Source organism: Penicillium roqueforti, assembly GCF_015533775.1.
Source record: "Penicillium roqueforti strain LCP96 04111 chromosome Unknown scaffold_08, whole genome shotgun sequence".
Classification (NCBI taxonomy): Eukaryota; Fungi; Ascomycota; class Eurotiomycetes; order Eurotiales; family Aspergillaceae; genus Penicillium; species Penicillium roqueforti.
In genome coordinates, this window is record NW_024067572.1 from 93,923 (window position 1) to 161,784 (window position 67,862).

Genomic DNA, 67,862 nt, shown 5'->3' on the forward strand with positions numbered 1-67,862 from the left:
ACGCGCAGTGTTCCCCAAGGACGGAGTACAGCGTACATATGGGCTTAAATTTGGATTTGGGTTATCTTAGAGCTGAGTTTGCTGGCATTTTCATTGGGATATTATTATTTTTCATGGGTTATAAGAAGTTCTTGTCTCGATGCCATGGTTTTATATAGGGCTATTTATTGTTTATTGCTTACCTAATATTTGTTGTCACAATCACGCGTCACCCTAATCCAAATCGGGCATCCAACGATCAACAACGCGACTGCGCGTTAATCGGTTTGGTCTTTATTTCTATAACACACCCGAACACCCTGAACACTTTAGAATACAAACGTCTGGATAGTTGATTTTCGCAACATTCTTTGGTATCCCCAAGTGGTTTGTTAAAGCCCAACTCTCGATTCCCGATCGTTGGACACAATCACATACCAATACCCAACCCCTCCTCGATTCACTTTCGCGCCCTCGTGGGCTGACCTCACCTTTTGAATTGGGGGAATTACCCCTTGCGACCTTCTTTTTTGTTGGAAGAAAAGGTTCCGACACACCCTTGACACTACTTTTACAAGAGTGTACTTGCAAGTGAAACATTCCACACGCCTTGATCTGGTTATCCTCGGGTATCAAAAGGCATCAAGGTGAAACATCGCAGGCACGCAGGCACGCAGACACACGCGTTCGTGCTTGTCCCTAGGAGAGAAGTCGAATTCCTTTCAAGGTTGGAATCCGATATGGAAGTGGTGTGACTCAGTCTTGAATTCGCCACTCGCATTTGATCAGTTTGGAAAACATTCCATTCCGCGTGCCTTCCTTCGGATATCATATTCTTCGAATATCGAAGGTATCCTTGGCTCCTCGTCTTCCTATCTTTCCCTTTTCTGGACGCGTTGTTGATTTGAACGCGTCAAACCCTTGGGACCTTGGGAAGCTTCTCTAAATCTCTCCATCTTGAGTTTTCAAATCTCGAATCTCTGGGTATCTACATTTCCTTTTAAGATATCCAGAGCGCATTTAGTTTGCGACGCGCTCTTCATTCTGGACTCATTGTGCGGCACGTGGACACATTCCCCCGATCATGGTTGCAACCTTTTCGCCGCACCGGGACTCCGGTGGCACACTTCATCTGCCATCGCACTCGGGAATCCATCACGTTGACGCGAGCTCTGCTATCCGCCAACTGAGGCGCTCTCTTTCGCGCTCACCATCCAAGAGTTCGAACTTCTTCCTCAACCCGCGTGCTCATTCCCCCTCCAAATCCACTTACATCTCTTCTCCCTTGTCACCCTCACGGCGCGCTTCGCATAACAATTTCGTCCTCTTCCCATCTCATCAATCTCACCAGTCGCCTCTCGCCGTCCCTTACCCTCCTAGCGCGAAGATTACTAGGCCAGCAATGCGTCGACGCACATCACCCCGCAGTCCACCCAAGCGCGTTTTGAGTGTTTCAAGTGACAGTGGTAACGCGACTCCAACTCAACTCGTCGCTTTACCCTCTGGCGAAGAAAATGATTTGACTCTCGATGACCTCGTCGCGCCAGGTCAAAGTACGACCCCAGACAGCCCTTGTTTTATTAACACTACTCCTGCCCCTCAGGGTGAATCGACTTTTGCACCGCGCTCAAGCTTGTCGCGCGTTGAAAAGCGACGTAGTGGGAACTTTGGCAGCTTTGCGACGGGCAGTCCCTTGAAGCGCAGTGACGGGATCATGAATTTGGACCAAGCGTCGCGAGGCAGCCCTTCTGCAAAACGACGCAGCGTGCACACTTCCAATTTCTCCGCCGAATTTAGCATTTTCGACAACGAAGTCGAGAACACCACCCCAGAGGGATCTCCGACGCGCAACGAAATTCCCTCTTTCCCCACGCCTGTCCAGCCCCACAGTCCATTTGCGACCATTCCTAAGCGCTCATCTTCTCTACGACGGTCGACTCTGCAGCAGCGCGGCGATCGACCTCTCTTTGGACGGCCAAGGGCTTTGGATGATTCGACCGACGCATCACCACCTGAGACGCCATTGTCGGTTAGGACGCGAACGTCATTTGATAGCAGCCTATTCCAGCCAGGCAGCGAGAACATTTTCTCGCCTAAGCCGCCAGCCAGCCCTCTTTTCTCCAACTCCTTCGCCAACCCTCCCGTCAACCCCACTGTCAACGCTACTCAACCCCCTCGACCCACTGCTCACCCACTCTCTCGTACCATCACTCAGTCCTCCTCTGGGTCGAGTATCGAGGACTCGCCCACACATCAACCTGTCCACAAGCCCGAAGGCCGGCGAACAATGTTCAACTTCTCCAAATCTCTCCCCGCGGGGGCTACTCGTCCAGCCCCCGTAACTCGGCTCACAGGAGAAGACACAGAAACCTTTGCGACCCCAGATAACTTCAGGCTAGTGAAGCCTCTACCCGCGGCATTCATGTCCACTGGTCTTATTTCCAAGAAAAACCGCAATGCAGAGGAAAATCTCGCATTCAACAAGAGCATGCCCGATACACCATGCAAACGGCCTGTCAACCTTTTCACCGCTGGGACAAACCCCCCGGACCGATTATTCGACAAGTCACGTCTGGTTCATCAATCAGACGCCGTTTCCGTCTCTCCATTTAACCCACCTACTACCTCGCGTCCCAAGCCAAGTCCCTTCGCTCGGGGCATGGGAATATTCGGCAGCAGCTTCAATAGGCCTGAGACCTCGCGGCGTGGGAGTTTCGCTAGCATTGATGGCGATGAATTGATTCTTGCCCAATCGCCCTCTTCCCGACACGACAGCCAGCCTCCAAATGATGACTTCCCTCCCACACCGACCAAACAGCCTTTCCTCCCCTCTCGCACCTACCCTCCCGCCACTTCTCAAATCCAATCTCTAGAGCGACTATCCGAGACAGCGAGTCCGCTGCACGAGAAGCTTATGCAGGCATCACCTCACACTCCCCGCGACCAGTACTTCCCTCCCGACCCGAGTGGGTTATCGATATCCGTGCCCAGTGACCATCAGTATGTGCAGGAGCATGATCTTCCTGCCACTCCAACCGGACCGCGAGACTCCTGGTCATCATTCAGAAGGCCCAGTCTCCAAATTAGCGGCTACCATGTTCCAGATGTCGACCCCACTTTGACATCCCGCTTTGACAGCGTGGAGCTTATTGGAACTGGCGAGTTCTCTCAGGTATTCCGTGTCGCGCAGCCTCATGACGCGTCCTTCCCATCTGTCTTCTCTCTTCCATCAAGTGAACCAAGGTCGCCAACTTCTCTCCCCCATCAGGTGTGGGCTGTCAAGAAGAGCAAGCAGCCCTATCTAGGGCTAAAGGATCGCGAGCGCCGTATTCGCGAAGTCGAAGTTCTCAAGGCCTTGACCAACTGTGACCATGTCATTTCCTTTATGGACAGCTGGGAGAACAATGGCCATCTGTACATTCAAACAGAGTTCTGCGAAGAGGGTAGCCTGGATGGCTTCTTGGCACAAGCCGGTCTCAAGGCCCGACTCGATGACTTTCGTATCTGGAAGATTTTGCTCGAGATGTCTCTGGGACTGAAGCAGATACATGACAAGGGATTCATCCATCTTGACCTCAAACCTGCTAACATTCTGGTCACCTTTGAGGGTACTTTAAAGATTGGTGACTTTGGCATGGCGACACGCTGGCCTGCAGAGGATGGTATTGAAGGCGAAGGAGACCGCGAATACATTGGACCGGAGATTCTTATGGGCCGATTTGACAAACCCGCTGATATTTTCTCACTTGGTCTCATCATTTTTGAGATCGCCGGCAATGTGGAACTCCCTGACAATGGGGTATCTTGGCAGAAGCTCCGCAACGGCGATATGAGCGATGTGCCCAGCCTTACCTGGAGCTCGGAGACCAGCATCTTCCGCGATGCATCTGGAAATCCTATCTCGGAAGGGTCATCTTTCGAGGACCTTTGTACATCCGATCTGGGTGACAACGAATTCGGCGATGATTTCCTGACAAGTCGTCAATTGAGCAACCCCAAACCACAACGACTCGCACGAAGCGGGGAGTTGATTGATCCACCCAGCTTCATGGTTGATGCCAGCCACCCACAGGCATTGGACGGAATTGTTCGATGGATGATATCCCCTGAGCCTCAGAACCGTCCCACGGCTGACCAAATCCTGGAAACTTATGGAGTGCAATTTATTAATCAACGACGCCGCGCTGGCGCCACCGTCTTCGAGGGTAACTGGGGCCCCGCTGACGAGATCTTGGCCGAAGATGCCGAAATGATCGACGTGTAATTTAATATCCCTTTTACTCTTGTGCATACGGAGGGCGTTCCTGCTTGTTTCTCTGCCCTTCTTTTTTTCTTTTGTCACCTCTTCCCGGTGTTCGACCTGGGCCATTTTCCTTTTCCTTTTTTTTTTTGTCCCATCTTTGATGCCATGTTTTCACGTCACGACATCATTCCCCCATCCATCCTATGCTTCAATGGTTGAGGCTGGGGTTTTCTATTGCGGGCTGGGGCGTTATTGATCCATCAGGTTTGGATCTGGGCGTTACCTTGAGCAGTTCACGGATACCACAACTGGAGTTTGCGAAGGGTTTATAACCCTGTTTCACGGATCTTTTTTTTTTCTTTTGTACGATTCGATACCTAGCGTTACGAGATGCCAGAAATGTACCAACCTCACAGGATGCTTGCTTCTGGAAATGGTCAAGGTCACTCTGGCATTCTGCTGTATTCGTTCCAACATATCTCTTATCGTCTTGTCCTTGGGAGTCAATCGCTCCGAGGCGACAATTCTTTCCAGGGCTGATATCTGGTCGGATGGCATGCTTAGTTGGCTTGGAAACGTCACTGCTATCTTTGCTCTTTTCTTTTGCCTTTTCTAATGATCAATGTGTGCCCTCTGGGCAGTGATGACCCCCTATCCATTTTCTTTGAGCGTGATCTTCTCTGCTAGTTTGGTGTCTTTGGTTGAACACCTGGGTTCCATGTCTGTGTAGTAGTAACTGCAATGACGAACTGAAATGATATCCTACGAGCATCTTGCTTCAATTGTATAGTTTATTCCCAATCAAAGTATAACTACCGTTAGTTATCTATACCTATGGTTAGTCGTATTACAAGACAATAACTTCATTGTCTCGTAGACTGGCGTTCAAGCCTTAATATCCGATATTCAGGCAAGCCGACATTAAAACCAATGAGGATATGTGATGTGAATACCTTCTGGCAAGAATGCCTCTCAATGGATGTCGCTTCAGCTCGATACAATCAATCAGTTGCCTAAAGAAATTCGGGGAACAATACACTATATCCTTTTTTAAGGCCATTACACGCTGGTTACTTCATAGCTCGCTGTATTTTATCCTACCCACTATATTTAATTCCATAAGATTACGTGGGAGTACGGGGGTCTTATATTCAAGACAAAACTATGATTTATCTTCATCTTTTGTCTGTACAGCGCACGTTGTATACTCCCAAGCCCAAAATATATTTCGGATTGCCACGGGATTTCTTGGCATTTGGCGCAAACTTCTCCAACTTCTTGTTCCAAACCATCTTTAACCTCGAAACTTGGCACCCTGCTCTGCAAGTCTCCCTTTCCCTGGTATTGAGCTTGACTTATTGGATCTCTACACTTTGTGCAACATGCGCCGCTGTCTCCAAGACCCCGACTCACAATAACCGCACCTTACCTCCACCTCAAGAAGCTCCGCCCTGCACATCAACTTCTTTTTAGTTTTCTCTCTCCCATAATAACAGCCCATATCACGCACCATGGACAATAAAGATTTCGTGTCGGAAAATCTTTTCCGCCTAACGGGCGCGTCAGAGCCCACCGTAATCGACTTTGTACTCGCGACCGCCAGCTCAGCCAAGTCGACCTCCTCCCTCCAAGATACCCTGACGTCCTTCCTGGATGGCATAGATGCCAGCGAAATTGGTGCCTTTGCTCGAGAGCTCCATGCCCGCATGGGGAAGGGCGCACAGTCCAGCGCCTCTGCCTCCAAACCCGCAACGAGCAAGGAATCCACGAAAAAGAAGTACCGTCTGGTAGACATGGGCGAAGACCAACCAGAACCCGCCCCATCGCTAGGACCGACCAACGTCGAGGCAGACCGAGAGCGACGGAAAAGACGGGACAGAGACAGCGACAAGGATAGGAGCAGCAGCAAGCGAGACTCCGAGCCTCGGAGTCGCGGGGAGAAGGACGACAGCCGAAAGCGAGACCGAAGCCGCGATGCAGAGAGCCGCGACCGGCCACGGATGAGGAAGCTCCGCAAGAAGGGCTCTCAGGACTTCGACGATCGATGGGGCGACGAAGAGATCCTCGAACAGATTGTCGAAAACGAGATTTACCCGAAGGAATTCGAAGAGTCCCCCCCAAAGCGCACACGACTCGATGATGGCTCTGCGTCTCCCAATCCCGCGTCACTGGCCGACGATATCGATATCGACCCTGAGACCAAGCAAGAGATCGACCGCCAACGAGATCTCCGTGAACGAGACGAGTTTGCCAAACGACTAGCTAATAAGGAAAGTAGCAAGTCGAAGAAGATTGTTGAGGATCGGACGCGCGACGGCGAGGCTGCACGGCGACGTGCGCTGGGCGATGATGCCAGCGCACGGGCTTCGATGATGCCCGATCTGCGAGAACGATCTCGACAGGAATACTTGAAGAAGCGCGAGGCAGAACGGTTAGCACTACTGCGACGACAGGTTATAGAGGAGGCCGCGGAGTTGCGTGAAAACCCCAATCTGTCTCGCAAGGAGAAGGAGGAGTTCGCGCGCAATCGAGAGGTCCTTCGTCTCGCCGAGGAACGGCTTCGGATCGACGATCACCGTGATGGCTATCAGATGCCATCCGACTATATTACGGAAAAGGGGAAAATCGATCGGAAGAAAAAGGAAGAGGCTCTGTACAAGCGGTACGTCGAGCGTGATGAGCTGGGCCAGGAGCGATTCGTCACAGAGCACGAGGAGTGGGAGCTGGAGCAGGCGGCCAAGGCCAAGGCACAGATCAAAAAGGCCGAGTTCGTCGATGAGGGAGACTATGAGTACGTCTTCGATGATTCGCAGCAGATCAACTTTGTTATGGACGCCAAACTCGAGGGCACGCAAAAGCCAATGACGCAGGAGCAGCTGCGGTTCAAGGAGCAGGTCGATGCAGCAGAGAAGAAAGCCCTCTCGATGGAGGAAACCCGCAAAAGTTTGCCCATCTATCAATTCCGTGATCAGATCATCCAGGCTGTGGCAGAGCATCAAGTTTTAATTATCGTCGGTGAAACTGGTTCCGGAAAGACCACACAGATCCCACAATACCTCCATGAAGCCGGCTACACCAAGGATGGCCTCAAGATTGGTTGCACGCAGCCGCGACGAGTGGCTGCCATGAGTGTTGCTGCTCGTGTGGCGGATGAAATGGGTACGAAGATCGGAAATGAAGTTGGTTATGCCATCCGATTTGAGGACAATACCAGCGACAAGACCATTCTTAAGTATATGACCGATGGAATGTTGCTACGAGAACTGTTAACAGAGCCGGACCTGAGCCAGTACGCAGCCTTGATGATTGACGAGGCGCACGAACGAACGGTGCCCACCGATATCGCTTGTGGTCTGCTCAAGGATATTGCGAAAGCTCGACCTGATCTGAAGCTGCTAATTTCTTCGGCGACGATGGATGCCCAGAAGTTCCAGAAGTATTTCGACGATGCGCCCATTTTCAATATTCCTGGTCGCCGATACCCTGTCGACGTGCACTACACTTCACAACCTGAAGCCAACTACCTCGCCGCAGCCATTACAACGGTCTTCCAGATCCATGTCACGCAAGGCCCTGGAGATATTTTGGTCTTCTTGACTGGACAAGAGGAAATCGAGGCCGCCGAGCAAAGCTTACAGGAAACGGCTCGAAAACTTGGGAGTAAGATTCCGGAGATGATTATTGCTCCTATCTACGCCAACCTGCCATCTGAACTGCAGACTAAGATTTTCGAGCCGACTCCGCCTAATGCGCGAAAAGTGGTGCTTGCCACTAATATCGCTGAAACTAGTTTGACCATCGATGGTATTGTCTACGTGATTGATCCCGGATTTGTCAAGGAGAACGTGTTCAATCCACGCAGTGGAATGGAAAGCTTGGTCGTGACGCCGTGTTCGCGTGCCTCGGCCAACCAGCGAGCCGGACGTGCTGGGCGTGTCGGCCCGGGCAAGTGTTTCCGCCTGTATACCAAGTGGGCGTACTATAACGAACTGGAAGAGAACACTACCCCGGAGATCCAACGTACCAACTTGAACGGTGTGATTCTGATGTTGAAGTCGCTGGGAATCGACCAACTACTCGACTTTGACTTTATGGACCCTCCGCCGGCGGAGACCATCATCCGCGCTCTAGAGCAACTGTATGCGCTCGGGGCACTCAACGACCGAGGCGAGCTGACCAAGGTCGGCCGGCAGATGGCCGAGTTCCCAACGGACCCGATGCTCGCCAAGGCGATCCTTGCCGCCGACAAATACGGATGCGTAGAAGAAGTGCTGTCGATCGTGTCGATGCTCGGCGAAGGCAGCGCACTCTTCTTCCGACCCAAGGATAAGAAGATCCATGCGGACAGTGCGCGCAATCGCTTCACCATCAAAGAAGGCGGTGACCATTTGACGCTACTGAACGTCTGGAACCAATGGGTCGACTCGGACTTTAGCATAATCTGGGCGAAAGAGAACTTCCTGCAGCAGCGCAGTCTGACGCGGGCGCGCGATGTGCGCGATCAGCTTGCCAAACTGTGCGACCGTGTCGAGGTGGCTGTCAGTACCTGTGGGTCTACGAATATCCAGCCAATCCAGAAGGCCATCACGGCTGGGTTCTTCCCCAATGCGGCGCGACTCCAGCGTGGCGGTGACAGTTACCGCACTATCAAGAATGGACAGTCGGTATACTTGCATCCGTCTAGTACACTTATGGAGATTAACCCTCGCTGGGTCATCTACTTCGAGTTAGTGCTTACCAGCAAGGAGTACATGCGCAGTAATATGCCGCTGCAGCCAGAGTGGCTGGTAGAGGTTGCGCCGCATTACTATAAGAAGAAGGATTTGGAGAGTCTAGGGTTGGATCGCAAGGTAACGAAGGGGCAGGGGGCGGCTGGAGAGAAGAGTCGAGAGTAGAACGGATAATGTAGTTGAATAGCCTCATATAAAATAGACACCTCAGGCACTCATCTTCCAACCAATCACCGTCCAGATAATTCAAACCGCGGCAAATCAACCGAACCTCGGTTTCTCCGCTTTCCCCCAGACTTCCAAGGCCTCTCCGAATTTTATACGTCACGTCAGTTACTGATTTCCCCTTTTTCTCTCTCAACTTCTCAATCTACATCCTACCTCAAAATGTCTAAAACATTCACCCCTGCTGAAGTGGCCAACCACAAGACTGCCGATAAGGGCCTCTACATCATCATCGACAGCAATGTTTTCGATGTAACCAACTTTGTCGACGAGCACCCCGGCGGCGCAAAGATTCTTAAGCGTGTAGCGGGCAAGGATGCCTCGAAGCAGTTCTGGAAAGTATGTATTCTCTTCTTTCTTCTTTCTTTTCTTCTTGTTTCTCTTTAAAACCAAAATGTTATATATTGTTATGATCGGCTATCGTTCGAGTCGGCTATTGAAAGTATGTAACTAACGCCGTTTAGTATCACAACGAATCCGTGCTGAAGAAGTACTCACCCAAGCTAAAGGTCGGCGGAGTCAAGGATGCTGCGAAGCTGTGAATATTCTATTGGAAAATGAAGGAAATGATATACTTCAGTGTTTTGGTTTGGGAGGATAAGCCCACTGCGGGAAACCCCGATCAGCTGCACATCACATAAATGTCACGATGTTGTATTTACTCCGCTAGCGAACGTTATACCCGTGATTCCTGTCTGATTATTTTGCTCTGTGAATATCAACTTACTACCCGGGGCATGAATAGAACAGAATAGACCAATATAGGAGGTTGGAGGTTGGTACATACAGAAAGGCTTCATTCTTGCTCATAACCAAGTCTTATACATTATGTTCAAATATAAACACGAAGATCAATACCTATATATCCAGGATCTGCTGGGTTGATAGTTGGAATGTCAAAAAAATAAACGCCCTTCTCCCTCCCGCTGCACGAGCAATAGTATCCGAATCAAAGTGGTATCAACTCGAAAGCGACAAATGGTAAATGACAGGTAATAGATGTGTGAGGTGAGTAAAGCAGAGAATAAATATGAATAGGTGACGGTGACAAAATAGAAGATATGTGCAGTGAAGATGTACGCAGACAAGCCACGGAGAGACATGGCGATGAACCTGCGCCAAAAAGGTGTGTTGTTGAAAGAAAGAAGGAGTAGGTATATGATAAGTAGTAAGTAATGGGCAAAAGGTAGAGAGAGCGCATGTGAAACTCATCCACTGTAGAATTAGAAACCCCGCCACGGATCATCAGGACGGTATGAGAACTCGCTGCCATGGACCGAAGGCGTGTCAAACTCATACCGTCTCTCACTCCACTGACTGGATGTCTTGCGGACATGGCGCTGGCGCGGAGGCGCACGAGGACGATTAATCTGTTCTGCGTGGCGGTCGATGAAAGCCTCCATACGCACAGTGCCTATGTCAAACATGTTGCTGCCAGCCCCACTGGAAGCACGGCCACTCGCCTCGGAAGTGCGTCGGCTGATACTGCTACGACGACTTCCAATGCCTGGAGGTGGGGCTGGGGGCTGCATGGCGGGGAAATGTAGCTCCGACGAGCCGGCCGTGGTGCCGCTGTGTGAAGAAGGCATAGTACCGGCGCTGGAGAAGCTGCGGAGAGCGTGGAGAGCTGGGGGACGGGGCGCGGTGTTGCTGCGTTTGCGGCTGTGGGTTGAGAAACGGGGAACGTGGGGTGCGTCGGCTGCTAGGTCGATGCTGCCCCCTGGGATTTCGGGGACTGGAGCCGGAGCACCGGCACTGTTGAAGGAGCGTTTGTCCTTTGGCACTGGGCGGGGACGGCCCTTTGCGACCCGAATGGAGTCGCGAATTGGGTTTCGGCGGAGGGAGGCTTGAGGTGGGGTTGGCGATTCTTCTTGTGGGACTGGAGGTAGAGCTGCTAATTCTTGGAGGCCGATTGCGGAATGGCTGAGGAAGGATAGGGCTGTTAGCCAAACGTAGTGGCGTTCGATGGTTAGTGCTGTGAATTTCAGAGCACGCTGTGGTGTCAGCACCAGGATAGAGCGGTTGAATGGGATCGAAGAGCCGGCGCCTTTGGGTATGGGGTTGTCGTCTTTGACGTCCAAGACGGATTGAATCGTGACTATACCGAGGCGAGATACTATGTTAGTTGCCACTCCAACCAAATCGAATGAGTTCCTTAAAGACTTACACTTCCGGCCACTTTTGCCGAGTAATGCAGGCCCACTCGTAGGCTGTTTACTACTCCACATAATGGAGCCTTCGTACGGGGCGAGCCAAACCCATCGTTTATGTCGCACACCACTGTTCGTAATATTCGCCGACACATCGTCAGGGTTCTTGCCCTCCCAAGTCTCTTTGGACTCGCCCATCCCAAATGATTTGCGTCGACGGACGTATTTGAACATCCACTCGCCAACCATAGTCTGAGCAATAGCATCAACGACGCTAGTTGGCTGCACACCACCGGTGGAATCCTTTCTATCGCACTGTTCATGGTTCCAGGTTTGGGATGGAGTCGTGCGATGCGAGATGCGTTTCGATGGCCCGTACCGCTCACGAGGTGCTGTGATCTCATCACACGGCATTGGCGGTGGCCGATATGGTCGGTATGCGGGGCTTTCTGGGGAAAACGTTGCGGTCGATCGTGACGGGGAAGAAAGTGTTTCTGGTCTCTCGGTAATATCCGACTGTGACGTTGCTGCTGCGGATCGCACTCGGCGGAGAGTTGGGCGCCGGACGACAGATTGGCGACCACGGTCCGAGAACTGTCTGGCGGCTGAGCGAGTAGGACTTGGAGGCCCGTCGCTACCGTTCAGCGGAAGGTTGCGTGAGCTGAGACGGATGGGTACAGGGAATGGCGGTGCGATGCTTGAGCCTGTACTGCCGCTCTCGAGGCTTGGTTCACTGGGACTGCGGGCACGGGGTTTCTGGTGCGCGGCGGTTCCGCTGGAAATCATGGCTAATTTGCGCATGCCGGGCTGGCGAATACTGGTCATACCAGACCGCTGGGAAGCCCGAGAACGGCCAATATTGGGTGGTCTTGACTCCGGGGAAGATAGCTGCTCGTCGATCTCGGGGAGAGGCATGCCGTCCAAGCTAGGTCTTGATTTCGAAGTGATGAGCTTGCCACGACTGACAGTGTATGCGGCAAAAGGGCGGTTAAGGAGCTCATCGTCGGTGAAGACATCGCGTTCGCCATGCGGGCCTTCGTCATCGCTGTTATTCTCAAAGCCGGCGAAGAGACTGCTTGAACGTAGAGGCCGTCGAATATTGGACAAGGTATCATCTGAGAGCGGACCATTATCGTTGTTACCGGGGTACGCCTGCACATGATCTGGACCAGGTGCTCTAGGAGGCTTCACGGGATGATCTGTCGGCTGATCTGTTATCAGACGTCTCTGCTTTCGTTTCTCGGACCGTGGCGGAACCGGGGGCACAGTGCAAAACTCGAGGCTAGGCTCTTCGGGTTCAGGGAGAGGTAGTGCATCTTGAATAGCAGAAGGAAGAAGACTGGCAGGAAGTCTGACAGGGCGTTGATCGAAACGGATTTCCTCGGTTTGGATGGCGACGGATCGGCAATCAGCAATTGCCCGGAAGTTGGCCTGGCAAGCGATGTTCTTGGTCTGCGGTGGAAGAACGACACTATTTCGAGGTGAGGATGGCTCTGAGCCTGGTGGGTGGATAGCGATCATTGGAATGTCCATCTTGGATGAGGCATTGGGGGACAGGTTTTCGCTTTGAGCAACACATGGTTCCGGAACGACATCAGTCTGGGTGGATGCCGATTTCATTTGCACCGGCTCCGGGGTGGACTCGACAGGCTGAGGCGAGTCAGCCACATTCGGCGTCCATGGAGGACTTGGGAGTTCATCCACGGTCTGACAAGAATTAGAAACCATCTGAGGTGCAACTGGGAGCGTGGCGCTGTCATTCGTTCTAGGTATTTTCGTTTTCTGGTCGTCTTCTTTCTCGGGCTCTGAGACGGTTTCCATGGGCTCAGGAACAATGTCGTATACAACCTTCCCTTCTAGCGTAGGCGACGGAGGAGGTGAGTACTGGATGCCGATATCGCGGTATTCAACTGCCGGGTCAAGTTTCACTGGGCTAGCAAGCCCGAGTTCCCGTGCACGGAACTCCAGGGCAGTGGGTGAGTATAAGTCCGAGCTCTGCAGGGAAAGACCTAGGATCTTCCTGGCCTTGAAAGAAACACTATGCGACCCCTGTGAGTGAACCGACATTGGGCGTTCTTCGGGCAGCGCCTCCGGAGAGGAAGGCAGCTCATCATCAGATGGGACAAACTCATCCTCATCCTCTTCCTCGAAGTCGAGTTCCTCCGCCAGGTTCAAACCTGAACCATTCTTGCTTCCAGGCGCGATACTCATAACTGAGTACCGCACGTTATGGAATATGACCGCCTCTTCACCTTCTTCTGAGCTCAAGGTGGTCACGCTCGTGCGTCGGCGGCCTAGGCTACTAGATGCCACACTGGCTGAGTCGCTTTCTTTATTCTTGTCATGAATATGGTCACTATTCTCACTCGGTTGTGAACGCGAGCGGATAGTCACCACTTCCTGGGCGGCTGCGACCTCGTTCAAAACGGTCTTCAAGCGGCCCTCTACTACGTGAATCTTGCGTTCCAGGGCTCGGCGTTCATCCGCCCAGGAGTCTTGGTCGCGACTCCAGAGTAATTGAGTTCGTTCGACGTCCTCCTCCCGACTTCGGGCTTTTTTCTGTGCCTGCTCGAGCCTTTTACGAACATCGCCGATGTTCTCGACCGCTTCATCGCGCTCCCGAGCTAGCTCGGCCATCGCAGATGACGTTCCACCTTCCAATAGTTGGATTTGATGTTTCAACGAGCGCCCTTCCCAGGTCGCCTGGGACAGATTCGTGGTCAGTGTTTCATTTTCAGTCCTTGATTCGTCCAAGCTCTCTTCTAACCCATCGATTGCCTTGGTTTTGTTCTCTATCTCCCGCCGTAGCGAGAGAATCTCCGATACGAGAGATGCATGGAGAGTGGGTGTGATCCTCCGCGGGTCGAAGGGGGATAGGGTATCCTCGGTGATATCGATATCATCTTCGTCTGTTTGTCCGTCGGGGGAGAATGCGGGGGTTGGGAGGCCAGGTGGGGAGGAAGGTGTCGGGGAGGAATCTCGCCGGCGCAAGGACGGTCTCGATCTCGATCTCGATCCTCCTTTGGATGGAGCTCGAGATCTGGATCTAAAGGATGGCGCCGGGGAGGGGTGGGCCATGGAAGGCGGCCACTGTAAATCGGCCATCTCTCTTTGTGAATGTGCCGGATGAACCGCCTCAAACCATCGAGGCTCTGCTCCTTGGGCTAACCAGAGCACTTCACGCACTGGATCCCATCAAAAGACTACCGTAGTTCAACCATCCGACTATTGACTGTTTTGAAGCCGGCGCTTGTCTCTCTCCAGAGACAGGTTTTCGCTCGGTGCAATCGACTGGTCGAACGCGGGATGGAGGGGAAATTCAACGCTGGGACTTTTGACACTTGGTGGAACGAAGAGGTCAGCCACGGTTACAATGAAGATGTGTAAGATGCACGCTTGAGCGCAATGCCGATATTTGGATATGCACGGGAAGAGAGGCCCCCTAACTCTACTTACGGAGTACTCCAGTGACAAACAGGTCTGACCGTTTTAGCTTAAGAGAGGAGGAAGATGTCAATCGGGAGGTATGGCCCGATTCCGGGAGGGAAAATAGATCAACCCGAAGGATGCGAGGGCCGATCGCGATTATAGAATCCCCTGAGATCCAGTACTCTGTAGATTTACGCCGTACGGAGTACTTACGAAGGTAATGACCTGGGAGGAGTCGGGGCTTAGACCATTAAAAGACCTTAGGGGATTAGATCAGCCTTGCGGCATGCCTGCGCATATCGGAAACACGGACGCGAGGAGAGTCTTGGACTTCTAAAAAAGAAAGAAAAAAGTCCCAGGGGCGTTCGTTAGGGGGCATATGGGGAAAGAAAAGAATCCACCCGATTAGCCCACAGGATTGAATACTCCACTGCAGCTGCCAGACACTAAGACAGATGAGCTTCAGTCAATATCCCCTGTATAAAACGCTTTCAGGGTCTGTTCGCGCGAGAGAGAATCACCAGAGTGTATGGAGTATACTTGGTATTGTGGTAGATCTCAAAGGTCATGGAGAAGCTGATTATTTGGAGACAAAGAAACGAGGAAAGGTAAAAAAAGAGATAAAAACGGGGCCGTATTCTCAAGAGAATGAGCTATTGATCAGAAGGTCGGAAAGCCTGGAAAAGGAATATGAGTGTACTCCGTACGGAGTAAGATTCATAGATTAACTGCCTGGGGTATGTTGTAGGAGTTCGTGACAGAACTCCACTGCGTGTCTGGGCCATGAAGCTCAAGCACTTTTTTGACCTGGGAAGATCACCCCCTATTTTGTTTGGCGAAATCATGGAAGGCAAACCATAAAAATAAGAAAAGCCTTTGCAATGACCAATAGTTTCGATTCCAAAGACACTAAAATAGCAAAGGTTAGCGTGTTTGATAAATTAAATGGCTGTGTTGGCGGCCAATTCGTAGCTCGTTTGGGCGACGATCGCCGTACGCAATTTCGCAGAGCCTAGTCTGGTTTCAGAGTTTCCAGGGTGTATGTGTCGCATATGTTGCACGTAACCTGTCGCACGTTGCATGTTGTGTAGTATTGGTTCCTTTTTGTGATGATTATCTCTAGACAGTCAAATAGTCAAGAATCGAAGCATCTCGGACATTATCGCGGATCAGGGGTAAAAAAAACAGACCCATCCAAGGTCTCCACCGAGAGCTTCGAAGAACGAGGAACCCACATTGGCCGAAATGAAGAACCAGAAATTCATCCGGACTTCACACCACAATGGATGTACGCGACACTCTATGGCCTCCATGGCCTCGGTCTGTTTCTCTTGCATATGTCGATGCAAGTGCCGGTCGCACAGCTAGCAAACGTCAGAGGTGGCGTATGAGAATCGCCAATGATTGGCAATAAATGCTTTATTATCGTATCCAATGGACGAAGTAGGTACGGAGTCATGTCTAGACTCTGAATGTCAAGCCCCCAAATTGCCATTGGAAATCAGACTAGCAGCGGGGTTTGACACGAAGTATTAAGGAATCTCCGCGAACCATTTCCACCCATTTGCCCCACTGACCTCAGGGGACGGGACGCCGGGTACTTTTTGACTTGGACGAGGGCCGTTGACAGGTCGATATTCGCTGATATTTCACATTCCTGGTCGGTTTCTTTGTCTGACAGTGCTAGTGGTGAGTCTAGATTGGAGGCGCAGACAATACACGGAAGGGCTGAAGCTGTGTGCAAAGTACTTCGTATGTACTCCGTAGGGAAGGTCACTTATAATAGAAGATCGTCGGATTGAACAATAGTCGTGATGATTAGCTTGAGAATGTCGAGAGCATTGAAAGAAGGCGGAAAAAGAATAGGCAGAATGTTCTGTGCCACCTTTTTTAAGATCTCGAAGACTCAACACATAAAATACTCCAACTTCTTACAATGCATGTTTCGAGACAAGTCTCTGAGAACTGATTCCCTTTCCCTTTCTCCAATAAGATCCGCCAGAACAATCCGGCCGTTAGATCTAGAGATGCGATTAACCGGGCTGACTAAGCCTATTTGCGTCATTCCCTGGACATCGGCATATATAGACTTATGTTGTACATGTACATATATCCAGCTGCGATCTCAACTTTGTTAATATCCCACCTGGACAGACATCGGAAACCGACATAATCTCGAAAGTGCGGGGAACAGCTGCATATCACCATCATCATCCAACACCAACTACATAAAATGTCGACAGACAACCCGCCCCAGATGTTATTTTTCGATATGTTTGGCACAGTAGTTTCGTGGCGTACATGCGTCACGGAAGAGCTGAGTGTGGCTGCCGTACATATTGTTAATTATCCCAGCAAGGACCTCCCAGCCGACTTGCGGGACCGTGCTGCGGCCATGACCAGTGACGACTGGCTGGCTTTTGTCGCAGAATGGCGGCAGACTTACAATGTGTTCACTAGTACATTTGACACATCCGAAAAGTTTATGTCCGTCGACCAGCACCACTACAATGCGCTTCAGGTCCTCTTGCGGCAGCGCGGTCTGGAGGGCCTGTTCACTGACGAGAAGCTGTGGGAACTCTCTTTCGCGTGGCACCGGCTCAACCCTTGGCCGGATAGTGTGAAAGGTCTTGAGTTGTTGAACCGGCGCTTTGCCACTTCTACCCTGTCGAATGGGAATGTCTCTTTACTGCAGGACCTCCAACGTCATGGATCACTGCCTTTCACGCAACTTGTTAGTGCGGAGAACTTTGGGGCTTACAAGCCTTCTCCATTGGTTTATAAGGGTGCTGCCAGGAAGTTTGGACTGGAGCCAGGCCAGTGCGGAATGGTTGCAGCGCATCTGCGCGATTTGAAGGCTGCCAAGAGCTGTGGGTTTCAGACTATCTATGTTGAGCGTGAGCTAGAGGAAGAGATGTCACAGGAGCAGGCTGCGAACGCCAAGACTGGCGGGTACGTGGATATGTGGATTGATCTTGAGTCTGATGGCTTCCGAGAGGTGGCTAGGCGATTTGGGGTTGAGTAAGACCGGTCTACCCTCTGGTCTGGGGCTAGTAGTTGAGACTGGTTCCGGTGGACAACGTGTATATTTGGACAATTTGAATGAATACTCGAAATATAATCGGTCCATTTAGCCCATCCTCCATTCCGACATGTATTTTGCCTCTCCCATCGCCTCATTCCAAATCCCCCAACATCAAGCCCAAAGGATATTCAATTTTCGCCACCCAGTAGCTGGAGAAGGTATAGGTTCTGGATTTTCATTCGCGATGTGAAGAAATTCGCGGATTGGAATTTCTTCCAGTGGGACAAGCCGGGTCTTTCGCCAAAATTTGCACCCAAAATATAGGGCAAATATAAGCGGAATATTGAAGTATGACGATACAAAGATCTGAGAACTCCAATTGCCCTCAATAAACACATGGAATCCACCCGTGAGCAGAATTATACTGAAAGAAACCAGAGAAATCCATGCCGCATAGGGTTGAAATGGGCTTTGCCAAGGAAGTTCAGTACGGCTAATCTTTTGCTTCTTACAGCCATAAAAAAACCTCAAATAGATCACCTCTATATTGATCCAATGCACCAAAGAGGCAGCTGAGACCAGTTGCTGGAGCCAATCAAATACAACAGAAGCTGCGGATGATAGCGTCATATACCCCAAGGCAAGAAAAGATCCGACTGCGGCAACCGATATCCAAGGAACCCCGAAGCGATTGATGCGAGTGAATAATTCTGGGGCATGCCCCTCTTGAGCAAGTCCATATAGTGTCCTGGTTCCCACGAGCATGGCTGTATTTGGGTAAGCAGAAGTACAGCAGCCAATGGAAAAATGCATACTCACCAGAATTACCAGCGCTCCATGCACTTGTGACAACGACAGCATTGATGATCGAAGGTACCACTTTGATCCCGACATTAGTGGCAGCAATCGCGAACGGAGACGCTCCAGCATCCCCGGAATTTGACAGCAACCCCTTATCATTGGAGGGGACAATAAGGCCCATCATGAAAATGGTGATCAGATAAAATATCAGGATTCTCCAGAACACACGTTTGGCGGCCTTGGGGATGTTATGCCGAGGATTCTGTGTCTCAGCTGCTGCAACCGATATATTCTCGACGTTGGAAAATGCATAGGCTGCACTACTCAAGACACGCCAAAACCCAAGGAACCGTCCCCATGAGCCGTTGATTCCGAGAAACTGCACAAAGGGTCCAGGGTCTCGCCAAAATCGAAACCCCATGGGATAACCCCGTGGACCTGCGCCAGAGGTAATGCATACACTCTATGGAAATCAGTCAGGAACTAACCAGAATATTGCTCGAGATCTGCTCACCATGATATTCACACCAACAATCAGAGCAATCTTCAACATTGCAAAAACAAACTCCAACTCGCCGTAAATACTGACCAACAGCATATTACTAACGATCAGCAGTGCGCCAAGGGCGCTAATCCATACTGCATGGTTAATATCAGACCAAAAGTCGATGATGACAGCGCAAGCCACCATTTCAGCCGGCAGCAGGATAGCATTTGCATAAACACTATTCCAGCCTTGTGCAAACGCCAGAGCAGGGTCAACGAACCATTCGGCGTGTCTTATGATACCACCGGAAAGAGGCGCCAGAGCACTGAGCTCAGCCACGGAAAAGACCACGCAGCATATAAGCATACCCACAATGCAATATGCCAGCAACATGCTTAGCGGTCCACCCCTTGCTAAGGATTTTCCGGTCGCTAGGAAGAGGCCAGTACCGATGGTCCCGGCCAGGGCTATCATTTGAATATGACGTTGTTTCAGCCCTCGTCTTGTTTGAACGAGCTCGGAAATGACTGCCTGTGTTTTAGGGTTGTCTTCACCCGCGAAGGTACGTTTGAGGAGAGGTATGGCCTCATTTTCACTGGTAATCTCTTCATTTTGCTCTGAGTGCTGAGAATGACTGTTCATTTCAAATGATCGGATGGGAGGGGCAAATGAATAAAAGAGGACAACTAAAAGGGTGAAGAGGGGTTAAATTGAGAAGTGTTCTTAGGCATGTGTGTGGTTGGATGGTGATAAGTTAAGAAGAACTTATATTGAAGTCGTGACAAGAGGATATTTCTTATTGGTGCATGACCTGCAGCCCCGGCCCGGTTGATATTGCCGGCACCAAAAATGGAAGATAAAGGATATATCACCTTTTCTTTCTTCCTCGATATAATCTTCTATCCTACTTTCCGCTTTGGCTTTTCGGAACCTAGGCCAAGAATAATCTTAGTAGAATCGCCGGAGTCGGTAACATTGAATTATTATATGTACCGTGCTGAAGACAGTCGTCTCGAGGCAGGACAGAGAGTAGTGTGGCCTTATTCCTATTGGTAAAATGCCGAGTAGGAGAGTTAATGAATCTGGAATATTCTCTTTATTAGGAATATAACTACCTAGAGGCGCTCCTATGATAGCTTTAATATGATAAGAGTATAAGCTTTATATTATTTATAGTTAGTTTTAAAAATACTGCTAAATTCCACTCTTTCCTTACTATCTAATCTCAGGCAGTGGCTTACTATACCCTATTCTTATACTATCGGATAATCTCCTTTATTATCACTCACTTTTCACTCACTTTTCACACCCTCCGCACAACTATCGTATAAATATACCTTCATCGCTAAACCATCGAGTCTGCACTGCGGGACTACCAGGCACGTATACCATCTTCGATTGATACTAGGAGACCTTAATCTCGCACCCCAAACATTCAAGTTCCACCTAGAGAGCACTAGAGCCGAATTGCTAGCGAAAGATCTTAATTCAAACAAGATGGCCTCCAAGCCTCAGGACTCACCCTCTTGGATCACTGAAGATGGTAGCCCACTCTGCGGATTCTACTGGATGAGAATCGATCCGAAAGTGCAGCCTAATTACTGGGTGTAAGCATGTTTTCCCTAGGTCCTTTGGTTGATATTTGCTCACGCATAAATCCTGAAGCCAACCTAAGAAATTGTGCGAATGCTGGGAGCACTTCCCAACCCAGTGGCCGGTTGACCATGTGATGATCGTGAGAATTCTAAATCAAGTCGCCCTAAGAGGTAACCTTTCCCTGACTGACTCTTGTCGGTCTATCAAAGCAAATCCCTGCATGTGCCTTCAGGTGCCCATATTACACGGCACTCGATAACGTGGAAAAGGAGGGACGACCTTGCCCGGTACGGGTGAAAAGACATATCAACGCAGCGCATATCGTGAGTACTCCAGTATACTTACCCAGGGAATGACGCTCATATCATTTAGAGAAGACAAAGAGACTTCTATAAGGGACTACAGATTTCCTGTAAGTGTGCCTCAAAGTCGAAAGAAGTCTATGCATACTGACCTTTGCTGTCTTTAGTTTCAGGTTGCTTCCAGTCCGATGCCATCTCAACTCGCAGTGAAGAGGAAGTCCCGTCCGAGAGCCCACATTTACAATGTGCATGAGAACAGGTCGCCATAGTTATCTTATGAACCGGCTGAAAGGACACATGAACAATGAAAAATTGAACCCTCAATGAAGCCCAGAGTCTAGACCTCTATTGCAGGGCTTGGTTTTATTCAACATGATACTGGCACCCACGAGGGCAATAAGTGCAATGAGAAGATAGGGGCGTATGATAAGAAATATTTATCACTCGGATACCAGCGGGACTTCTTGGTTAGTTTCTAGGTAAACGGAGTGGACGAGGATTCCAAAGGCGTGTCCGTTGTATCGACGAAGACCCTGCGATCAAATTTGGTCACTCAGCCTATGCTTACTGGCTTGCTCTATTTCGGCGATATAAGATGAGTGTTTATTGACTTTATTGTCTAACGAGTTGATGCTGAGATTCTGCAGTTGAATAAGACCAGCATAAGCCCCTTGCTTGACCATAAGTTCAGTATGATTCCCTCCTTCCACCGCCCATCATGGTGGTTTTATCATCTTTGTTATACTAGAAAGACGATGTGCAATCGAGATCATGTCTCCTTCAGAGCACGGCCGCGAGAATTTCCTTCTCGCTACTGGAGTCGAGGGAAACTGTAGCTATATTAAGGCCAAAATCCCTTCAAGTCCTTGAGTAGAGCTCACGCGACCGAGTTTCGTTGCTTTTGGCTGTCTCTCACAAGATTCCGTTGGAGCCCACGATAGTACCGACTCAGAGAGCCGATAAACCGTGCTGTGTCTGTATTTCATTTCTATGAGCCTGTACAGGCTTCAGTACATATTAGCTACCTCGTGTTATAATAGCTACTTTCTTTTGTTTCTGTTTCACATTGGTTAGATGCTGTTATAGGGATGATCAACCCAAGCGAAGTAGTATCGAAGTCAAACGCCGATACCGGAAAATGCCAATATAATACCAATAATACACACTAGTAAAATATATCCAAGCCCTAACTCCCATCTTACCGCTCTTCGCGAAGCCGGTATCGGAACATCGTCGTTGCAGCTCCTTATCTGATCTCTTATCAGATCTGACGCACATTGTCAAACTAGTCTGCACCTGGGTATTGGTACCACTTGCAGCACACAATATCTCGTAATGCAACTGAAAATTCTCACTCCACCGGCCCAGGGAGAACCCGGCGTGCTCCACCACTGTGTACATCACCCACCCACCCCCATAGCCAAGTCATTCATACCGCTAACGCCACCTCGCAGACCAAATCCCTCGTCGCCTTCGAATATACCCGCAGCCATGTACCCAAGCCACACACCCTCATCTTTGTCGGCGGACTAGGTGACACCCTCGGGTCAGTCGACTATCTCAGCGACGTAGTCCGAGCGCTAGACCCATCGCAATGGAGCGTATTCTCGCTGATCCTATCCTGCGCCGGCGGCGGGTGGGGCATGGGCCGACTGGGCAAAGACATTGATGAGCTATCACAGTGCGTCTCATACGTCCGAAAATATAAGGAGCCCCAATTCGGCGTCGGAAAGGTGGTCATCATGGGCCATTCGACCGGCAGCCAGGACGTGATGCACTATATTAACTGTCCCAACCCACGGCCAGCACACCCTGTCTTCGACCGCCACTGGAAGCCGATTGTGCGGGTGCCAGTTGATGGGGCGATTATGCAAGCGCCGGTTTCTGACCGCGAGGGCATATTGTGGGTTGTGAAATGTGGCACTGCGCGTGATAGCCCGGCCAAAATGCGCGCGATGTACAATAAGGCTGTTGCTGATGCGCGGCGGGCGATGTATGAGGATCACGATCTTGTTGATACGGTTGTACCATTGAGTGTGACGTCGCGGATTGGGTATCCGCCCTCTGCGCCGGTTAGCAGTCGGCGTTTCTTGAGTCTGGCTAGCCCAGATAGTCCGGAGGATCCGTCTGAGGATGATTTGTTTAGTTCCGACTTAAGTGATGAGCGGTTCCGTGCGACATTTGGGATGATTCGGGAGAGAGCCTTGCTGAGGCAGAAAATGCTGGTGCTGTACTCTGGAAGGGATCAATCGGTGCCGCCATGGGTTAATAAAGAAGCCCTATTGAAGAGGTGGCAGATTGCTGCTGATGGGAGTGGGCGGCAGGTCTGGGATTCAAGGAGTATGGTTATTCCTAATGCATCGCATGCGCTGAGTGATAGCGATCAAGCGGAGCCGCGGCGGATTTTGGTGGAGAGGGTGACGGCTTATTTGAATGACATTCAGCGAGGATGATTTCCGCCGAATTGGTGAGATTGTATGATATTTAAGCAAAATATATTTGATCCTCATATGAGAGAGTTCTCAGAATCCGGGAGGTCAAGACCAACGAAATAGTTCAAAACAACCCTACCCTGTAAGTGAATAAATAACGGTACCTGCACTGGTGAATTCCGGGCTAAAGACATCGACTGTGAGCCTAAGGCGGCTGCTAGTTGTACCGAAGATAGCTCTAGTAGTCTAGTCAGACCAGCCTTGATATAGTCAACTTCTACTGCGACCAGTTATTGTGCAACTATCTGCATGATGCCGCACCACCACACTAGTACTATAAACTATGGCGAATTGAATGAGGACACTATTATTGATATCGACTCCGATATAGCTGACGATGAAGCGCGGCCACCTATCTTAATGACGATCTTGACAGCTTTTAAATATGGTATGCCTCTATTCTTACCCACCACAGTAGTCAGTCTAAAGCGGTTAGGAACGGCAGAAATCTCATAACAATCCTATTCTTATTCCACTACCGAGGCTGAAGACTAAAACGGCAATAAGATTACAATAATCCTACATGTTTATAGCTTAAGCCTTTTGGCCACATGGCTTCCTCCCCTTTCTCCACAAATATTGATACATACTATCTATTATTGAGCCTTGACACGCTCACATGATGTTGAACTAGTCCCACCAGCATCGTTGATCCAATCAATAGCGTAACGGGAGGATCATATTATTGACCCCAACACGTTTTAAAGGCATATCGTCGGGGATCTTTCGGGCACTTGGCACATTGAGATCGACATCTACTGTGTCTACAATACTCCGTATACAGTGTGCAATATACGCATGTGATCGGAACAACCTTGGAAAGATGGACAACCCCCTCGAGCAGTATTTAAGTCACGGATCAATATTGAAGATCCCCCAAGCCAAGATCAGGCCGCAAGGAATAATTTTGAAATGTCACATCGAGTCCATTTCCAAGAATCAATTAGTTTCCCAAGGGCCAATCTGCTGGGAACCGCCCTGCCGATCGCTGGAAGCCGCAACGCACGACGGATGCAACACATCCACAAACCAATGACAGATATATTGCAGATTCAGGGGATATGACCAAGAGCCGTTGCATCATGCACGTCAACACAAGGCAGGTGCAAACCGAATCCCGTCACCGGTACTCCTGAGCCGATATGAACAATATGCTCGAGATTAGAATCCTAGACCAGGGCGAGACCATAGCGGATCGTTGAACGGCACAAATTCAGCGTTCCCCATATAACGGCCAGGCGGGAGGAGCCGTTGACCAACCAACCCCTGCCCCTTCAATGAAATGCACGGCTACTGATGGTCCCACGGAAAGAGCTCCCCCTTACGGAGTAGCATGGCAACTGAGCCGTTGGCCCGGGCCATTCCGTGTGAACAGGGGGATGAAACCATCCTAGGACGTGCCCTAGCAAGTTTTGATCTTTAAATGCTATGAATATGCTGATATGAGAATCTAAAATATAACTGCAGTTTAGGGTTCTTCTCTTGAAAGTTGACCGGAAGAGGCCGAGCCGGGATGTACTTCTTTCAGAGAAAGAGAAGGAGAAAGAACTGGTTCCGCCCGGGCCCGGCCTATTGCATTCAACCAAAAAAGTGGACGGAAACAGTTTCCCCGATATAACTCCTCCCCTGGCCCGCGGCCACAGAACTGGGACGGGAAAAGGGAGCCATTCCGGATCCTACGAGTTGATGCCCAACCAGTTGCCTACTAGGGAAATAGAGCAGCAGATTTGTTCGATGAAAAGTAAGAAAAATTAAAATAAAATTCAAGCCAAGCAAATTCAAAAAAAAAAGAACTCATACAACAGGAGTACATAGTACATACCCACCTTCCGAACTTCCTCCCGTTGTCTTCTTGTCCACCTTTGTAGCTAGCAAGGCCCCTAGGACGATCTATGTATCATTGGGGACACTTTTCTTTTTACGCGCCCCTCCACGGGTGGACATTGCAATGGCATGAAGACTTTGACATTCACCGGTGACTATAGGCTATTTGAACCTATTGGCCAGATCTTAGGTTGTATACCGGATGCATGCGCAAGAGCGGAAAAATGACAGTGACAGGGGTAGAATGGACAGGGGGTATAACGTGGAAGGGACGATAACGAGAGCCAATCTAAGGTGGCCATGAGCCATGACTCGATCCTGAACTAGTTCGAGGTTGGCGTTGAACAGTCACAGAGATGGATGTTCCGGAATCCCAAATCCACATTCATTTGACTTACGCTATTCGGGTAGCGTCTCCCAGGGCCATGGAGAGAGGGAGACTTTTGTTCCAGGGTGTTATAATTGTAAGGGGAGTATGGAGTACGGATACTTTGATAGTACGAACTCCCACGTTTCAAAAACCACGAGGGAGATGGGGACATCGTGTGCCACCATCGACACTAATTTAATTAATCCCATTCTAATTGCAGGACTTGAGATAGTATGTACAACATAAAGAGAACATCCCATGCATAATAAATAATACATCTTCATGGTAGGGCAGTGAAACCATAGATCGTGCCCCCCCCCCACGTGTAGATTGGGGTACACAGTGCCTTAGTTTGAGCTGTACCTAGACGAACCGGCCCAAATTGTTAAATTCAAAACAAGAAGAAAAGAAAAATAAGAAGCTCTCAGCTTCTGCCGGCAGGGAAATGAGCTTCAGCCAAGTTACGGAGTACGGAGTACATCCGGGATTATCCACTGTGCCCTGTGCGCTTCTCCTTTTCACTGTGGACCTTTGGGACCTGGGCTTTTTCTCTCTTTTCTGTTCTTCTTTCTTTGGGTTATAACTTTTTTTGGGGTATATATGGGTATCTTCTGGCTCATTTTCTCCGAGATCGTCGGATCCGGTGTAGGTTCAGTGGAATGGGCGTCCAGTTCCAGAGATCTTCGGATGGACGGAGTATATAGATGGCTTTTTGGGGTATATTAAGATAATGAAAGGGTGAACAGAAGACCCCAAGGTAAATATATAAAAAGAATGAATAAATGAATGAGTATCAGCACAGCCCTAGAAACACTATGTGGATATTTAGAAAATGTGAAAGAAAATGTATGACTTCATGGAGCTGTCACTTGGGCTTTTTCTCCCTAATTATAAGATTCCTACCAGTCAGAATGAACTCTCCGATGTCTTTATTTTTCATGTCCTTTTATAGGTCTAGCTCTGATTCATTTTTTTCCTTTCCACATCCGAAACGGTCTCAGAGTTAGCGATGTAGAGAATAACGAACGGGGGATAGGGATCTCGGGAGAAGTACAAAATCCATTCTCTTTCATAAATTTGGTATTTTTATCTTCTATTCTGTTCGATATCCTGTTCGACATTTCTCTTTCCTTAATATTCTCTATACTCTAATTCTAATCTCCTAATATCCTCATATCCCTTTCCCTTGAACCCCTCTCTCCACTTCGTTCCAGCCCCCGGACCAGACTTCGCACACTGGTCTTCCCCCTCTCTCTCTCTTGTCTCTCGGCTCTCCCTTCTCTTTTCTCTAATTCCATTTTCTCTCTTCCCTTCGCTCTATATCTCCCCCTTTGCATCATTCTTCCGGCAACAATTGGGGGTTGCTGTGAATCGCGTGGAAGCTCCCGCTTTTCTTTTTCGCCCCCCCGCCTGGAACGTGGGCCACTTCACTCACCTTTCCCCCCTCCTTGCGACTTCGAACATCCCCCCCTCTTTCCCCTGAAATAATTATAGGTATGTCGTGGACAAGACGGTATCGCTATAGACGTACTGACTTCTCTAGGCTGATTGTCTTTGCTGTTTCTTGTTCTCAGTTCCAGTTGCCCGCCATGGCTGGAAAAATGACGTTGTACAAGCTGGTGGTGTTGGGAGACGGAGGTGTTGGAAAGACCGCCCTTACTATTCAGGTTGGTCGACCTAGCCCTTGACCTCTGGGCAACAATTCTTCATGACCCATGACTAAAACCTATCCTTCTAGTTGTGTCTTAATCACTTTGTCGAAACATACGATCCAACCATCGAGGATTCATATCGCAAACAAGTCGTGATCGATCAACAATCGTGTATGCTCGAGGTGCTGGACACAGCGGGCCAGGAAGAATATACCGCGCTACGAGACCAGTGGATCCGGGATGGCGAGGGGTTTGTATTGGTGTATAGCATCACATCACGCGCCTCCTTCTCCCGCATCACAAAATTCTACAACCAAATTAAGATGGTCAAGGAATCGTCAAGCTCCGGTTCCCCCTCCGGCCCCAGCTACCTGAACTCGCCCATGACCGCCTCCGCGGGTCCCGCCATGCCCGTGCCCGTCATGTTAGTCGGAAATAAGAGCGACAAGGCCGTCGAGCGCGCAGTCTCAGCACAGGAAGGCCAAGCATTGGCCAAGGAGCTGGGATGTGAGTTTGTTGAGGCATCGGCCAAGAACTGTATCAACGTGGAGAAGGCCTTCTACGACGTTGTCCGCATGCTGCGCCAGCAGCGACAACAGGCAGCAGGTGGCCGTGGCGCAGACCGTCGCCCAACAGGCTTCGGATCGGGCCGCGATCGCGACGCAGGCCCCGAATATCCCAAGTCCTTCCGGCCTGACCGATCGCGACATCGCAGTCGGCTCCAGTGTACTCTCTTGTGATCGGCCGGGTCCGTCCGGGAGGCGTTGGATTTCTTGCTCACTGAAATAATGGCTGTTTCCTTTTTCTCTTTTCCTCTCTTCCTTTTGGTCACGGGTGCATCTGGAGGGTGGTTCTATCTTTTGGTTACTTCGTTCGGCGTCGGTGGTCCTTGCCATGCTACATCTTTTACGCTCGCATTTTGAAGAGCTTGAGAACCGACGTGGAGATTTGAGGCCAGTGTCTGCAAGCCTCGAGCGCAAATTTTTTCTTTTTTGTTTTGGCTTTTGTTTTGTTCTTTCGAAATGCGCCGAGACATGCAGACTGGCTGTCTGGATTTCCACAAGCTCCGCTTACTCTTTTTCCTTACCAATCGTCTCTCTTCTTCGGTCTCTGCTTATTTGATAAGTTGCGAACGGAGGAATCTTTCGGACACGCCTTGGAGCACCCCGACAGAAACAAAAAAAAAAAACACCCCCCAGGCAACGAAGCCAGAAGATCGCAGTCGCGCATTAGCAGGCATTTCGATATGATACCCTACGACTGAGCTTGTTTTATTTGATTAATTTCTCAGCCATTTATGCGATATAGACAATTGATAAAGGTCTTTTTTTTCAGTCGGTTGTAATAATTTGGAAAATCCGAAGCAAAAGTACACCTGAGTACAAGTGCAGTACCCGATTCCAGGCCGTACTTGAGACAGCGCATGAGGTATACTCCGGGTATACTCTGGGTATACTCTGAGGCTGGGGACAAGCTGAGTACAGAAGAAAGTGCGGGGAAAAAGCACGGACTCGCCTCGGCTGCATCCGGGGGATCTCAGCTTCACCTTCTCCCCGCAAATGGCGAGTCACACACACGAACGCCTAAAATGTCTTGCCGATCAGAGCCTTGCAGGTCTTACCTTCCATATTCCCGTGCCAATCGCAATATTGGATCCGAAACACCTCGGGTAGAAGCGCTCTATATCAGAGCTCCTGAGTACTATTCTTTGTCTTGTATGAGCTGTTTCTCTCTTCTCGGCTCAAATCACAATCCCGGCAAATAACTTCGCCTCTTCATCATTTCTGTAGACTGAATCCGAAACCTATCCAACATGTCTTCGCACCCTCAACCGACAACCCACTCACATTCCCTTGGCGATCCAGAAACCTTTTGGTCCCATCATGCGGCCAGACTCCACTGGCACCGCAAGCCTTCACGTGCCTTGACGCGGCAGACAAAGTCTCTCCCGAGCGGAACCGAGCATGAGCACTGGTCGTGGTTCGCCGATGGCGAGATCTCCACAACCTACAATTGTGTCGACCGACATGTGCTCGCAGGCCACGGTGACAATGTTGCCATTGTATGGGAATCACCGGTAACCGGTGTAACGGAGAAGTATACTTACGCCCGCTTACTCGATGAGGTCGAGGTTCTTGCCGGTGTACTTAGGGAGGAAGGGGTAAAGAAGGGCGATGTTGTTATTATCTACAGTATGCAATTGTGACCACACCACAAGTGGAGAATTGATTAAAGACAGAAACCCACTGCTGACTACGTATCGGATCTAGTGCCAATGATCCCTGCGGCCCTAGTAGCTGCGTTGGCAATAACCCGCCTAGGCGCAATTCACGCCGCTGTTTTCGGTGGCTTCGCTCCGCAAGCTCTGGCACAACGCATCGAGGCCGCCCGCCCAAAAGTTCTAATGACAGCGTCATGTGGAATAGAGGGGTCCAAGGGACCCATTTCATATCGGCCACTCGTCGAAGGCGCCGTCAAGGCAAGCAGCTTTAAGCCGAGCAGGATCATTGTCTGGCAGCGTGACCAACTGCGCTGGGATCAGCCCGATAAGCGCGGTGGCCAGCGTAATTGGCAGAGACTCGTTAAGAGCGCACGATTCCGTGGGGTTAAGGCTGGACCTGTTCCTGTTAAGAGTACGGATGCACTTTATATTATCTATACAAGTGGTGAGTGAATCCCAGAACCGAACCCAATTCCTGATCTGTTTTGTTCATACTTAAACGTTTCCACAGGAACCACCGGCCTCCCCAAAGGCGTCCTGCGTGAAGCAGGTGGGCACGCCGTGGGTCTGGAACTCTCCATAAAGTCGCTCTTCGGGATCAAAGGTCCCGGCGACACAATGTTCTGCGCATCAGACATAGGCTGGGTCGTCGGACACTCTTACATCCTTTATGCACCGCTGTTAGTCGGCGCCACAACGGTCCTGTTTGAAGGTAAGCCCGTCGGCACGCCGGATGCAGGGACATTCTGGCGCATTGTCGAGAAACACAATGTAAATGCCCTCTTTACAGCACCAACTGCCATGCGAGCTATCCGGAAAGATGATCCGGACGACCAGCTTATCGGCGAGGTCGGAAAGCGCGGGGGATTGAAATCTCTCCGTGCCCTTTTCCTCGCTGGTGAGCGCAGCGAGCCTGGTATTGTTAGCTCATATCAAGATCTTCTTCGGAAGTATGCAGCGGATGGTGCGCTTGTTATTGACAACTGGTGGTCGTCTGAATCTGGATCCCCGATTACGGGTGTTGCATTGAATGGGAGTGCTGCCCTTGCTAGTCTGGCATCCGGGCCAGATCATTCTCCTCTCACAACCCGACCTGGCTCAGCAGGTTTCCCACTGCCTGGGTTTGACGTCCGCATCGTCGATGACGAGGGCAGTGAAGTCCCGCGCGGTACTATGGGCAATATCGTTATGGCACCACCACTCGCCCCGTCGGCATTCACGACCCTCTTCGAGGACGAGGAGCGGTTTTACCGTGGGTATCTTAAGCGTTTCAATGGCCGCTGGGTCGATACCGGCGATGCGGGGATGGTTGATGAGGATGGCTACGTGCATATTATGTCGCGAAGTGACGATATCATCAATGTTGCCGCGCATCGGTTCAGTACCGGTAAGGAAGTTGCCTTTCTTTCGCTTTCTAGATTATTGAAGGATAAATGATTTGACTAATTCCTACAGGATCCATTGAACAAGCAATTCTCTCGCACCCATTGATCAGCGAAGCAAGCGTCGTCGGCATCCCCGACCCGCTAAAAGGCCACCTTCCCTTCGCATTCATCCAGCCCAAAGCTGGCCCAATCACTGGAAAAAGCAATCCTCTTCCAGCAACACCGACCCCGCAGTTATTTGCCGAGGTTAACGCGCTGGTCCGCGAGCAGATTGGGGCTATTGCGTCGTTGGGTGGGATTATACAGGGTCGGGGGATGATCCCTAAGACGCGAAGTGGGAAGACGCTTAGGCGTGTTCTTAGAGAGCTTGTTGAGTATGGGGTGAAGGGGGAGTATGCGGCGGAGATTAATGTGCCGCCTACCGTTGAGGATGCGGAAGTTGTTTCTGTTGCAAGAGAGAGGGTTAGGGAATATTTTGAGGAGAAGGAGAAGGCAAATGGGGTCGACAAGGCGAAGCTTTAGATGAGTGATAGATGGATGTGACTATGCGGCACATTGGAGCGATCTGTTTTGACTAGTACTTGAATGTTTCGATACATCAAGGGGTTCATAAAGAAGCTAACAGTCTTCAGCATCATGCTTATCTTGTTATAAGTTATTTAGTTCAGCGATATATGAGTCGAAGGATCCTGTTAAATGGATAACATTCTAACTCGACAAGAAAGTTGAGGTGTAGTAACCAAGTCCGATCAATCTTCTGTAGAATACATCGTGGGCAGCCCCTATAATCAGCTGCCGTAGCTAGCATCATACAACATACCATCCTTCCCCTGAGCTACTGGTGTAACATTATGCCTCAATTTCAATGCAAACTGCTGGTAAGGTCTCTACGCTGGGCTCACCTCATATAAAATCGAAATCTCCACATTCCTTTCCCGTTACATCCTCGCTCTCACAGAGCTGAGGAGAAAGGGTTGGTCATCTCCAGGGATTACACCCGCAGTTGCCGTACACTCTTACACTCGACAACGATATACATATCTCATATTCATAACGAGGATTTGTCCCAAGATTTATGAATACAAGTTGCACCGGATGTTGGATATAGTCACCTTCCGGATGCCGGTAGTGGCTAGGGTTTTGGACTATCGAACTGCTTGTGTCCGCCATGTTTACACTGCTCGAGCAAAGACAACAATAATTTGGTGGCCTATACTTCAGCAGAGGGTGATATACCCAGGAATTGAAGTTATACCGACCGTATAGACTCAATTTTAAAGCTACCTGGCCGCACAAACCGCCTTTATACGAAGGTCCTGGGTAATATCAAAGATATTCCCACTACATAAATTTCTAAAATCTCCCATTTCTAGGCGTTAAAGCCTCTTGAGGCAATCGACCATGTATCGTTAATCTCGTCGATTCTACTGCCCCCTAACCGTATATACCACTATATATCCTTATCGTCATTGATCCTCATTGATCCCGACGAAAAACAGGACGTAGGGTGTGAATAGCTTCATGTTTCAAGCCCTTAAGGCGTTCTTAAGGATCCTGATACTCTGCTTACTAGGTAGGAGATTGTCATAGAAATACGCTGCACAATTTTCCGTCATGAAGCTATTCCCATCATACAAATCTCTGTATTCCCCCAGGTCTAGGGTGGTTTGAAGATGTTCCGATCGTACAAATTTAGCTTCGGGCTTTAGTATTTCGCATTTGAAAGGGTCGAGATCAATCCGTAGAGGCATACATTGACGTGCGGTATGAATAGCTTAAACGCCAGGAACTAGAGAGAGATGGAGCTTTGTACGGTCAGAAGAAGAGCGTCAACGTCAAATCCGAGGGAAATGGAGATTTGTATAGAATATCTTCAATGTTGTGCAAGAAATGTAGATTTGTTGAATTCAAGAGAGAGAGGGAAGAGAGCCTTCCTTCCGCTCTTCTCTCCCCTTTCTCGTGACTTTGAATTCTCCCAATTTGACTTCTACCACATCTGACATGAATATTTCACGAGTTCCCAGCCTTCTCCTCCTTTACTCCCCTGCTAATCAAGTAGTAATCAAATATTACACTGGAGGCATTCAGGAATGAATTCTTTCCAGCTCTCTTGCCCTCCCTCCTTTGCATTTCCAACTCCTTAAGTCTCCACTCTGGTCACAATGGAGATCTCACCTTTTGTTTACAAGCTTAAAATCCTGACCGGTATTCACCTTGTCAACTTCCCCATTCCAAAATCCCGATCACCGAGTGGTCTGAAGGGCACACATATGACGAGGTGAGCGAAGATTGCCCCAAGCATAGATTTCTAGATAGACACCTTCCATAGCCGATGTACTGCTTCATCTTACCCTCTCGGGTAGGCGTACCGCCCACGTGACCGCATATCCCGCTATCATATTCCTTCCCCTGAGCTATCAGCGTAACATTACAGCTTAAAGCACGCCAAATATAGAACATATTTATGTAAAAGTAGACTAGATCAGGTAAAACTCAAAGTGTTTGCCCTTGAACCTCTCGAGCTGACAGGCGAGAAAGGCCGTTCTTCTGCTTCTTGTTATTCTTCCTCCACTGCCACCTTTCATTCCTTGTTATATCCTATGCTCCCCCTCCAAGATGGAGCCAACCAAGTTCCCAAAGAGACCCACGATGCGATGGGACCCATACAAGCGACAGGTACTCTGCTGTTTATATCGATTCTTTACTTGCAACAAGAAACAAACCGCAGAAATATTTTCCTACATGTTTCGGAGCCATCTGAAACAGCGTGGCATTCAAGGCTTTGTTCCATTTGCCACCCTTAACACCCAATGGATTTGGATGAGAAACAAACGGGATCCAGTCTGGCTCCGTGTGCATATCAACACCGCATTTGAGACCAGTGGCGAGTGGGGGGAGATTATTACAAAGATCAAATCTGCAGCCAAAACTTTGCGGTTCGAACTACATGAGAAGATGGAGGACGATACTCACCCATCGCGCTGTGGTCCTTTGGTGCCCGATGCCGAACAGAATATTGCATCCGTTAGTGACCTCGAACACGTCCAATCTGCGTGCAAGCTAACGATTTATTCTCCTAGCATGGACCCGCTGTGCCAATGCTTTCCCAATCATTGTTTACTGCGGAGACTCTCACTCCAATACCATTGTTGTCCCCGAGCCAGGACCAAGCCTTCGAAGGAAGATACAGAGCGAACCAAAGCGCCGATCAGAGCATCGACCAGAGCATCGGTCCGCAGAACGACCTTCACATTGATATCCCCAATAGACCCCACAGATCTACCGAGCCGGTGGTCACTAGCAACGGAAAGTTGTGCCTCTGGTGTGAGCATGAAGGAACTATCCACGAGTCCGAGGACATCCAGGAACTGCAAAACGAAGACTACGATTACGACAGTGAATATGAGGAGCATAGTGATGGCAATCAGCATAATGACCGACAAGACGATCCTGGTATGACAGATTACATCCAAGGATGCAAACAGTTCGTGAGGGAGCTACGTGGTGAAGAATTGTTTGATTCAGAGAGCGAGCCGTACCTGTTGAAACCCCACAAAAGCCTCTCAAGAATGCACTCATTTTGCGACCCGCACTTGCCCTTACCGCTAAACCTAGAACAAGGGTCTCTGGATTCGGAGGATAATTCAGATTGGTGCGCTGACAGAGGAATCCCTGCTAATTTGGCTGATTTTGGGAGCCTTTCAATCGCAATGAAAAATCGGAGCGGTGCCCTTGGTAATGAGCGAACTTCCACACAAGAAAGTCCGCGCAGTTTCAGTTTCTCCCATACCTGCACAGATCACGATGAGGCGCTCGGCGACCGCTTAGGTGGTCAGAACGCATTGCAGTATGAATGGCTCTCGAATGATAGAATGAGGATGGAAACCCTGCGCCAGATGTCCGTGGAAGCTCTCCGTCAGGTTGAAGACCAGTCAACCACTCACCTATCTCAGGAGGAAATTGATGTCTTGATGTATGACGGCAATACCTGGAAGCAGTTGTAGGGAGAGTGAGATGCATATACATAATGGGGTCTAGATTCAAGTGTCTCATATTTCACATTATCGAACTAGGAATTAGGCCCCTAGGCCTTAAACAGGAACCTTGGTTTTTGTTATGGTCTAGTGGTAGAATGTGCTGTATACTTTCCATCAGACACCAATGTATCAATCCAAATTTTATTAATTTGATACCAAGTTCAAGCATGGGCTATTATGCTGTAGGCCGCTAAAAAGTAAACAGCCTTTGCATTTCTCTATCAATATGCTAATCTTGACTTTCTCATGAAAGAAGGCGGGCTCAAACCAGATCTGAGACGGGCTTTTTTTGTCAGGCATGAGGAACATAAAAGGGATCAACTGAAAAGCTATGAGAAAAACAGAAGAGAAAAATAACAGTGAATAATTGGTCTCGCACATAGTAGCTCAACTTGAAAGAAAAGAGAGGGAAATATCCATATTCAATACTCATAGAGTAACAAACATCAATGTTGGCTTTAGGGTTGAAATGTTGTAGGGAGAAAAGGGATGGGGATCGTGTGAGGGCGGGGATAAAAGAGAGGGATTGGTGGTTATGGTAACAATGAAAACTAGAAATTACCTAGTTGACTATCGAGGATCGTGAAGATTCGAAGGTTAAAATGAAAAGAGAGATGTATATATATGTTTGCTTCATCAATATATCTGGAAGTCACCAGATGCACCTAACTCATGTTGAACCAGGTAACTATGTTAAATCTTTCAGCTGCTCCTCAAACTTTGCCCACTGACCCTTCACCCTACATGCAGAAGTCCAGTAGTTCCCTTTCTCATCCTTTCCGAGGATAAAAAACCCGTCCGCAGGCTTCACAGGGCCGTGATTCTCCTGAACATATGAAGGCCTGCACGGCATGCTGTCGTCTTTAGGGCCCTGACGAGCCGGGGAAAAATCTAAGTTGAACAAGCCAGCTTTCGACCAATTGGAGAAGCCGACCTGCGCCATGCCACCATCTCCAAATACGATAATAGGTAGACCGGTTCCGGATGTGCGAACCATGGCGTAATATGCCTCATGTTGAGCACGCGTGCCCTGCTCGTTGATAGCGCACCGGACCTGCTGTGCGAGCCAGCTGAGCGGCTTGGAAGTTACATCGCCCGCGGTAACAAGTACGTTGGCCCAGCCGAAAGCGTTGCCAACGTAGGGATGCTCGGTGGAAGCAGGCAGGAGGTCACCCTCAAAAGATCTGCGGAGTGACATGGCGATTGATGTAGCTACCTAAGGAGGGTGTAGTGTGAGTAGCTTATTTAACAGGGTTACAGTATTGGAGTTTACCGTTCTCTCAGGGTTCATCCCCATCTCGCCAACCACACAGCGTAAAATCCAGGCCGTCAGAACATCATTCTCAGTCAAAAAGACCTTCGATGGGTCTTCGCCGTTCGCAGTCGCCTCAGTACAAAGCTCGTCTACAGCCTTCTCCCATTGCGGCCGCCAATATGTCTCTGGAATACAGACCATGCGGTTCTCCTTGGCTCGGACAAGCATATCGACCCCATAACCTAAGCCCCACCGCAGCAAGCCTCCTAGCCCGACCCTCCTGTCAGTCAACACATGTTCCTCGGTCGTAGGGCGCGACCCCTGGGCGAGAGAGTGGAATGGATCCGAGTTTATACCACATGGGATCAATACTTCGGCAGTTTTTCCCCAAAGCATGGAGCTCCATCCTGCGACGACATACTGCATGCCCAGCGCGTCGAAGGCAGCATGCTGCCATTGGAGCACTACGACGGTCTTATCGGTGAAAGAGTTGACGCGCAACCCTAAGACAGGAAGGTCGGAGGTGAGGTAGTCGTTTATCCCGTTGGGCTTGTACCCAGGCTCCCACGCCAGGCCTTCTAGGTCATCTGGGTCGCTAACAACACAGGGCCGATCTTGCGGCTTCGGGATTCGAGAGGCCGTCGGGTGTAAAGCGGCAGGTATGCCATGATTGACATGGGCGAAGGATATTGGTGGTCTGCCGATCGAGAACTGGGCTGGAATGTGCCATTCGATCTTACCTGCGGCCTATTTGGTAACGCCAAAAGTGTTAACTAGTATAAACCCGTGGGCACTTCATATGTTTATGCAGCCCTAGATTTTCTCTTTGCAGATGGCCCATTCTTACATTCTTCCTCAGTCTTCCTCCTAACCTTTGCCACCCCTCTCGTTTGACGAGGCCCTCAAGGGATTCGCGCAATATTTCTGGGTCGAGCACTGCATCAAACACGAGAGATACAGCCATGTTATTACCCTGGACAAGCCAACTATCCTCGAAGAAATGGAGTGGAACCACTCGATCGCCCGGAATTGGCTCCATGGTGGGCTGACGCCAAAACGGCATTTTCATGGTGTGAATTGCTCTATCACGAACAGAAACCAGGCTGCCTCAAAGAAAGATTACTGCAAAATACTTCTTTGAACAAAAGAATAATCACATGCATTATGCAGCTGGAAACCCCTATTCTAAGTTGCAGGCAAAAACATGGCGCGGGGGCCATTTCGTTTTTCTTTGAAGGCTAGATCTAATGTGCACTATACTAGTGTCGATCTCCACTCATTCTACTTGAGAATTGACAAGTCTCCTCTCATGATACTTTTTGCTAGCGTGAAATAAGTACCATTTGTGGAGGAGATAGAAAGGTATATTTGTTATAGGCTAAGAAAGGATAGTCTACAGCAGTTAGCTCTGGTCGCAGGATGAGCTAGGGCAAATGAGACTCCACTTGGATTTTACGAACCTCCGATATTACTGGCTACAGTGGTTTGCTACGGTTCTGGATCAACTGTTGACAATGTTCTAGCCCGCGTAGCAAGAAATTTGCCAACACTGGACGGGGTTTTATACAATAGTATATAGGGGTAGAAGACCTATATTGATATAGATTTAATTAACTCCACAATCAGATACAATGGATCTGGATACGACCCCAGGAATACCGCCGCCAGATGGCCAGGAATCACATTTCCATGAACCCTATAACTCGTTGCAAATAGGGACTGTCATCGCCTTTGGCATCACCTATCTCATTGCCACGGTTTTCCTCGCTCTTCGCTATTTCCAGGCTTTCAAGCTGACCAAGAAGATCGAGATAGACTTGAGTAAGAGACCAACTTCTTCAACACTCTGCTAGACACTTATTCTACTCGATAGTCACTATCACGATTTCTTATGGTGTTGCACTGGTATATTTTGTGACTGTGGTTAACTGCAAGTCTCCCGTGACTATCTTTCGGGTTAAGGTATAATCTGACTCAAATAGTAATGAACTATGGCTGGGGAAAGCACATGTGGAATGTTAACTTGGAAGATCTCATGGAGTTTAATAAAGTAAAGACATTATTTGCATACCCTAGCACATTGGCTAACAAGATGCAGGGTCTACTCATCAACACCTTGACTTATTTGATATGTCCATGCATCACCAAGATGGCCATTCTATCTGTCTTATTTCAAATCAATCCTGCGAAGATATATCGTTGCCTCGTCGTGGCTGTCGCACTGGCGATCTTTGCGTACACTCTGACCTTATGCATCATCACCGGAGGACCATGTAACCCTCTCCATGCAGGAACCACAGCCTGTCTAGAAAATGTCGCCTTATCCCAGGCAGTTCTGAACATTGCCTCTGATTTGGCAGTGATTGCCATCCCGATCCCAACGATACACCGTCTCCATTTTTCAGAGAAACAAAAGGTCACGGTCGGCTGTCTGCTGACTTTGGGATCTAGGTGCGCTTTCCCTCATTCTTGAATTGTTCTGATGCCATGATTGCCGCTAATCCCCACCCCAGTGTCGTCATTTGCTCCATAGCACGCCTACCATACGTCTTACTCCTCGGCAAAACCGCTGACACAACTTATACCGAAGCCATCCTAGGAGTGTGGTCCCTTGTCGAGGTCAACCTCGGTATCATATGCGCCTGTGCAATGCGGTTCAAGCGCCTAATATCGATATATCTACCGCGGCTTTCGCTATCCCCATCGCACACGCCCCGTACTGCGAAACTCACAGAGGACACACCTATGAATAGGTTCCAGCCCAAAAATACTGGAGGGCAACACTCATACCGGCTACACAGCATCCATGATGGAAATCCCAATCCGTTAGCTGGCACGAAAGATATCTCCGTCCACCGATCGTTTAAGGTGGATGAAGAACGTACATATTTGTACCGCAGAGACAATGATAGCACTGACAAAATTTTAGCTTGAGTCACATATATGTCAATAACTTGTGTATATTTATATATTTTGCTTTTACATCAGTCTCATCACCTATTGGTATGCACGATGTAGAATTCTACCGAAATACCCGTGGTTAAAAGATCTCCACGCTCATGGCTTGCTGGTCTTATTGGGAATGACCATAGAAGGTCAGTTCACGTAAATCCAAGAGCTGACGGCAACCTACTAAATCGACACAACCTAACGCAGGGTGATGACTACGACTTAATCTGCAAGATATTCGACATTCCATTCTCGTCACTGTATAAGTGAAATCCAAGCATCGGTCCGTTCATGCAACCCAAACTATATGGTCTGCTCTGCTCACATCCTCCTAGGCTCGGATTGCACTAATCTCTGGATGAACACTCCTGTGGGTTAACATATCATGATCATCGAATGATTATCTTTATACTCCGATGGCAATACATCAAAACAAGTACAAGTAGAATATCGGGGTCCAGTGCAAGTAAAATAAGTAGAAAGTAAGAGATCATTCTTGATCGAAGTTAAATTTGTGAATATAATAAAACGCGCTATGTCCAGGAGAATAATGCGCAAAAAAACAAGAAAAGATAAGCTCCACAAGAAAGGCAGACATGAAAAGTTAACCCAAGAGGGCTCATTATGTATTATCTAAGACGTAGACAAGACATATACACCAGAAGAACCCACAGCCGTAAAAACCCGACAGCATCGTGTGGTTTTCATCAAAGCGATAACACCAGTCACAATGCTATCTCTTCATGATGCCATTGACAATCAACTGCTTTACAGCAGGAGAGCAACGGCACCAAGGATGGCAGCCAAACCGGCACCAGCACCGGTAGCGGCGTTCATGGCACCGGTGTTGAAGGCGGGCTGGGAGGGGGTAACAGCGCTGGAGGGGCTGGAGGGAGCACTGGAGGGGCTGGAGGGAACGCTGGGCACGCCAGTGGAGCCGGCGGTGGGGACCAGAGGGGTGGAGGTGACGACGCTGGGGACGACGGGGATGAGGGGAGTGCTGCTGCTGGCCACGGGGCTGGAGGCCAAGGGAGTAGAGACCACGGGAGCAGAGGGCGCGGGAGCAGATGCCACAGGAGCAGAGGCCACGGGAGTAGAGACCACGGCGGTGGAAGAGCTAAGTAATGTGTTAGATTAAATTAATTGGTCACGTTGGATATAGAGAAATCCTTACCAGGAGTTGCACTCAGTCACGGTGGAGGTCGAGATGGGACGGGTGACAGTGTAGGGACCGTGGCTCATGGTGATGTAGCCGGGCTGGAATGCTGTTAGTATGCGGCGAAGACTTGTTGCTCAGGAAAACATACGGTGGAAATGCTGTAGGTGTGGCTTCCGTGTACAATAGAGGTAGCCTCAGGGCAGTAGGTGGTGTACTCGGTGAGGGTCTCGGTGACAACACCGGCCATGGCACCAGTAGCACCGAGAGCGAGAGCGGCAATAGAGAAACGCATTGTGATATAGTTGATAGAGTTGGAATGGTTCCGAAAATGTTCCAAGATGAGGTATGTAAAAGAATGACAGGGATTCAAAAGAATGTAATCGGTTGAAAACCGGGGATTTAGAGAATGCAGTGGAAGAAAGAGAGAGGAAAGAAGGGGGGGGAGAAGAGTTTATAACCAATCCTGTAGATTAATTTAAATGAGATTCAGGTACCCGCTGCCACTCACACACTGAGGAAAAGGGGCAGATAGAGTGGCAATAAGAGAGTAGCGAAAAATAAACAACGAAAGTGGATTGGAGCCACATGGGAGGTACTTAATTGTACAGCCAAATTAATACGACGGCTAAAGTCACTTCCTCCCTAGCGTTCCTCCTCACCTTAAGCGCACGCTCCAGGGACCAGGCCGTCCCTTCCCATTTAGGCACTGATGGGCTAGCACTGGCGATTGTAATTTAATGATCCAGGGTCGGAGTAACTTGAACGTACGGAGTATATATCTATATTGTAAATGACTTCTTATTCTGTGGTTATGCCAAGACCTCAAAATAGATCTCCAAAATAGGCATTTGGTGTCTTGTACGGAGTCTCCGTATCCTATTTTGTATGTTGTAGATATCTTTTGAGTGACCAGTCTTCAATCTCCAGTAGATTACGTCTAACTAATTCAATATGTACATAGTTATCTAAGTACTTCCTTAAATTCTAAGATCGTACTTACATACATCGAAGCCCTAATTAACTACCTAACTAGGTAGAACATACATGAGCATCAACACCTCCCCTTGCTGGACAGTATAGTTGTTCTAGCCAATTGTCTATTGTGAGGGTGGAGTGCAAGAGGGGAATGCGAGTCAGGGTCGTGGAAGGGGCTAGTTAAATCGTGTTAAGAATAGTAGCGACTATATACTGTTAAACTAATTATACTCGAGAGTCACTCGGAGCATACGGATCGTACGTCCTCGTTGTACTAGAGTGTCGACAATGAGACAGCAAAAAAACATTGTCGCGAAGGGGTTCAGAGATGTGGATTTAGCACAGTAGATCAATCCTGACCTTGCCTTGGAGGTGAACCAACACAACAATTCCAATCCGATAAGTACTGGCCCCTCAAAGGATGGTTAAGAGGCGTGGGACCTTTCAGCAGCGCCCGTCCAGCGCCAGCTAGACCGAAGTCCAGCCGTCACCGACGAGTGCTGACACAGATTAAAACGCCGTTTCTTCATCTTGGATTTAGTTGTGTGAAGAAGGAAAGGAGGGAAAAGTTTTGCCGGGCGAAGATAAACCAACAGCCGACGCACGGACCAGGCGGAGAGCTCGAATGGGAATAGCGCATTTTCCCGCTTTCCGCGGGCAACGGAAAGGTGCCAGTGCTCGTCCGACAAGCATCAGTCGTTTAAAAGCCGTGGCTTTCCTATCGGCTAAGTACATAATACCCTGCTTGAGAATTGACCTTCTTCAGCTTCATCATGTATTTGTCTCGCTGTGGTAGATCCGCTGCTCGCTTGCTTCCCCTTGGGAGCTCCCGGGCAGCCGTTGTCTCCGCTCGCGCCTCGATCGTGCCCAGATTAGCTCCTCAATCGCGGGGAGTAGCGTCGTCCACTCGCGATTCGCAGCACAAGGTTGGCGGCCAGAATCGATTCAATGGCAAGCGGAACATGTAGACTGACTATTTGATAGCTGCTCGCGGCATCCCTAGAGGAGTCCGACCCCACCGTTTATAACATCCTACAGCAGGTGCGTCATCGTTGGATATAGAGCTCACCAATCGAACGACCAGGTGCTAAAACTATCACAGGAGAAAAACCGTCAAAAGCACTTCATTAACCTGATCCCCTCGGAGAATTTCACATCGCAAGCTGTTCTCGATGCCCTTGGCAGTATTATGCAAAGTACGTACTCCGGGTGGCCGCCTCTGCTTGCTCGACAGACTATCCTAACCGCAATTTAGACAAATATTCCGAGGGATACCCCGGTGCCCGATACTATGGAGGAAACGAATTTATTGATGCCTCCGAGCGGTTATGCCAGCAGCGTGCCCTCGAAACCTTCCGTCTGAACCCGGAGGAATGGGGAGTGAACGTTCAACGTATGAACCAGTTGACGTGATATAATTAAATATGCGAAGACTAACTCATTCCAGCTTTGTCCGGCTCACCCGCTAATCTCATGGCCTACTCCGCCCTACTCAACACCCACGACCGTCTCATGGGCTTAGACCTTCCCCACGGTGGCCACCTGTCCCACGGCTATCAGACTCCTACCAAGAAGATCTCTGCTATCTCCAAATACTTCGAGACCTTCCCCTACCGCCTCGATGAGTCGACTGGCCTGATCGACTACGATGCATTGGAGAAATCGGCCACCCTATACCGGCCCAAGCTGATTATTGCGGGTACTTCAGCCTACAGCCGTTTGATTGACTACTCACGCATGCGCGCGATCGCCGACTCCGTGGGCGCCTACTTGCTATCCGATATGGCCCATATCTCGGGTCTCGTGGCTGCTGACGTGCTCCCATCTCCCTTCCCCTACTCAGATGTCGTGACGACTACTACCCACAAGTCTCTGCGTGGCCCGCGTGGCGCCATGATATTCTACCGCAAAGGCGTGCGCAGCACCGACAAGAAGGGCAACCCCATCATGTACGATCTCGAGAACCCCATCAACGCATCCGTCTTCCCGGGCCACCAGGGTGGCCCTCACAATCACACGATCACCGCGTTGGCCGTGGCTCTCAAGCAGGCTCAGACGCCCGACTTCAAGGCCTACCAGCAGACAGTGCTTCTTAATGCCTCTGCTCTAGCCGATCGCCTAGGTGATTCTACCAGCAACGGTGGACTCGGCTACAACATTGTGTCCGGTGGCACCGATAACCACTTGGTGCTGCTGGACCTGAAGAACCGCGGTGTGGACGGTGCTCGCGTCGAGCGCGTTCTCGAGTTGTGCGGTGTCGCCAGTAATAAGAACACAGTGCCCGGTGACAAGTCCGCCCTCAAGCCCGGCGGTCTGCGTCTGGGAACCCCAGCCATGACCTCCCGTGGCTTCCAACCCGAGGACTTCACCCGCGTCGCCGATATCGTCGATCGCGCGGTAACCATCACCCAGAAGTTGGACAAGGCTGCCCGTGAGTCAGCTCAGTCCCGCGGTGTCAAGAACCCTAATACCGTTAAGGCCTTCTTGGAGTACGTGGGTGGGGGTGAGGAGATCTCGGAGATTGTTGTTCTTCGTCAAGAGGTCGAGGACTGGGTTGGTACCTTTAGCTTGCCGTGGGCTGATGACCAGTAGACGTTTTCTTTTTTTTGATTCCCTCTGTATATCTCCTTGCATGATTTCGAAACGAATATGATTGAAGACTTTTTATTTCATTTAAGACTAGAAATGAACAAGTGTAAGAATCAAGTTTCCTGGTGGAATATATATAGTGTGGACTTTACTCCGCAAAGTCTAATTCGAGACGGAAACCGGGGAACGGTGTCATCATTTTATTTTCTGCTGCATCGGGGTACGATATACTGCTCTTTATTTCTTCATCTACAGCAAGACTTCCCACCTACAATCATGAAAGTCAGCCAGGTAAGAACACGGAATTACGTTGAAGACGGAAATCAAAATACTAACCCATTGTCAGCTCTATGTCTACCCTATTAAATCCCTCCGACCAACAACAATCACAGAGGGATTGTTCACGGCACGCGGCTTTCAATATGACCGCCACTTCATGCTCCTCAAAGTCATCCCAACCGAGGATGGCTCCGGCACCACAGCCTTGAAAAACATGCATATCCCGCACTTCCCAGAGATGGCCCTCTTCCACACCGATATCGAGTATCCGCAGACAGAAAAGGACAGCGGGAAACTAATTATAACATACCACCCTCCTCTGTCGGACTCAGCTCCCAAACCCCGCGAAATCACCCGACTAGAAATCCCACTCCAGCCCAATCCGAAAAGGCTCAGCCCTGTCAAGGTCGTAATGCACCAGAGCCCAACAACAGGATACAACATGGGCGCAGACTATAACGACTGGTTTAGCGCCTGCTTCGGGTACCCCGTAGTTTTAGCCTACATTGGATCGCATTCGAGAGAGGTGCTTGGCACACTCGCGCCAGCACAGCAAGACAAAAAGACGGCGCTGGGCACAATACGCAAAAGCCTAACCAGACCCGACAGGAAATGGGAACGGTTTCTCCCGATTTTCATTGTAGCATCCGCGATCAACATCCTTCTTCAGAGCGGTACTCTCGTTCGCGACGGGACAACTCCCCAAGCAGCTCGCAGTCTGACGCCCACGCTCCTTTTCACTGCTAGTGTGGTGGTGCTAGTGCTACATCACTTCTGCACTCTGCATGCGCAGCACGAGAACCGCATTACCTTCGCCGACTGCGCCCCTTATCTGGTCATTTCCGAGACATCCGTGGATAATGTCTCAGCGCGGCTGCCGGACGGGGAAATTATGGACCGCACGAAGTTCCGGCCTAATATCGTTGTTTCGGGGGCTGCGGAGGCTTTCGAAGAGGACTTTTGGCGTGCGCTGACCGTGGGCGCTGGATCAGGGCGTGGGGCGACTAGGCTGTTGCTAACGGGGAATTGTGTACGCTGTCAAAGCCTTAATGTTGATTACGAGACTGGGAAGATGGGGACTGGTGAGTCTGGTGCTGTGCTTAAGAAGTTGATGAAGGATCGCAGGGTAGATTCTGGGGCGAAGTTTAGTCCCGTCTTTGGTAGGTATGCTTTCTTGGAGCCAAAGGGCAAGGGGATTATTCTGAGGGTTGGGGATGAGGTTACGGTTGCCGAGAAGGGAACTAGGAGGTCTATTACTGGTGAGTGTTTCTGCTTTTTTCCAAGCAAATTATGAGAGTGAACGCTGATTTACTGGGTTCTGTAGATTGGCCTGGCCTGACAAATTGAAAATAGATACATTTCTCTTTCGGTTGTACATCGACACGGACATCTCGGTATTGTGTAGATAGATATCCGGGGAATTGACGTCATGGTGGAGGTTGGAATTGCACTATGTATACAGATTTCGGGCCTTTCTTTATCCTCTGACTTGTCCAAGTCTTGATGATGAAACAATACAGACTCTTTTTATATTCTTATGCATCAAACTACATCGTAGGTGAGTCCCGAGTGAGAAGCATAAGAAATCAATTTAATTGGGGGATAAACACACAGCCACAATTACATCATACCCGGGCACCGCCACCAGTTGCCCCAATTAGTCACCTGACTGTCTTGGTCCATGGAAAGGCAACTAAATGTGGACTTGGATTCGGTTTCTAAGAATAACTTGCAATAACTTTGAACCCCCGTTTCTTCTTCGTTTGCCGATTCTATTCAGTGACTTGTGCGACTCATCTTATACATTGCGTTGTGGTCAAGCTAGTCCAGCCTTACCGAACTATTCAGGGACTGTGGCTCAAGCCCCTCCAATCATCACGCATACGCCGCTGCCTATTTGGAGTCCACTTTAAATTGCGACTCTCACATTGACCTGTCACGCACCCAACCAGAGCTGCATTCGACTTGTGTGTTTCACCTGCGTGACGCTTCTACCCCGCGCTTCTACCTCACGCTTCTACCTCTTTCCAAAACGCCAATTATCCCGCGATCCGGTGCATAGTTGAGGAAGGTATCGCTGAGCCCCGCCGCGGGTAAGCTGGCGCAGCAGAAAAAAAAAGCGATCGCAATCGTTCCAAAACATAATTGTTATAATCCCCATGGATCCAGCCAATCTGCGCCGCAAGGACACCACCAAGGGTCCTCCGCTGCGGATTCTGTCGCTAGGTTAGTATTATCTCTCTTCCCGGCGTACATCAGACTCAGCTGACCTGAACAGATGGCGGTGGTGTTCGTGGCTACTCCATGCTTATTCTCCTTCAGGAACTCATGTACCGCACTTATGTTGAATGCGAAGGCAAGCCTCCGCGTCGCGACCAGATTCCCAAACCTTGTGATCACTTCGACTTGATTGCAGGTACCGGCACTGGCGGCTTGATTGCGCTGATGCTCGGTCGCCTCCGCCTGGATCTCGAGACTTGCAAGGAGGTATATGTGCGTATGACCCGCAAAGTATTTGAGACCGACAAAACCATCGCTGGTATTCCCTATCGCTCGACTTTGTTCAAGGCCTCGAAGCTCGAGGAGGCGATCCGCGAATGTGTGCGGGAACATACCGTGTTCGAGGCGGAGGGAAACGACACGGGGAATGGGCCGAATCATGATTCTATGGCTTCTATGGCAAGCTTACCATACAGCCCAGCCTCTATTCCGCAACGCTCTATCAGTCGGGCCAGTTTCAGCACCGCTGCTGCTTCGCATCCAATGTCCCCGACAAGCCAAAGAGGCTCCGTTTTTCTTAATGGGTTGCGTTGGGGTAATCCAGACGCACTGCTCTATGATAATCGAGAAAATCGGACAAAAACGTGAGTTCTACAATGCGAAGACATGTGTCGCTGGTACTAATATGAAATATAGCGCGGTCACTGCTATGTACAAGGGCACCCCGCGCAAGGGATCGGCTGTCCTTCTCCGATCATACGACTCCCGCAGAGAACCTCCGCCTGAATTTGACTGCACTATCTGGCAAGCGGGACGCGCGACATCCGCGACAGGGCTTGCTTTCAAACCTATCCAGATTGGTCAAAATCATTTTATTGACGAGGGTCATGGCACATTCAACCCCGCACCGCAGGTACTTGATGAAGCTGTCATGAATGAGTGGCCAGGTCGGGAAGTTGGGGTCTTTATCAGCGTGGGGACTGGAAAGCGCCCACCTGGTACCAATAACCGACAACATGAATGGTGGGAGGATTTCTTCGGCGACTCGTTGGGCACATTTGCTGAAGCGCGGCGTCGACTAATGACGAAGATTGAGGGCTGCGAGGGAATCCACAATGATATGATTCGAGACCGTCTCGCCAAACGCAATGTCAGCAAAGACAATTATTTCCGCCTCAACGTCGAGGTTGGCGTTGGCGAATTTGGTATGAACGAATGGAACCGGCTAGCCGATATCAGCACCAATACACGACAGTATCTGGCCAGGCCCGAAGTCAAGAAGATGATTTTAGATGCAGGTGTGAGATTTGCTAAGATCGATCGGATGAACCGCCGTCTGGCAAGCCATGCCGCAGCTGGCGGGGATCGCGACGACTTATCTTTTGATCTTGAGACTGAAGAGCTTTCTTTTTCTCCTCCCATTCAATCACATGTTCCGCCCCCTGCGCACTTCGCTGTCGAACTACCTGCGGAGCTACCTGCGGAGTTTCTTAACCGCGCACATCACCCTACACCTTCACAAGCGCCGCCACCCATCCCAACCGTAGTGACTACATCACCAACGGATAGCACGCTCCCGGCTCACCCAACACCTCAGGATAATATATCTATTTCCTCGCCTCGGCAATCTGGCAGTGATTATCGTCGAAGCCACGAGCTTTCAAGCCGACCAAGCTCGCAACAACAGAGCTTGCCCTCCCACAGTGATGATTATTCTACAACCTTCAATGGCATGGCACCACCGGTGCCGCCGAAGACGCCTATCCCATACCCAGCTCAAGAAGATGGCGGCGGCGTGTCTATGCCCGCGCCGCTATTCTCCCAAGCACCTTTCTCTACCTCTACCTCGAATATCAAAGTCCGACCTCCCTACCCAGTTGATGAGCCACCACCAACGGTGAACCGGCAACGCAAGCCCAGCTACCACGTACGGTGATCCCTTCTCACCTGCTTTCATCTCGATACCTTTTTTTTCAATTCTTTACATGTGCATTACGTTGTTTTTGTGTCTTTCCTGCTGAATACCCTCTGTTGAGACGGTTGATTAAGGCTGAGAGGGCGTCTGGGGGCATGTAATTCTATTTATGGGGTTTTTATTTTAGTTGACCCACTGCGAAAGATGGCCAGTGCTGGCCTCGCTCGGGCATAATGAATGATGACATTTATGAAGATTCAAATGTGGGAATTGATAGTCTGTATACATACCTGTGAGGGGAAAAAGAACCAGCATGGCACTCTCATCTACATAGACATCCACTACGATATAGGTACTTGATTCTCCGTAAAGACAGGTGACTTGTCCCTTAATAATGTATATGCTAGCGTATATTGTTCAGAGGACTCCATAAACTACTGCAAGCAATATAAGCCGACGTCCAAAGGTACCGGTACCTGCCGATCGCAGCACAAGCCTCGTCGCTAGAAGTACCGGTACCTCCTTTCCCCACACAGCCCCCCAGCCATCTCGATCCCTTTCCCTCTCCTCTTCCCCTTCCCCTTTTCTTTATTATTTTCTTTAATGTAGTTTTTTTCTCCATTCTTCTCTGATTCTCTGATTCTTTGTCTGAAATAGATTCCACTTTCTTGATACCCTCAAAATCCGAACTTTGTCAAGTGCTAGAGTCATAGCGCCAACGGCTGAAATTCCCCCTTGCGGAATCCCACCTTTTTCCTTCCCTCGTGGACATTTTCCAGAAGCATTCCCAGATCGCCGTTCTAAATCGCAGTTATTCCCCTATTACAAAGGTCGTTGCGATCCCGCGACTCGGAATCGTTGTTGACGTCCCTCGTTGATAGTCGCCCCGGCGATACGCCCAGTCTTTATCGATATCGCGGCAGCACCACTAAGTGTTTCAAATAGTCGCTGGGTCTCGTCTTCGGACGACTCTCTGTCCCCGTCTCTTCCCACTGCTGGTCAGTGTGGTTTTAATCTCCAGTCTCCACAATCATGGATCCCAATTCCGCCTTGTCACATGCAAACAACCTGCTCGCGCGCGCAGAATCTTCAGGCCGCCCACCAGTGTACAAGGCCGTCGGTGTATCGCTAGCTGTCGCATCGGGCGTCTTCATCGGTATCTCGTTCGTGGTAAAGAAAATCGGGCTGTTGAAGGCGAACGTGAAGTACAATGAGGAGGCCGGCGAGGGATATGGATATCTGAAGAACTTCTGGTGGTGGACTGGCATGACGCTGATGATTGTTGGAGAGATCTGCAATTTTGTGGCGTATGCGTTCGTCGATGCGATTTTGGTTACGCCGCTTGGTGCGCTCTCGGTTGTGATTACGACGATTCTGTCGGCGATTTTCCTCAAGGAACGGCTTAGTTTCGTGGGGAAGGTTGGCTGTTTCTGTTGCATCATTGGATCCGTGACGATTGCTATGAATGCGCCTGAGCAGTCCTCCGTCAAGGATATTCAGGGCATGCAGCATTTTGTTATTCAGCCTGGGTTTCTGGTCTATGCTGGCTTGATAATTATTGGGGCTGCTTGTACGGCTCTTTGGGTTGGTCCACGCTATGGAAAGTCGAGCATGTTTGTTTATATCGGTATTTGCAGCATGGTTGGTGGGTTGAGTGTTGTGGCTACCCAGGGCTTGGGGTCTGCTATTCTTGCTCAGATTAATGGCGAGGAGCAGTTCAAGCATTGGTTCCTCTATGTCTTATTTGTGTTTGTTATTGGGACACTGCTGACTGAGATTATTTATCTCAATGTACGTCTTCACTCTTCTCGTGTCTCATGGCTATGTACTAACCCAGCTATACAGAAAGCGCTGAATCTTTTCAATGCCGCTCTGGTCACTCCGACTTACTATGTGCTATTCACTAGCGCTACCATTATTACTTCCGCCATTTTGTTCCAGGGTTTCAAGGGCACGGGAATCCAGATTGCAACTGTGATCATTGGGTTCTTACAAATTTGTGCCGGTGTGGTATTGCTGCAGCTATCCAAGTCCGCTAAGGACGTTCCTGATGCTGCTATTTTCAAGGGCGATCTAGATCAGATTCGGGAGGTTGCCGAGGTAGAAGAGCCCGAGTTTGAGCCCAAAGCGGACTCCATTCGCGGTGCGGCCTCTATCATTCGTCGCATTTCAACTGCTCGCCGCACTATGGAATCGGATGAAGCCCGCCGTTTCTTTCATGATAAGCATGAAGATACCCTGACAGTGCCAGGCGAGAATGAGATAATTGAATGGGATGGCCTACGCCGGCGCAAGACTGTTATTGGCGAGGGACCGACTATGTCACGACCAATCACTCCGCGAACACCCTCGGTCAAACAACAACATCCTCCGTGGGGCATGTCCCGATTGCCCGCTGCGGAGCATGAGGACGACCACCGACCTAACACCAAGCAAAGCGGTCATTCTTTTATGGATAACATTCGATCTCGGGCAACTAGCGTGCTTCATCATTCCCAATGGAAGCCTGTAAATACAGAAGACGAGAAAGGTTCTAACGCCAACACCCAATCGATGGGAATGACAGACATGGCACACCAAAGTGGCAATGTTGACACCGAATACCATGGTGCCGGTATGGCTGGAGGTGTGGAGGCTGTGTTCAACGCAAACCGTCCACGTAGCGATACGCCGCGGTCTATATCATGGGCAGACGAAAAGCCCGAATCACTAGCACCGGAACCTCTTGCCACCACTACCCGCCGCCAATTTTCTTTCAACAACATGATGGGCCGTATGAAGACCGACAGCGAATCTTCCGTCAAACCCACACCAGGTTCGCCCCCCCGTGGCATCCTACGCCGAACGCACCTGGCACCCGATCTGCGCAAGGACGCAACTGAGGAAGAATCACTCGGCCTCGTCCACGGCGACTCACGCCGTTCTCAACCAGAGGAAGAGCCCCTGAACGAAAAGCTAGACCGTTGGTCGAGCGCCGAGTCAGAACTTGACGAACCCCAGCCCATATTCACAGGTCGGTCACACGGCAACTCCGTGTCTAGCAACATGTCCACCGCCGCATTCCCCGCCTATGAGGATAACCACCACCACTACTCCGAGTCCAACAACCCCTACTATCTCCCGCACAACCGACAAACTACCTCATCCCCAGAACCCCTCTCCCATGAAGAAGAGGGATGGAAACACCATTCATCGAGGGGGAGCAGCAGTAGGACTCGCACACGGACAACCTCTTCTGTTCATGTGCATTCTCACGCCCCACCCCCCGCCCAATCCTCCTTCTCTACCCACCGCCATCCAAACCCCTTGCCGCCACTCCCTGATATCACACCCACCACCACCCTCGATCTCAGGCCCATCGCAACTAATTCGTCGGCATTGAGATCAGTCTCTTCGGAATCAGATATGGTAACAACCCTCTCTAGCGAAACGGGAGACCTCAACGATCACCCCCTTGGCTACCTCGCGCGCCAACAGAGCGGCTGGCGTCGGCATATGTCTGAAAACAGCAGCCATGATGGCGAGACGTATGCCACGCGCGGAGGTAGAGGAAGTTCGTTCAGGTGAATGAGAAACTTGCAATCTTTCTGGCTTATATAGCCATCCTGGATTCCAGTTTATGGCGCACATATCCTGTTTTCTTTCCCTATAGTATTTTGCATGGCTATGGCGTTTATTGAGAGATTTTGTTGATATGTCTTTTCTTTTCTGTTTTTTAACTGATTTTTGTCCTGTGGTCGAACCTGGTTTTGTCAAACCAGTCTGTACATGTACGGTGATTGTGATTGTGATCTTGTATATAATGGATGTTATGATAATGGTGCATGATATTAATGAAATGAGAACCTCAAGTGTCAAGCCGAGAGTAGAGTACTGCATAAGTCGTATCAGCAACGGTGGCACATTAGTCAATTGAACGAGAGAAATTTCAAAGCAGACGTTTCATATTCATGACGATCAGATCAGATTCGATGTGATCATAGATCATTGGGTATCCTAAGTGCACGTGGTTGGAATGCTCATAATCCCAAGCCGGAAAATTGACGGAAAATCATGGCTCTATCCAAAACGCCATATGCTATGCAAAAAAGAAGAAAGTCGCTAAATGCCAACCGTAACCATGTAAAAGAAGATCACTTCTTCGGCTCCTGCGCACCAAACATCCCAGCAACACTCCGCTGCCCCTTGGCGGCAACATGCATACTAGGGAACCGGGACTCGGCAAGACGACGCCCAGCTTTGATACTCTCGAGAGCCCTAGTGATAAAAGGTTCAACATCAGAAAGGGTCACTTGCCGGTCTTCAACAGCATCAGGATAGTACATACCAGTCCACACTGACAACCTTCACGCCTTTCCACCCCCCACGGGCAATTTCCTGCTGGAGCTTGCCCGCCGCAAGGCCTCCCCCTGCACCAGATACATCCATTCCACTCCCAGCCCCAGTATTGGGCTGTCCGACAAGAACATGCGTCACCGTCTTCCGGGCCATGTAAATAGAAGTCTTAGCCCCGTTCGACGCTAGTAAATGTTTGAGTTTGTACTCCGAAATTCGAGGAAGTGTGGAGCCATTGATGAATACCGTAACACCAGCGAAGATACGCGAAGTCGACTTTAAATCAAGACTGGCGCTAGAGTGGGACTCGGGTTGGGGGTTGCCATCTATTTGAGATTCTCTCTTTTTCATTTCCCTTGCATCTCGAGCTGGAGTCAACCCCCGGTTCCCTCCAACAGTCCTAAGTCTCTTCGTCTCCACATCGGTATGCTGCTCGGGCTCATCCACAACCTTCCTCTTGCTAACACCCATAAACGACCGGATGTCCCGAACACCGAGTTCGTTCCGCTTTGCCACATCCCCAGCTACCATAGCCCACTCACCGGAAGCAGGGACTTTGGGCGGCGAGTGCGGCGCGCATTGCCCATCGAACACCCCGGGTACAAGCGTTGACTCTCGTGTTTCTGTATTCCGAAGGCCCGATCCCGATCCCCTTCCCCGTCCTGGAAGACAATCCCCACTATTATACTGCCTGGTCAATTTCGCCGAACGCGCATCTCGCCATGATGTTGAACCGAGGAAACCGCCGCCGTCGGCTGCATGCTGGTGACCCGTTGAGGCTGACTGCCAGGAGTCGAAATAGAGGTGGTTTTGGGGTCCTGGGGGTTGTGGTTTTGCGGCTCGTTCTGATCGGTCGCTGGTCATAGTTGGATCTTGCAATTTTGCGGGTTTGTGGCGAGGGTCTCTATTCGAATTTTGAGGGTGACGTTGGCCGGGATGAGGTGTTCTGGGATGTCGTTATGCTTGAGTTGAAATTTGGCGAGAAGTCGCCGTGGCGTCAAACGGAAAGAACCATGGTTCGCATGTTTTGATTTTGCTGTTTTGGGATAGATAGGGTAGATTTAGTCACGTGGTGTGAGGTATGCGAGTACAATGAGCCATATACAATTTATAGACTCTATTTGACGGTTTCCTTGGAGATACACACTGGCACTAAGCTGAAGCTTGAGAACAAGTCTCAAGGATGAAGTAAGATAACCGAAGCTGCCATGAAGAAAGCCTAAGTATCTAATAGCTATGAATGCCCCCGATGATCTATAGCGTCAAGTCGTAACGGTCAAGTTCAATAGCTCAATAAGCGAAGCAAGGCCCAGCAGACTACAATTTACAATTACATCTACAAGCTGTAAGGCGAGAGAAGTCGGAAAAAACAATCCATTTAGACCGGACAAAACCAACGTTGTATGTCGCTAAAGGCATGCAGACCCAGAGTTCATAACCGTTCATTACCATGATAATCATCTCTCTAGTAGAGTGGCAGTGGCAGAAGCAGAAGCAACAGCAGCGCAGAGAGTAGAGAGGGGAGTAAAACCAATGCCAATGCCATGCCACAAAGAATACCCTTTTCAAACCCCAGAACACGCATCAATGATAAAAAGAAAAGAAAACAAGAGAAAAACAACTCGTTAATGAAGATGGCTCGTCGTGGTCAAGTCATCACACAAAGAAAATTCGTTCATAAGAGATTCGTCACATCGTAGTCATCGAGGTTTGCGATCACTATCCAAGTCTTCAACAAGTGGCAAGTCTTTTAACCACGGAAGTATCAAGAAATGCGTCGCTAATGTTGTACCGTGAACAGATCTTGCGCCTAATTCTTCCCCTCTCCCCCACACAAGTTAGATATTCTCAAAAAAAAGCCAAGGTTTCTTCAACCTAAAACATAACGCAAAGAGACAAATGAGCTTCGTTTCGTTTCGACACCGCCGGGTCTACCGATATCCACGTATTCGTAGTGAGACACAGACAAGACCGCGGCGCGCCATGCGGGTTGTGCATGCGTAGTCTATCGTGAAAAACAAACTCCGACCGAGAAATTAACCATCAGTAAAAAAAAAAAAAAAGAATAATCCAGCAAGAGCCAAACAAAACCCGAAGAGAACCGGAACAAAAAACCACAAGCTCGAAGCTAGCTAGAAGCTACAATTGAATTGCACGCCCTCAGCGGTGACGAGCCATGACCCCACTAGGCTTCATGGGCTGAAGAATAGGCGGGCCACCGACCGGACCTCCGAGGGTAGAATCGGTGATGGTCTTGCGGCGCTTTGAGGTCTCATACTCGGCAGTACTCTCGGGGCGGATATCGTCGTCCTCGCGCATGCGCTTGCTGCCCGCACTCAGCGAACCATTGCCAGATGCGTAGACCGGAGCCGTGGTCGAGGCCATGGAGTAGGGGTCCGACGCACCGGTGGCTGGGGTACCGCGAGTATCGCTGACAGCGTTGTACAGGGTAGTGGCGGCGGGACGAGGAGGGGTGTTGTAGCCCGAAGCCCAGTGAGGAGGGGGGCCGGCTCCCGTGCGCGGAGTCATGCGGCCGGAGCCGTTCTGCTGGCTCGGGGAGCTGGTCATCTCCGGGGTGAGCTGGGAGTGCTCACCGGTCAGGGAGCTGACGGAGGGGTTTGTGGTGTAGGTGTAGGAGCTGCGGTTGGAGTTGTAGCCGGCGTTGGGATCTTGCATGTACTCCTGGTCATGCTCGGCGACAGTCTCACCGGGTCCATTGCTCTGGCTGTAGCGGTTTGTGTCGCGCTCAGAGGTTTCGGGCTCTGAGGCGCCGGGCCGTGGGTTTGGTGGCGCCATCTCGCTTTTCATGTACCCGCCGGGCAGGGGTTGGCCGTAGTTGGACATCCCTGATTGAGTCAATGGGGTGTGCGGCGCGTATTGGGCATGAGTTTGTGGTGCCGCGGAGTAGTAGGGCTTGGAGCTGTCGTAGCCTTGGCTTTGGTAAGCTGGCAAGCCTTGCATGTTGTTGCCCGGTGGGGTGGTTGCGGGGGTGGTTGGCATTGAGCGCTGGTTGCTCAGCGCGGTGTCGATGGACAGGGGTTGTGTATGTGGCACTTGTCCGCCCCATTCGTATGAACCTTGATGGCTGACGCCCATCAGACTGGATGCGCTAGCTGGCGGTGTGGGGAATGTGTTGGCACGTTCGAGATTTGGTCTGGAGCCGGGCTGGCCGTTTATTGGACCTTGGGACATATGAGAAGACATGGGGGTCTGCAGGGAGGGGTGGTGATGGTGAATCGGGGTTTGCTGAGATCCAGATGGCGTACGCTGGGGACCCGGAGGTGGACCTTCCAGACGTCGCTGCTGGGACTCTTGCACTACCATATTTGTCCGAGTCTGGTTAGCCGGGTGGTATAGAAGACCACCAATATTATGCACGAAGAGTGGGTATAGGAGATCAGTGATCTTCTCCTTGTTGGCAAATTCTAGAGCACGCTCAAATGGGATCCTGAAGAATAAAAGTCAGCCGATGTTGCGCATGCTCTCCGGGGTCAAAATACATACCAGACACCTTTCAAATGCATCGGTCCGATTTTCACAACATGACGGAGCTTCTCGCTTTTGAGGATTCCATCACGTCGACCACGGGTCATGCCAGCTACATTTAGCAGCTTTGTGCCATTGACCATGTGGTTATCTGCGGGAGAAACGTTAGCAAACATATCCTCGGTTGACCTTCCAGCAGAATCAACTTACCCTCGCGTCGAGCCACGCACACTCCCTTTGCTTCGACCTGGTAGCAGAGGCTTCCCTCATCTTCCCATAATGTTGCTGTCACTCGCGGCTTCGCTCCCGGAGGAGCAACTTGCCCAGTACCATCAAAGACAAACCCTTGTAGCGGAGCACCAGTAGTGTTTGCATAGCCACTCGGAGGTGCCACGGGGTGATTGCTCACTTGGTAACGATCAGAATAATCATCCATCCCACTCTGGCTTTGGAGCTTACCAGGTAAGGGCAGCAACTGGCTCTGCATCTGGCCACCCATCGAGGTTGGCGGGTGTCCCGCGGGTGAAGAAACGCCCGGGGCGTACCCATATTGGGGGTAAGCAGCCGGGGCGTAAGAAGACGCGGGCTGCATCACCGGGGGTTGCCCGTGGTACTGATAGTGGGACATAGCCCCTGCGGTTGCGCCTTGAGGAGCGTAGGACTGAGCAGAGGACATGTGCGAGTGGACATCCATGTACGGCTGGGTCTGGTTCATGCTGCCGAGGGAAGTTGGGCTGGGATAGTACCCTTCGTTGACCGAATGTGGGAGACTGTATTCGGTTGCGGATGAATCTAATGAAAGCCGGCCCTGGTTCCCAGACAGGTCCGCAGAGGACGGGCTCCTGGGTTCGTTGGTAGGCACAGAGGCACCAGACAGACTCGTGCGAGCGCTAGAGGTGGTGGAATTGGTCGCGGACGAATCGTGATAGGCGGTCCGAGAGAGGCCCTGGGTGGCTGTTGGCAGGCTGAGAGCGGGGAGTTTGTCGCCGGGCAATAACGGTCGTTCCGCCGCGTGGTGGTTGTACCAGGGGATGTCAGCAGGACCGCGGGTATGGACCTGCGAGATCGATGGCAGCTCCAGCTTTTCGGTTGCACGGATAAACGGTTTAGAAAAATGGAGGGATGAAGCGAGCAGCGGACGTCGTAAATGTCGTCCGGCGTGCTATCAATATAGGCCGCAGAATCGTTGGAAGACCACAGAGCTTGCGAACGTCGCACGAAGGGGAAAATAAAAATAGTAAATAATAAAGAGAAAGAGTTGCAAACGCAATATTCAACGGGCTTTCAGGATCAAACGTCCCAAAAATAGAGAATTTTTATAGCAAGTGATGCAAGATGCAGGCAATGCACGTCCAATATTCGTAGTGAAGCTTCGTAGTAAGTCGTAAACCTTTTGTCAAGACTCGGGAAGCCTAGACAGAAGCGCAATAAGGACTTTTTCTTGAAAAGCAGAATTCAGCGAGAAGCACAATGGTCATCAGAATCATTAACAATCATCAATCGAACACATCAAAGTTGGGAAGCTTCAGTGGAACTAGACAGAAAGGCGTAAGTTTGGAGGTCGTTTCAAGGTCATGCAGGGAATCATGTCATAGAAGAAGAAACTCTCAAATTGGAGCGCATTGGATGATAAAATAAGGCCAAAGCCGGATAAAGGTAGGGGGAGGGAGAGTTCAAAGTCTTAGACAGTCGAGGGATGGGGGGGTTGAGAAGAGAAGAAGTGCGTTCGACGTACAGAAAGGTGGAGGCTGGGGTGGTGCAGCAAACGCATCCCTATGCAGGCTGGATAGATGGCGTTTGAGGAAAAAGAAAAAAAAGTAAAAACAAAACAGGCCAAACAGATATATAGCAAGTAAAAATAGAAATCAAGGGCAAAAGGGCGGGCAATGGGGGAAAATGCAAGCAGGAAATCGTACAGTGAAACTTAGCCCAGCGGTTAAGAGAGGGGAAAAGAGGTGAAGCAAAATGACGCTGAGCCGCAGCGGGAAAGTCGATCAGTGGAGGATAAGAAGAAGCTGACTAAGGCAGGCCCAAGAGAAGAAAGAGAAGAATGTTGTCTGCAGAAATCCCGGCTTGCCCCGTCTTTTGAGGGAGAGACGAAGAAGAGAAAAACGGAAAGCGAGGAGAGAGAGAGGCCATCGAATCAATCACAGTGGACCCGGTGGAGAGAGAGAGAGAGAGGACTACCAGAACCGTGCGTTTAGATCATCCTCTAGACTCGATATCTGCTGTTTTTCTTTTTCTTTTCTTTCTTTTCTTTCTTTTCGCTTTTCTCTTTTTCTCTTTTTTTCGTGATTATCCGATTTTCCTTTTTGGAATTATTCCATTATTTTCGACGCCACCAAGTAAGGACCGTGATCAGCAAGCGTTAAGCGGCGAGGTCAATCATTCCCATTCTGAACGGACCAGTATTAACGAGCATTTCCCGATTCGGACCAGACCTAGACTGCAGGGACAAGTCCAAGAGAAATCCTCCCAGAGGATCCTGGTCTGTGTGACAGGCAGATAAATCAACACGATCGGCCGGGATAGGCCCGCTGGATCTGGGAGTTGATTCCCTTAGTGGAGTCACCGATCAGATTCAATTAATTTATTGCTTTTCTTGAGAGGGTTACTCGAGACTCTACTATTGCTGGGGCGGACTGCAGGATAGAACAATAGACGGACGAGCTAACCATCCCCTCTACACACCACCCAAAAAGCCCTCAAACGGTTCCTATCATCCAATAAATAACACCTCAGAAATACCACCTGAGACGGTTCGTCTCCACGCGCGCGGGTCCCACCCAGTGAACCATGGGCGGTCGACCGGGGAGTAGGAACGGGGGGAATACATCCCACGGTTTAGGCTGAGGTTAATGGCTGAAACCACGGTTGAGATACCACCGTCCACTTCATCCTACGACATCTGGTAGTCGCACATCGGTACTATATCGTGCATACCGATGATCCAAATTGAAATCTCGTCCCGACTGCTCTTTCATCGTGCAAGACATCTGTCAGCCGCTGCGGAGAGGGGAAAGTAAAAAAAAAGAAAGAAAGACCCGGTAATGCGCGGCGGCTGCACCGTCGATTGCGGATTGCACTCTCCCGCTTCTGGAGCCAGCGCTTGCACCATTTCCCCTCTATTTGGGGTACAGATGATACAGGCTAATACCTGCAAGGTCCATCTTAAAGAAACGGTTAAATTCCGTCCCACAAAACCCTTCACCGGACATCGCCCGGGCCTCCCCTCTCGGATATGTCACTGTTAGAGGTGGTCGTCGATCGCCCCGGGTCAAGTCCGGTCAAAGGCCATGTGTGGTTGTAGCCGATTTGGCCCACTACAATCCTATTGCAATCCCTAAGCCAAGCACAATATAATACCAAGGCCTTGGTTGTGTTCTTCTTTTTATGGTTCGGGACGATCTAGGCGTTAAGACGGGCCGTGAGTAACAGTGGAGAGACAAAGAGGAAAGAAGCACGTCACACCCCCCGGGATGCAGAGGGGAGAATCAGTGGCTCAGAAGGAACCACGAAACACGGGTGGCTTGAAGTCAATCAAGGGTCTGTTCTCTCTTCCCAATCCCTGCCAAGTACCACGAAGACCAGTCAGAGGCTAGGCGTTTACCGAAACTGCAGGCGATCCCCGGCCGGTTGAAGAGAAATGGGAAATGGGAAATTAGAAATAGAGGTCAAAGGCAAATAGAAAATAGAAAATAGATAATAGATAATAGAACAAAAAAGAATCGGATTGAGTCCAGAATCTGTCCAACCACCCAATTTCAGCCCGAATTGAAATAGGCCCTTCACACGTAGCATCACAATGTCAACTGAGAGACCTCGTGATGATGTATCCGACTCTTTCTTTTCGCCTCCAAGGTTATCGGGGGATCGTATTGAGGCTGGAATGATTCATCAGCCTATCTATGTACACATGAATGATTATGTTCCTGATAGTATAGCCGGATAATAGTTCTAGGCAAAATAATAGCAAATAACATATTTGTTTTGATCGAATTTATTTTTCCTTACATTTTTCCCCCAACAAAAACCGAAAAGCCTAGAGCCAGATCCCAGTAAGGGGGGAAGACCAGAGAGACGCTGAACATCAAGCCAACTCGACCCCAGTTCACCGCTAATTTCGTCCAGAGAGGCCAAAGTCCCCTTGCGTTTTGGCCTTTTTATTTTCATTTATTACTTGGATGGTACTTATTCTCCACTAATAGGAACTAATAGACTAAACTATTCACGGACTTGATTTCTAACCTGATAGTCTCGGCTCTGGGTTGACAGATGTCAATTCCCACGCTTTCCCAAAAAAAAAAAAATAAGAAAAAAATAAATAAAAAAATGACAGCTAGGGATTCGCCCGGTTGCTATTTTCTCAGTCCTACCCTAATATGCATTGACCACTGTACATGGACCTAGATTCAATGGTTAATTTCTGAGATTTCGGGGAGATCATGATCGGAATATGATTTCCAAATATCAAATTATTTTGTACTTTGCATTCTCTAGCGGGTTCTGCAGGTGGCGCCGATGACATTGTCCCGCCACACAGACCCTTGAGAGGTCGGTGAACATGGGGCCGGGAAAATACGGGCCTAACTCTAGACCAGGTTACGGAGTAGATATACTTGCTTGGATATATTTCAAGGCCAACTAGTCTCATGCTAGAACTTCCAAACGGGTAGGAATACCGATTTTCTTGCAGACGTTATGACATACACGGAAGCAGGTACTACCCACCCTCGCACACTAGGCCCAGAGAGCTCCGGGAAATTTACAGAAAGAGAAAGTGAGAGGGGCCAGTACTGACAGATCCCTGCACTGCAGCTCGCTATCGACGGCCCGATACCCGCTGCACATACAGCATACAGTAGTTTAGGGGGGCAGCATGGGGGAGGGATCCGCCTGAATCGACACATATCTTTACTGGAAAAGGAAATAGCCTTCCGTGCCGGAGGATTTGGGGGCTGAATGCTCAATGGTATTGAAAGGAGGCTAGAGTGGACCACTGATTCATGACTTTGCTTCTTTGCTTAGCCCTTGTGTTATTATTCTGTCAGTCTCTCCCCGACAGGAATGGAAAAAATGGAGAGCCGAATTAATCAAAATCAGCTCAAATGAGATCCACTATACGGAGTATACGGAGTACCCACAGCCATTGGAACGGCAACTCCGCAATTCGGCTGTGATGCATCGTATGGGACCGTTGAGCCGAAAATGTAAGGAGATGATCAGTTCTTATGATAGGTACACTTAGTAGTATTTGAGATATAATGTCAATCCTTTACGGAGTACCCTAGAGAGTAGACAGCAAATACTCGACTATCAAATATATTCCATGTGTCCATTCTTTTCCACTGATCGTCCCTCCGGGGTTTTCCGACTATCAACACTGGTGGATCTCTAGGGTTAGAGGTCACATACGGAGACTAGAGAATCCTTCCAACATTATTAGCATTTATCCATAAACTCTCCCATAGCTAGATCCTCCACTTCACTGTTTACGCCGTCAATCTCGCGTCGATCGACGGGTTCGTCCGTACCTTGCAGCGAGTTACCCTGCAGACTCTTGTCCGTGCAGATTTCAGGCTTTTTTCGTGAAAACGGACCACAGACTTCGAATTTAAATATTCTTTTTTTTCTACAATGTGCACTATTATCATGTTTATATACGGGGCTTTTTGGTTCCTCTTCTGCCCTTCCGGTCTATAATATTTCAGGGGCTGCCATGTTTTCCCATGCTATACTCCGTACCTCACACATCAAAAGAGGCAGAATATGCCCGAAGCCGTCTGGGCAGACGTTCATGCCCGATAAGGCCATCAGACTGATGATCGCGGACACACACAATGGGTACAAGGCCTTTGAGAGGCATGTGTGGTACAGCATAATTACGGAGTACGATTGTATAGCGGGAGACTCGGACACGAGGAAGATTTGACCGAGAGCCGATGACTTACAGGGATGTTCCCTGCAGACTATTGATGTGTTGTACAGGACGGGGCAAATGAAAAGGCGAATCGACCGAGATAGCCTCCGTATACTCCGTAGCCCCGTAGCCCCGTCTGCTATAGGTCCACGGTAACCAGAGGTACTTGCCCAAGTAGGTATAGGCGTGGACATGATAGTGAGGTACATGTACCCTGAAACAATATTTGAATTGTGACTCTGCTTTTCATGTGACTGGAGTAATTTCCTGGAGCCAGAACGCCACCCACTTCCCTCGCGCGAATAACAATGCACCACGAAGCCAGGATCTGGCGTGATGGAACTAGGCTGGGGCCGTGCAACCTTGGATTTAACCTCGCATTGCATTGTCCCGTGGAGCCAAGAGATCGACTGCACGTTCATCTTGCCTTTGCACTCTAGCGCTTCTTGTGTCGCAAGAGAGGGGGGAAGGAGGAGAGATAGGTCTAACAAGAATCGACTAGAAAACCGCCGTGGATTAGGGATTTTGTACGTCGGACCATTTAGTGATCATAACCCCCTGAGTGGAATCGTCCAATCCAGAAGAAAATCCAAAGGTCTTGAATAAATCAACCGCCGTAACCGTTGACAAGCGCCGGTATTTTCGAGTCATTTATTCGCTTTTTTTTTTCTCCCGTGACCATAGTGGTAGTCCAGAACAATATCACCTGGAATCCCTCATATCTCCGAAATAGCCAGGATGGCTCGGGCCAAATGTGTAACGAGACTAAAACCCCATCCAAGCCAGCGGCGCCAATGATTGGCTTCACGTACCAGCAGCCCGCCGATCGATGACCCGACCCAACAATGACTGGCTACGGCAATAACCACGTAGGCAGGGCTAGATCGTGTGGATTCACCGCCAGTTGCCCCCCTTGCGTGCAGACGTGGCACAGAGCATTATCTCATAGTCCGTACGGAGTAGCTCCATCTGGTATGCAGTGACCCGCTGCTGTGGAGGCCTAATGTTGGATGTATGTCGACCGTTGTCTGCTTTGTGTATGGCTTATTATCCCCTATAGAGTACGAAGTACGCCGTGTAGGTGAGACAAATATCAAAGATTCAAGATGTGAATTTTTTTCCAAACGGGAAATATCCTCAACAACGCCGATATCGGGCTATTTTGGGCCGATCGGCGCAACGTCAGAGGGCAGATAAGGAAACATTAAAACAAGTGAACTTCGATGTACGACATAGTCAAAATATGCCACTCTTGTGAGATATGAACTTGTTTACTATGTTGTACAAAATGTACAACAGCACTTAGATTCACCTGTTCAGAAAGGGAGTCTTACCAGCTTCTGCACTACCACATCTCAGCCCTTTGTACATGTCAAAGGAGACATAAGCATAATTATAGATCGTGAACCATTCTACACAGTCCATGTGATACTAGCACTATATTCAAAATAAGCAATTCTTCCCTAGGTTGCTGTGTCATCCCTGATAATGACAATGATTAGGCAATAATCACGCTAAGCCTAGAACAGGGAGACCCCGGACTAGAACACCAGGCCTAATCCCAATAGACAGATAGGCAAGAGCCAGAGCAAAAATCCAAATAAGCCCAAAAGAGGAATGAAAAGACCGCTCACCGTCTCTTTGCTGTCTCAGCTCACATTTTATAGTATGTACTGTGCATCTGACACCAAAACACGCGCCGTCCACGCTTCTATCTCCCCGGGGAGGCGTCGCTAGTCGATCGAAGAATGCAAATACCATGCAGCGTGCAGCCCAAGCTGGAAGTATCATGTACGATGAAGCAGAGCCAGAGTGACAAGCTAGCTGCCAAGTGCCAGCGCAGGCGGCTAAAAGCAAGTGCAAGTGTAAGCCACCCACGGACTGGGTTGCTGTGCATGAAATGATGTACATAGTTAATCGAGCCTAGCCTAACTACTATAAATGGGTGGGTGTGAATCATGTCCAGATCGGAGGTTGGCGCGCGTGGGGGTTTCCACATTCTCGAAGCATGTCTGCCATTGATATTGTGCATGGAGCGCATGAGGGTGGTGTGGGTGGATGTTGCATATCGTGTCTTGGGTGTGTCTGAGATTTGTTGAATTTGTTTCGTATTTTGCTTTTTTTTTTCTTTTTGGAGGAAAGGGAAATTTGCTCTGGTTGGTACGGGTTGAGGAATATCTGGGGGGGGGTGGGGATGAATTGGGCATGGGGTTGGCAGTTCGCTTGCAGGAAACTTCTAAGGTTCTTACCTGGGTGTTCAGACCTCACGACTTCGTAGAGGTACGTATTCACCGCTGGTTGAGGACCTGCATCGACTGCAAGTCTCTCGTGTCTGTCAAGGGATAGTTCGTGTTTGTGGGAGCTGGTATTGGCGGTGGGAGGTTGGTATATCCCTTGATTGGAAATTGGATTGTTGCTGCTTGTATTCGTAGACCGATTGTTTCCCGTGGGAAAAATGCGGGAATAAGTTTGAAAGATCTGGTCTCGACCTTTTGCTGGGAGGGTTGGTAGAAGTCTTGTTCTATGCTTATGCAGCACCGATCTCGATCTGATAGGGGTTGTTGCGATGATAATGCAATCGCTTACGCACAGCGGATCAATGCTGATAGTGTCGGTGCGTCGACTCGAGGGGACGGGCATTTCTGCAGTGTTCTGTGCTATGTACTCCGTAGACCTGAACGCGCTTCTAGAAGGCGTGGTTGGTGCAGTATGCTGTCTTCCGTTGTTCATGTAGGGATGCTACGGTTCCTGCTGATAGATCGCCGGGATCATATCTGTATTGCCTCAATACGATATATAAGTCAAGCTGTGCGCGGTTGAGCCTTAAACTTCGATCAAAAGGAATGATCAGATATCGGTATTGGGTCCCGTAGCTCTTTCTTTTTTTTTTCCTTGCTCTAGAAGACATAGAAGATCTTCAACATAACCCATAGAAGACATCATAAAAGACAATATAGAAGATGACTTGAACGTGTCAACAACAATGGACACTACGGAGTAGACGTGGCCTATATTTGCCCGGAAGACGCCATTCATTAGCCGATGGCAATCCGTAATTTTATTCGATATGAAATGTAGAAGAAAAGCCGAATCATACATTATACCTTATAGCGTCGGGTCAATGGATGTTTAGACATGATTCGAGGGATATGTCTTGAGATGTGTGTCCCCAATATATATCCCCTCCTCAAGGTAGAACTACGAGTGGCATACATTAAAATGGAAAAAATCTCCAACAAAAGACATATACATTCACTACAGAAGAAAGGAGCATTATTTGAACGAAAAAAGAGTGTTTGTCCATTGAAGTAACTCTAAAGCTAACAATATCCCGACAAAGTTCTATACCCGACCCAACCATATTCATCATGTTTTTTTTTACATGCATATCTCATGAAACGCGGATAGCATAATCACACATCAGGGCTGGTAAATTCATCGCTTACCAGCCTGAGAAAAAATCTGTTGCCAAATGTCGATCCATTGCTGATGCTTATATGACAACGGACGGTGGGGGTTGCGGAAAGTGATCGAAAGAATCTCGCGCAGGCGGCTATTCAGGATCCTCAAAGCTAGCATAGACTTCCAATCTCGCACAGCGAATCGGATACGGTTTGCGTCAATGGAGACGACACCAGAATACATCTGTTTGGCGGTGGTTAGCTTATTGCCTAAGAAATGGGGCAAGGAAACGCGAAGAAGGATTGCTGTCGTCGTACCTTGAACTCGGCATCACCACACAGTAAAGCTATAGCAAAATCGTCCACTGCACTGGTATCGTGCGCGTTGAGGTTGCGAGCACGTGCCATGATGCTATAGTATGACAGCCATTTGACAGACGAATCCGCCCTCTTGTTGACAGAAACAGCGGGCAGTGTGACTGTCTGGTTGTTGCCAACGTTGCGCCAGCCCTTGCCTTCGCGCGTCAGAAGCTTAGGGTAGAAACTCCAGGCGATGACCGAATTGATCACAGTATCATTGTTGCTGTTGATGTCGAAATCTTCAGGGATGATGAAGAATTGGCGATTTCGGCTGTTGGAACGTGCACTTTGGGTAGGGTTGGTTAGCAATTGTTAGGTTGAAATGTGACGTTTGGACAAAAGAATCTCTTACCGGTTGAGGGCCGCTTTCTGTGATGCATCTAGGGTCAGAAGACCTGCATCGGCAATTGACACTACCAATTGCATCTTGATATCCTCTATGGCCAGTAATGTCTGCGCGCTGAGGAAGTTCTTTCGGCAGAAAGAATATTCGTTGGACCCCGGTGTGCTTCTTGTGCGCCTCCAACTACAATAGGCGTTGTATACGGTCAAGAGATCCGAGTCACCTAGTATTTGTTAGTTCTCAACTGCGGGAGAGCGATATATTGGGACAGACCTCTTCGGAAAGATGCCCGAGCACCATCACGTTGTGAGTTAGATCCGATTGTGTTGACGAATGGCGACTTGGAAGAGAGGATAGCAGCAATGCTGACAGTCGCATCCAAGCACCGGAAAAAGGCTCCATGAATGATCATTTTGCCGAGGAAGACATCCAGCGGCAACTTGGCGAGTTGTGTTCCGAGAGAGGTTAAACTCTCGTTGCTCGTCAGGGCCTTGACTTCCTTCAGTGAATCAATGGCGCGGCGAATGTTTTTAGACGACGGCGGGTCAAGAGCTTCGAGGAGTGTCTGTTCCACTTCTCCCAGTTTGCAGATCTTGACACGAAGCACTAAATCCTGCAAAGAAAGGCGCAGCAATTCGGGGGTTTGCTGTTCAGAAAGCAACTTTTCGTGGCGGTGTTTAGTAAACAGGTGGAAGCAGATACCGTTCTGGACACGTCCAGCACGGCCGCGACGCTGCTTAGCGTTCGCACGCGAGATGAATGACTCAACAAGGCGGGATAATTGACGTCTCTCATCGAAGCGCATGATCTTCTCCTTTCCTGCGTCGACCACAGCCGTAATATCTGGGATGGTGATACCTGTTTCCGCAATGTTCGTCGCAATAACAATTTTTCTTGTGCCTTCCGGGGGTACGTTGAAGGCCTTTTCTTGGTCTTCACTGGCAATCGAAGAGTGAAGTGTATGGACGATCCAACCCCTCTGGAACATGGGCTCAGACAGGATCTCATCGTTCAGGCGACGGATTTCTGCCAGTCCAGGCATGAAGATCAAGATCGCCTTGCTGTAGTGAGTCATCTCTGGGGCCGTAGCAATCTTCAGAAGTAACCTCTTGATTAGGTCATAGTCTAGTCTGTATTCATCGATGTTGATAACAGTCTCCTTGGTTTGTCTAGAATACCCATCAAGACTGGCTTGGAGACCTCCTGTGGTGTCGGCATCTGTGGGTGGGTCATCCATATCATCGTCGAGGACTGTGTGCTGGGCATCCTCCGACAAACGGTAGTTGGTCATCTCGACCGCATCCTCCAGGTACTTCATCTCCACGGGGAATGTTCGCCCTGGAATGTTCAGAACTGGCACCCCACCGAGATAGTTCGAAAAACGTTGCGCATCAAGGGTGGCTGACATGAGGATGAGTTTTAGGTCAGGCCGCTTCTGCATGAGTCGTCGGAGCACGATCAGAAGGAAGTCACTGTCGATAGTGCGCTCGTGAACTTCGTCAAGAACCACATGAGTGATGTCTTGGAAGTCATCGGGCCGTTCGAGCATTCGTACAACCACGCCCGTGGTTCTATAAACCATTAGTTGAGCGACCACAAATGAAAAAACGGGAGAAAAGTGAGAACTTACGCATAAATCAATGGCGTGGATTGAGTAAACTTGCTTTCCAACCGCACCGCAAATCCAATGAGAGATCTATTCGTGCCCACGTCGTTCTTGCTCTCTCC

General features: G+C 49.7%; 20 protein-coding genes across 20 annotated transcripts in view; 13 read left to right on the plus strand and 7 right to left on the minus strand.

The window, feature by feature from the left end:
* Positions 1–1,063: 1,063 nt before the first annotated feature.
* LCP9604111_4133 (tyrosine protein kinase SWE1) lies at positions 1,064–4,243 on the plus strand (the record flags this gene model as incomplete). The annotated part of the gene is made up of 1 exon (XM_039071799.1): positions 1,064–4,243. The coding sequence occupies one exon, from the start codon at positions 1,064–1,066 to the stop codon at positions 4,241–4,243; it is 3,180 nt and encodes a 1,059-aa protein (XP_038929695.1).
* Positions 4,244–5,733: 1,490 nt separating this feature from the next.
* LCP9604111_4134 (putative mRNA splicing factor RNA helicase (Cdc28)) lies at positions 5,734–9,117 on the plus strand (the record flags this gene model as incomplete). Its single annotated transcript, XM_039071800.1, has 1 exon — positions 5,734–9,117. The coding sequence occupies one exon, from the start codon at positions 5,734–5,736 to the stop codon at positions 9,115–9,117; it is 3,384 nt and encodes a 1,127-aa protein (XP_038929696.1).
* Positions 9,118–9,339: 222 nt separating this feature from the next.
* On the plus strand, positions 9,340–9,719 carry LCP9604111_4135 (cytochrome b5-like heme/steroid binding domain-containing protein; the record flags this gene model as incomplete). Its single annotated transcript, XM_039071801.1, has 2 exons — positions 9,340–9,516; positions 9,642–9,719. 2 exons carry the CDS (start codon positions 9,340–9,342, stop codon positions 9,717–9,719), a joined length of 255 nt encoding a protein of 84 aa, XP_038929697.1.
* Positions 9,720–10,400: 681 nt separating this feature from the next.
* LCP9604111_4136 (putative nuclear migration protein) lies at positions 10,401–15,838 on the minus strand (the record flags this gene model as incomplete). Its single annotated transcript, XM_039071802.1, has 5 exons — positions 10,401–11,275; positions 11,345–14,512; positions 14,561–14,667; positions 14,784–14,820; positions 15,823–15,838. The coding sequence occupies 5 exons, from the start codon at positions 15,836–15,838 to the stop codon at positions 10,401–10,403; spliced, it is 4,203 nt and encodes a 1,400-aa protein (XP_038929698.1).
* Positions 15,839–16,989: 1,151 nt separating this feature from the next.
* Positions 16,990–17,781, plus strand: LCP9604111_4137 (haloacid dehalogenase, type II; the record flags this gene model as incomplete). Its single annotated transcript, XM_039071803.1, has 1 exon — positions 16,990–17,781. The coding sequence occupies one exon, from the start codon at positions 16,990–16,992 to the stop codon at positions 17,779–17,781; it is 792 nt and encodes a 263-aa protein (XP_038929699.1).
* Positions 17,782–18,323: 542 nt separating this feature from the next.
* On the minus strand, positions 18,324–19,711 carry LCP9604111_4138 (uncharacterized protein; the record flags this gene model as incomplete). Its single annotated transcript, XM_039071804.1, has 4 exons — positions 18,324–18,366; positions 18,416–18,548; positions 18,601–19,045; positions 19,097–19,711. 4 exons carry the CDS (start codon positions 19,709–19,711, stop codon positions 18,324–18,326), a joined length of 1,236 nt encoding a protein of 411 aa, XP_038929700.1.
* A 2,591-nt stretch (positions 19,712–22,302) lies between these two features.
* LCP9604111_4139 (uncharacterized protein) lies at positions 22,303–23,420 on the plus strand (the record flags this gene model as incomplete). Its single annotated transcript, XM_039071805.1, has 2 exons — positions 22,303–22,362; positions 22,422–23,420. 2 exons carry the CDS (start codon positions 22,303–22,305, stop codon positions 23,418–23,420), a joined length of 1,059 nt encoding a protein of 352 aa, XP_038929701.1.
* A 3,822-nt stretch (positions 23,421–27,242) lies between these two features.
* rasB (Ras small monomeric GTPase RasB) lies at positions 27,243–28,045 on the plus strand (the record flags this gene model as incomplete). Its single annotated transcript, XM_039071807.1, has 2 exons — positions 27,243–27,320; positions 27,392–28,045. The coding sequence occupies 2 exons, from the start codon at positions 27,243–27,245 to the stop codon at positions 28,043–28,045; spliced, it is 732 nt and encodes a 243-aa protein (XP_038929702.1).
* Positions 28,046–29,118: 1,073 nt separating this feature from the next.
* Positions 29,119–31,433, plus strand: LCP9604111_4141 (putative acyl-CoA synthetase; the record flags this gene model as incomplete). The annotated part of the gene is made up of 4 exons (XM_039071808.1): positions 29,119–29,497; positions 29,576–29,971; positions 30,038–30,913; positions 30,982–31,433. 4 exons carry the CDS (start codon positions 29,119–29,121, stop codon positions 31,431–31,433), a joined length of 2,103 nt encoding a protein of 700 aa, XP_038929703.1.
* Positions 31,434–33,527: 2,094 nt separating this feature from the next.
* LCP9604111_4142 (uncharacterized protein) lies at positions 33,528–34,915 on the plus strand (the record flags this gene model as incomplete). Its single annotated transcript, XM_039071809.1, has 2 exons — positions 33,528–33,935; positions 33,992–34,915. 2 exons carry the CDS (start codon positions 33,528–33,530, stop codon positions 34,913–34,915), a joined length of 1,332 nt encoding a protein of 443 aa, XP_038929704.1.
* Positions 34,916–35,636: 721 nt separating this feature from the next.
* LCP9604111_4143 (uncharacterized protein) lies at positions 35,637–37,242 on the minus strand (the record flags this gene model as incomplete). The annotated part of the gene is made up of 3 exons (XM_039071810.1): positions 35,637–36,164; positions 36,222–36,950; positions 37,051–37,242. 3 exons carry the CDS (start codon positions 37,240–37,242, stop codon positions 35,637–35,639), a joined length of 1,449 nt encoding a protein of 482 aa, XP_038929705.1.
* Positions 37,243–37,834: 592 nt separating this feature from the next.
* Positions 37,835–39,137, plus strand: LCP9604111_4144 (uncharacterized protein; the record flags this gene model as incomplete). Its single annotated transcript, XM_039071811.1, has 4 exons — positions 37,835–38,024; positions 38,077–38,165; positions 38,302–38,654; positions 38,717–39,137. The coding sequence occupies 4 exons, from the start codon at positions 37,835–37,837 to the stop codon at positions 39,135–39,137; spliced, it is 1,053 nt and encodes a 350-aa protein (XP_038929706.1).
* Positions 39,138–39,920: 783 nt separating this feature from the next.
* On the minus strand, positions 39,921–40,603 carry LCP9604111_4145 (putative GPI anchored protein; the record flags this gene model as incomplete). The annotated part of the gene is made up of 3 exons (XM_039071812.1): positions 39,921–40,269; positions 40,327–40,409; positions 40,460–40,603. The coding sequence occupies 3 exons, from the start codon at positions 40,601–40,603 to the stop codon at positions 39,921–39,923; spliced, it is 576 nt and encodes a 191-aa protein (XP_038929707.1).
* A 1,456-nt stretch (positions 40,604–42,059) lies between these two features.
* Positions 42,060–43,878, plus strand: LCP9604111_4146 (serine hydroxymethyltransferase; the record flags this gene model as incomplete). The annotated part of the gene is made up of 5 exons (XM_039071813.1): positions 42,060–42,212; positions 42,271–42,327; positions 42,389–42,482; positions 42,542–42,679; positions 42,734–43,878. 5 exons carry the CDS (start codon positions 42,060–42,062, stop codon positions 43,876–43,878), a joined length of 1,587 nt encoding a protein of 528 aa, XP_038929708.1.
* A 273-nt stretch (positions 43,879–44,151) lies between these two features.
* LCP9604111_4147 (MOSC domain protein) lies at positions 44,152–45,501 on the plus strand (the record flags this gene model as incomplete). Its single annotated transcript, XM_039071814.1, has 3 exons — positions 44,152–44,166; positions 44,222–45,413; positions 45,479–45,501. 3 exons carry the CDS (start codon positions 44,152–44,154, stop codon positions 45,499–45,501), a joined length of 1,230 nt encoding a protein of 409 aa, XP_038929709.1.
* Positions 45,502–46,313: 812 nt separating this feature from the next.
* LCP9604111_4148 (putative Patatin-like serine hydrolase) lies at positions 46,314–48,310 on the plus strand (the record flags this gene model as incomplete). Its single annotated transcript, XM_039071815.1, has 3 exons — positions 46,314–46,380; positions 46,433–47,018; positions 47,071–48,310. The coding sequence occupies 3 exons, from the start codon at positions 46,314–46,316 to the stop codon at positions 48,308–48,310; spliced, it is 1,893 nt and encodes a 630-aa protein (XP_038929710.1).
* A 1,011-nt stretch (positions 48,311–49,321) lies between these two features.
* LCP9604111_4149 (DUF803 domain membrane protein) lies at positions 49,322–51,856 on the plus strand (the record flags this gene model as incomplete). The annotated part of the gene is made up of 2 exons (XM_039071816.1): positions 49,322–50,080; positions 50,135–51,856. The coding sequence occupies 2 exons, from the start codon at positions 49,322–49,324 to the stop codon at positions 51,854–51,856; spliced, it is 2,481 nt and encodes an 826-aa protein (XP_038929711.1).
* Positions 51,857–52,422: 566 nt separating this feature from the next.
* On the minus strand, positions 52,423–53,488 carry LCP9604111_4150 (uncharacterized protein; the record flags this gene model as incomplete). Its single annotated transcript, XM_039071818.1, has 2 exons — positions 52,423–52,546; positions 52,617–53,488. The coding sequence occupies 2 exons, from the start codon at positions 53,486–53,488 to the stop codon at positions 52,423–52,425; spliced, it is 996 nt and encodes a 331-aa protein (XP_038929712.1).
* A 1,296-nt stretch (positions 53,489–54,784) lies between these two features.
* Positions 54,785–59,280, minus strand: LCP9604111_4151 (KilA-N domain-containing protein; the record flags this gene model as incomplete). The annotated part of the gene is made up of 6 exons (XM_039071819.1): positions 54,785–56,072; positions 56,129–56,261; positions 56,321–56,518; positions 56,570–57,272; positions 58,262–58,293; positions 59,268–59,280. The coding sequence occupies 6 exons, from the start codon at positions 59,278–59,280 to the stop codon at positions 54,785–54,787; spliced, it is 2,367 nt and encodes a 788-aa protein (XP_038929713.1).
* Positions 59,281–65,465: 6,185 nt separating this feature from the next.
* Positions 65,466–67,862, minus strand: part of LCP9604111_4152 (putative ATP dependent RNA helicase) — a gene marked incomplete at both ends in the record, with an annotated part of 4,656 nt that continues 2,259 nt past the window's right edge. Inside the window, 5 exons of the mRNA XM_039071820.1 lie at positions 65,466–65,675; positions 65,750–66,077; positions 66,144–66,357; positions 66,408–67,705; positions 67,765–67,862. The exon at positions 67,765–67,862 is cut by the window's right edge and continues 1,442 nt beyond it. Of these exons, the coding sequence (XP_038929714.1) occupies positions 65,466–65,675; positions 65,750–66,077; positions 66,144–66,357; positions 66,408–67,705; positions 67,765–67,862 (2,148 nt within the window). The remainder of the gene's footprint in view (positions 65,676–65,749; positions 66,078–66,143; positions 66,358–66,407; positions 67,706–67,764) is intronic.